The sequence below is a fragment of the Rhopalosiphum maidis genome, chromosome 2 (assembly GCF_003676215.2).
Source record: "Rhopalosiphum maidis isolate BTI-1 chromosome 2, ASM367621v3, whole genome shotgun sequence".
Taxonomy (NCBI): domain Eukaryota; kingdom Metazoa; phylum Arthropoda; class Insecta; order Hemiptera; family Aphididae; genus Rhopalosiphum; species Rhopalosiphum maidis.
In genome coordinates, this window is record NC_040878.1 from 86,772,052 (window position 1) to 86,844,140 (window position 72,089).

The window sequence follows — 72,089 nt, forward strand, 5'->3', positions numbered from 1 at the left end:
TAATTATGCCAATAATTTAGCATATAACTAAGACTGAAATAATATGATAAACTTAAAATTTACACAGAATCATCTGCACACCAATCTGAACTATTTGTGAAAGTTTCAAGTCAATTGGTTCATTAGTTTAGGCTACAGGGTAGCCGACATGATTTTCGTAAGATAACATTGGTTAAATACATGTTGGTTCTCTCGTGCAATAATACACCGTCGTCGCGCGCTCATTTCCCTTTTTTTACTTAGCTCTGCGACCACGGCGTTGTATATAAAAAATATAGATAATTACTATTTTATAACACTTATTTGTATTTTTATCGTATGGGTTATTGAGTTATTTATTGACATTAGAATTTTTATTTTTATTTATTTTAATAAATGTTGATAAAAATGTTTCCATAAGTTAAAATGCTTGAATATGTAATTCAAATTCCCACAAAAATTGTCATTAAAGCAACTCATTAGTTATAAATATATCTTACATTTACTTAAATTAAGAACATACATACCATTTATAATTTTTACTAAAAAATTGATAAATTGTTATTTTAATGTGATATTTTAATCTGTATCTGATCATTCTGATCCAATTGTATAATCAAGTATAGAAAAAAAAAATAACACGCTTTTAAAATTGCCTCTAATAAACCAATTTTAAATCAAAAGAAATAATATATGAATGAAATATTGATAATTGTTGCCGCCGAAGCACAATTAAATAAAACATTATAATATATTATCGGTCACGGAGGAACAGCCTATCACGACATACACACACACACATACATACCCACAAACTAGAAACACTCGCGCGCGCACCAGCCGTTATTTTTAAATTTATTTTTGTTTTAATTATGATTGTGTGTTTTGTGAATTATATAATATTATCTATGCTATGCGAATTACATGTTAGTGCTATTCTATACGCACTTAGTATTATAATTTAAAATACAATATTTTACTCTAATAAAAGTAAACCGTTTGTTTTTTCATACAATAATTATTTTTTAATATACTGTAAGTACCTAAGTGTGCTATAATTATTACTTGATTATTATTGTAATTATCGTAATATACTAATATCTTGATATATTTTGTATTTTCACACTCTTAGCCTTATGTTTGTATAACTATTATTATTGTAGCACAGGAATCAACTGTTAGTTTTGGGGGTGCGTATAAAATTGGAAAATAAGTGCTTGGAATTGTATTTGTCTTGGAAAATATTTTGTCGGAAACATATTTTGACTGATATATATGCTATGCGAAATGTATTATGTCGGGAACGTATTTTTCATGAACTGTATTTCTCAGAACGGTCATAACAATATTTAGAAGGAAAAATGTTTCGTCGGAAACTCATTTTGTCGAATATATAATCGTATTTTTTGAAAACGCTTTTTACCACAAGCCTATTTAATCAGAAACATATATGGTCATAAGCGAATTTAAAAAACAGTTCCATCCGGAGTGAAAAGAACTTATCCGAAAAATGATAAGAGTGGTAGGATATGTTATATACATGATCCTACAGTGATTACCAAGTGATCAACTTGTGGTGATGTTGTATAGCAAGTCGAGGGATATATTTGTTATTTTTTTTTTGTTCGAACGCATTCATCGAGTGGCAACGTGGGCATCACTTCTGATAAAATAATAATAATAATTTCCGATAAAATATTTGTCCAACGAAATAAGATTCCAAATAAATATGATCTTATATATTTATATTGTTGAGCCAGAAGGGTCATAAAATTAAACACCTATTTTAATACTTATAAATATTGTCTGTGAATATTATATAGTTTTTTTTATTATACCTAGGTATATTATTTTAACCTGTTAAGCCGGATAACTTTGTGCCAAAAGGACTGTAACTTTATTAATTTATAATTACACACACACACACACACACACTAGATAATTGGTTGCACGAACTATTGTCATCCGTTCCCGAGCCATACAATAATAGTTTTCAAATTGTGTTCAAATTTTACAAGAGACTATGACATCAGTGGCGATGTTATAAAAATAGATAATAAATAAAATACATATTAAATATTCATAAGGAAGTTTAAAATAAGATAATATAAAAGTTCTCGTAAAATGAACCCGGACCATACTATATTAAGTATGTGTAGAAATTTCTCAATGGTTGGTTAATGGTTTCAAAAACCAAATATCAAATATATTATGCACCGAAAAGTTATACTTGTAAATAAACAGTCCATTAACCTTGATTACTTATTTAGCAGAAACAACTTGTTTGTTAATATATATATATATATATATATCTACAAGGTTGATGATATTTTTAGTCATGCCCATTGTTTTATTGAACGGTTTTATACATTATGGTTCTCAGTAAATAAGTAGAAATTTAAAAGAATGATGATCATTATAAAAGTTATGAGACACAAATTGCATATATAGAATTTCTTACATCAAACTAAAATTATATATAATTATATATTATGCACTTACTGAAATAATCTGTAATAAAATGATAAACATACTAATTAATAAATATGTAGTATTATACTCCACGATAGTATCTCACAATATTATTAGAATATCGGTGGCCTAACATTTTGTTTATATAAAATTAGGCATTTAGCAATATGTAGACTAACCTAAACTAATCTAATCGACCTATGGTAGTGATTTATTGTTCTCTTTACATTTCCTTATTGTACAATCCGGTGATTATTTTTTTGGAGTATGACGTGGCATACTTGTCTTTCCAAATATTATGCCACCTTATATTTGAAGGAATCAGTCACTGGATAGGACAATAAAAAATATAAGGATAACAAATAGTCACTACCGTACCAAATATTACAAAAAGTCCCATCATATAAAGTATAGACAATTAAATTTGAACTCTTCTATTAGCTAATGAGAACAATTTTAAATAAATAAGAACTGGAGAAATAATGTTGCTTCGTTGCTTATGATAAATTTTTAATATATAACCAGCAAAAAAAAAAACAAAAATGCATGCTGTATGAGCTCTAAAACATGGCTTTGATTAATTGTATGAGGATCCCATTAACTGATCCATATCGTAACACTAAGTGTAATATAATACATTATAGAGATTTTATTGACGTAACGAATTTATACTGAGCTCAAACTGGTTTAATAAATCCGACAATTTGTATTACTTTATCACAAGATAATTCTATCTGTGGTCATAATATTAATTGTGATAAAAAAAAAAAAAAAAAAAATTGGGTCTCCAAACCTCTTTTTCTCCTCGGTTAAGCTTAATTATAATATTGATATTGTAATCTGAGATAATCGGAAAACTATAAAACACTATAGAATGAAATAAATCCACATTTTTTGATATTGAGTGATAATTCAGTAGTCAAAGTCCGTTATACTTATTATATACAAAATAAAAAAAATACGTACGGTCTGGAACTGTGGACATTAATTTTTTAATTAATTTTTAAATATTTACATATTGTTATATATTACTATACTATTATATTAAACTAAGTGTATCTTTTATTTGAAAACACTCATTATTTTTAATATAATACAATGTATAACATAATTTGAATAACATATTAATTTAAAAAATCTTATATGATTTATTTTATAATTTTTATAATTTTACTTTTTTAATGACGTCATACGTTTTAAATTTTATATTTTAGAGAACATTTTTTTAGGAGTATTAATACATTAATATATTAATATATATTTGTTTGGGAAAAATATAGGAGAAACGGTATTCAATACATATTTCTTTTTTAAAACCAGAATTTAAAATTTCTTATTGTTTATTGTATATTTTAGGTTTTTTCCTACACATGCATATTGTAAAGTCTTATTCGTTTTAATTGCATATTTTAGAACTTTTAATTTTTATTTATAGGATGAGAAGATAGTAGGTATACAACTTGTAAACTACTCCTCCGAATTACGATTTTTATGTATCAAATCACTTCAAAAAATATTACCAAAAATATCGAACCATAGAAGCATAATATTTACCATTCTAAAAATAATTTAAAATTATAGCCATGTTTCACGCGAAATACCTCAATTATAAACAAAACAAAGTAATAGTACTTACCATTTCCATAACCTGTGAACAATAATTATTTATTTAATTTTGAAAAATGTATAAATTGTATGTTAAACCTAGAAAATGGATAATTACATATGTATTGAAGCCACGAAAAAAAAAAATAATAGTCTATAACTTACATAGAATAATGATCATATATTTACTTCGTAATGAGTTTACCTAATATCAAACTTAGAGGTAAGAATAAATACATCTTTCGTCGATTTTTAAAAACAATTTTTTAAGGGATGAGTTATCGGAATATATTTGTTTTAATATTTTAAATATTATAACTTACTTAAATATGTTTTTATTGGAATAAAAACAAGAGATAAAAGATACAGATACTACCTTTAAGTTTGATCATTGGTCAATTCTTTCTAATATTAAATTAACAACTCAAAATCAGCTTTTCTGATAGCAAAAAAAAAAACAGAAATGATTCATGCGTTTATATCATGTATATCATGAGTTTGATACTAAGTACAAATGAAACAATAATGGATCTATAACATATTAAACTAAATTATAATAATTTCTTAATTTAATAGTATTTTTATAGTTTCAATACTAAATTATTATAAACATTGAAAATGTCGAATCTTTTTGGTGACGATCCATCGACTTGCATCTATTTACGATATTAATTGAAATGGTGATGAAGGTCGATGGTGACGAAGAGCGCAAATAAGCCAAACTTTCAAAAATTACAGTCAGCTTCAACATAGAAGCAAAAAGTATGAATAATATACATGATACACGACGTTTATTAATCTATATAAAAATTGTAAAAACAACAATAATGCCGTAAGGAAAGCATTAAATTGACACTTTCCCAGACGCAATAACGTAACACATGCTAAAAACGATATCACAATCACAATAATTATGATAATTATAACTGTAGGGCTCGGAACTTAATGCACTTAAAAAATACTAAATATGCATGCACGTAAGCGTTTAAAAAAGTACAAATATGCTCTAAAAATTTGCAGAAATATTTTATAAAAAATTATAAATACGGAAAAAGCAAAACAAAAAAAATAATTCTGATTTTTAATTTATAATAATAATTAAAAAAAAAAATACGATAGGAGAATATCTAATTATATCTCTCAATAGTCAATTTTAATGTATTTATTTTTTTATTTACAAATTTTCATAGTAAATCTTCATAAATTATAAAATATACTCTACAAAATTGTAAAATTAAGAAATATACTCTAAAATCTAAAAATTACTAAATATGCAAAAATATGCACTATAAACTTTTGATATGTTTTTCGTAGTGTCTTAGAACGAATTTCTAGCTCACTTAGCAATAAATCTAACGGTTCAAAAAAAATGCAAATGCAACAACTTCCGAGCCCTATAATTTATAACGCTACTAAACAGCTAAATTTAAATACAATTATTATTTAGTTTTGCATTTAACAAATTATACATTACAACCAGATTTTCAAAAAAAAAAAATCAATTTTAACATGTTTTTGTTTTATAACACATACATTTTGTTAATGCGAACTTGAAATTTCGTACATAAAAATTAAAATACTAATAATATCTACATACTTCTTATCACATCTAAAAAAATGGAATTATAATCATAATTTATTAATTATTAACAATAACAATGATAATTAAAATTGATTAAAATTTATGAATTTTCAGAATTTTAAAATATTCAGAAAATCCTTAGGAGAGTTACATAAACTTCAAAATATAATATCTTCTTATACAGTGAAAAATAATAAGAGTTAGAAATCAAATAGTTCTATAGTATAACTATTTGGTAGTTAAATTTTTTTTTCGATCAGTTAGAAGTGTTTAATTGCGTGGAAGTAAAATTTAGTAGTAAAATAATTATTAATTTTGTAATTTATCAAATTAACATTAAATTATTTATACAACGAAAATATAATATTACTTTTTAGTAATCTCTAATTAATTTTACCATGTAGGTAAAGCCTATAGAATTATTCACTGTAGTTTAGAACCACACAGTTATATTTGTGTCACAATTAAAAAATAAGTGTATTAAATATCAATGTAGAAATAATAATAAGTATATACCTATATTATCTAAAAAAAATAAGTATATAATAATTTAATATAAGAAATAATCAATAACATATAATATATTGTGAATTTTAATGATTTCAAGGTAGATTTGATTGAACAATAAGCTTTAATTTCTAAATAATGTATACATTTATAATAAATTGGACGAATCAGTTGTTTTTACAAATTTAGGTATAATCTCTAGTGATTATTAATTAAATCCAATAGCACATTCAAAATTAAAATCAATGTAATTTATCAACTATTTGTCGTGTAAAAAACACAAACATTACTGTAAAATAAATACATCCATCGATTCATTCAGAAACTGAAATTTAATACCTACAAGAGTCCATAATATGTATTTTAATAAACTAATAATAAGAATTGCACATTTGCCCTATTAAATTAATATTATATTATTCACTTAATAAATATAAGTTATAACTTTTACCATACACATAAGCATATTTGTTTTAACATTGTACTTTAAAACCAATAACTTAGATTTAGATCAGATTATTTATTGGACTACAAGTCGTCTACACAAAAAAAATCAACTTGATTGCACACAAATAATATGGCTACCTGTGACGAAAATCCAGAATTTATTAGGAAGTTTGTACATTTTCTTTCGTATTTTCATAGGCTAAGAACTGTCTTCTTCAATCAGGCATGATTGAAAATGTATGAGCGTGTGTGTATTTGAAGTATCGTTACATAAATCGTCGTAATTCGTCATCTGTATCTCGTAAATCACGGCGTATTAATTAGATTATTTACAAATCATTTTCTGCACTACGTTTAACGGTATTTTTGGTAATTTCTCTTGTCATTGTTCAATTATTATACTTCTCTTGACTGAGTGTTGGATACATTTACAATTTTGTTAAAATTATTCACAAGAACACTCGCAAACATTTTTAATAAGTTATTACATCTAAAATTTGAATCCTCAATTTTTAAAATAAGATATTCAATAAATTAATAGCTGTCAATATAGAAGAATTTTTTTTTGTTTTCGAAAAAAAATTTAATATTATACATAATTCTTAAAAGTTCTGCTCTCAAAATCTAAAATTTTAGTCTACGTTTGAACATTTCACACAAAATACCATAATTATATGCAAAATAAATGAAATGAATAATACTTACCATCATTATCTGTAAACCATTATTCATTAGTTAATTTTTATATGTTCACATTTTATACTATATATTATACACAAAATAATCACACTCGCACTGAAATCGGCGAAGCTAATGAGAAAGAATTTCTCATTTATTTTGCATAAAATAAATAAGTTTTAGATGTACTAAGTATAAATAAATAAGTTAGAATTTTGTGTGTTCAATGAACAACTCTTTTATTAATTTGAAAAACTTTTCTGTATATAGGCCAGGAAAAGAATAAAAAATGAAGGAAAAAATCTCCTATAACGGTTAACATACTAAAAGACCACATTGACCGAACTTAAGTTTTTTTTATTATCTCGTAAAAGTTAAAAAATATGATCTTTACTATGGCTTCTTATAACGTCCTAACTATCCAAATATACATCAGAAGAAATATAAATTATAAAAAAAGTATATAAATAATCATGAAAAATATTTACCAATTCTTCCTATAAAAAATATGTGTATAATATTGTAGTATTAATACGATTATAATATTAAACTTATAATGGTGTATAAGTGTGTTAATCGTGAAGACCTAAATTCTAATGTTTCCGAATAAGTAATAATATTGTGTTTTATAGTATGTGCATTTAAAAGTATTATTAAAAAATAAACTTTCCTTTTTATCTAATCATTTGCGGATGTATCTATCATTTTATTATTTTTATTGTAGTATGTTCCAACAAAAAAATGCAAATATCATTTTTGGAGAATTTTTGAATAATACAAGAACTTATCCTTTTGAATAATACGTTCTCTAATATCTCTGAGCTCCAAAGTCTAATTATGTAAAAAGTAACATTATAGACTAAATAGACGACATAAATAATGTTACAAAAAAAACTTAAAACCTCGAACAGAATAGAATAATACACAGTAATAAAATATAACAAAACAAAAATGTACATACTAAGTATCGCTGTAAAAAGGACAATAATAATGCATTAATAGATATACATATAAAACTTATTAAAACACTTTAAAAAAAATAGGATTAAATATATCTTAAACGTAAAAAAATAAAGTACACAATAAACGCAGCATATTTGATTTTTTTCCTTTCCTGTAGTTTTCCATTTTTGTTATAATATAACGATATAATGATTATAACAATAATAATTATAATAATAATGAAAATATATACTGTCAGAAACGTATTACATAAAAATATAAAATAAAATTATGTAACACACAAAAAAAAAACTAACAAATTACGTACTTTTTAACATACCTGAATAAAATTAAAACATAATATAGGTATAATTAATTATTCATTTTCATAGTTAATATAATCAATTACAATAAACCTTATTTATAAGAATATTCTTAAAATTTAACTTACTGAAATTGTCTATTAAAATTAGTTAAAATATTATTTATTAAATAACATTATGTCAATATAATTTACCATATTTCATTTTACTAGACATTAATTAATAAATATAGTAATTAAGATATAAAAAAAAAAAAAAAAAATCTTTTTAAAAACGAATAATAGAAGAAAATTTAAAAATCTAATTATTTAAAACGTCCTGTACGTATTGCGTGAATATAAAGCACTATCTTGTTTCAATTCAAAAAACTACATAGATCGTCATTAACTACTTATTGTGCTATTATTGATCCTGTACACTATCAGAGTAGAAATTGCTATCCCACAAAAACTTGAAATGTTTTAATATGACAATGGAGGCTACCGTATACAATATGACATTACGTGAGATTTATTATACTCGGAATAGTGGGCGCGGCTGATTCTAATCGATTCTAATTAAGTAACAAGTTAAGCCGCTGGAAGAACCGTAAACCTGTAGATTTTTTTTGATACACTTAATTTTTTTTTAACTTTAATAAATCAAAATATAAAACTCTTAAGAAAGTATTTACCTCGATCACCTATAAAAACAAATATATAAAGTTTCTAATTAATACAATAATTCTATTACACCATCCTTTATAATAAGTGATTTTCTATTGTTTTTACTAATTCGATGTTCTAACATTCTGTTTTGCGATCTGGCTTATAATTCTACAATGGTTGTAAGGTATTTAACTATTTTTATCTTCTGCAGTTATAAATTTCGAATTCCTACTCAATTATAGAAATCATTATTTGAGTTTACAAGGGAAAACTGTTTTTATGGAATATCTATATCATATTATGAACACAAAAATCACGATCGACGACTTACAAACATATTCATTCTATAAAACTATAATATTGAGTGAGTTGAATTACAACTTAAAATTCAATAAATATAAACTAATTAAACATGTCGATTATACAATGTATCTGAAAAAATGAATACTTACGGACAAAATTATCTATAAAATAAAATAGTCGAGTATTATTTTATGGTTTAACAATTCTTGACAATAGTGAAAATAAATAAACATTATAGTTCATACAAGTATAATAAAATGATTGAAAGTAGGTCTCGAACAGAACTTAAAACGAACTTTTTTACATATTATGTTGAACCGAATACAAACCAAATATTTTTAATATTTGTATACATATATAAGAACCATTTCTATAGTTATTTGGTATAAAAAAATATCGTGACTAAACGTTATTTAAATTTTTTGAAATGAGAAATTAATTATTTTTTTTAGGAATCTTGTATTTAATTATCAAGCATTTTTAACCATTCATAAATTTTTATTTTTATTTGTAAAAATAAAATCAAAATAAATCGAAAATTTTAAGTTGCTATTAATTACTCAGAGTGAAAATATCTTGAAAATTATACTATAAGTATAAAATGCTCAAGTAAATACTTAGTTAAAATTTAAAGATTTTCTATATAGTTATTAGTTTTTAAATTAAAACAAAATAAAAGACATAAATTTAATCAAAATCTGGTCTAGCTTAATAATTCCTGTTATTTTCTAGCACAAGAAAAATTACTAACCATGTTGTTCTCTAAAGTATACAAACTTAATCTAATTTTCTATACAATAGTCACTCCGTTTTTGATAAAACAAGAATTCTTTTAACTACATACCGTGCATACTGTATACATACATAATTGTAAAATACCAATAATAAAACTAGTAACTATGCATTTAAAAATTATAATCAAGCATAAAATAAAATACCGATGTGTTTTTTGGCAATAAAATAGACAATAGAAAAAATAAAAACTGGAAACATTTCTTGCTCACGATGTTAGTTGTGATAGAAATATTTTAGATTTTGGATTAAATATAAAATTTAAAACTTTTTGATACGATTTATTATTATACCTAACCTTGATATTAACGGCAGTAAACTATACATGTTTAATACCCATATTATTTTTTTTAGTCGATTTTTATAACCTAAAAATGGATCATCTATTTTATTATCAAATAAAGAAAACTTTTTTTTGAAAATAAATCACAGAAGGTACGTACTTATATTAGCTAAAAAATAAAGATAAATAATTATTTAATAAAATAAACATATAAGACATAATTAAATAAATATTTTTAAAATATCTGTTTTTTTTTGTTATTTCTATGATGTTACAATCCAACTATCAAATTTTTTTAATTTAAATCTAAATGAATGATGAGCGATCTTATGATCTAAATCCAAATGTGTTCTATATTTCTAACCGTCTTATCGTTATTACTTACCCATTTTGAAAACCTTCTGACATACTCTTTGTGATAGACTCATTTTATATATTATTGTGATCTCAGTAAAAGTGGAAATCTTGGATATATGCGATGACTATAATACTAGTTAGGTCTCACCATAACATTCGGTACTTTGATCAACATTTTACCTTTTGGCGGACTCCTGGGTGTGTGATTTTAGTTATATCATATTGTTGAAATATTATATACGATAAGCACTATGCTTTTCACATTGGCTGTGAATGTTTGTATTTTTAACTGCCCAAATAATTGTGTTACCATACCTTTCGCGTGTGGGTTTTATTTAGTTAATTTAATATAAATCTACTAGGTATACAATAGTCATATTAAAGTGTTCAATGTTTAGATTAATCGAAATAATTGTAAAACATTTAAATGTTTAATTTAAAAACACTAGTTTAAAAGTTGATCCTTATTATTATATTTAAGAGGTTTTTGAAATGTATAACTGTTCTACTTTTAAAAAGGTTTAAAACTTAAAGAATACGACAACTTATTTGGTTTTATACAATAACTAGAGAAATTTAGGTTGTCACGGTCGTTATCGCGATAGAGCGCGACTCATGACTGGTCAAGTCCGCAGTCTTGTTCAAATAGTTGTCGCCGGACGTTAGCCTTTACGTAATCATTTATTGTAATTGTATATACAATATAATATTGTCTAATTAATAAAGTGCCGTCCTCACAAATATACGTCGTGTGTTGTTTATTGTTTACTTCCGAACCTAACACCTACGACGTATAGATCCACTATAGATAATATTAAAAATTCTATTTAGTTATTTACAAATAATTACTTTCGTAAGGCACATTTTCTGCTCCATGGATAGTAGTATCTGTAAATTTATTGTATTACAGTAAAACATAGTATCAGTCAATTTAATTAATTTAACGTAACTATTCTCTTATATTATTTTAAACCAGCTACCTATAAACTTATTAGGTACACAAAGGTCTAAACTAGAAGAAGAGCAGTCAATAAAAATTTTTTTTAGTGATTTAGTTTGGTAAGCCTTATTTTGATTAATTTTGTTCTGTCTGGAGCTAAAAACTCCAGTCAAGTTTCCGCCAACGAACATAAGCAAATCATAGTTTTAAGTTTAATATATCAAGTGCAAATGAGCTAGTCATTTGTCATAGAGGAATCCCATACACTTGATCATCGGGAGAAAAGGCACACAATTTACTTGTGTTTATGATGTCATGGCCCGTGTCGTACAAAAGTATAGTATATTTAATCTATGGTACTAGGTACATATTATATTATTGTGATATATGTACACATCGTCATAAACATACGAGTGGGACAAGACATCACGGTAACGTTCCGCGTGTCAGCGTGTCAATTACTACCTCATCATAATATACAAACACTTACTCGTAAATCCGCAAATATCCTTTAGAATAACTGTTAAATTTCAATTGAATTCATATTAACTTGTTGTATAAAACTTTGATTTATTAGCCTAAAAAAACTGATTAATTTTACGATTCAAAAATATTATAAAAACTAATCTTGTTTTAACGATAATTACGAAGTGCCTAACTTATTATTAATTCATTGAATATTTAGTGATTGTTTTTACAATCTGTGATGTGTTAACTGTTACATCTAAAAGAGGTATCAAGTATTAAATAAACAAAATGTATACCTAGTATATTTTAATAATTAATTTAACAACTTTAAATAAAATACAATCAATAATTTGTTATAGGTTTGATTATATACGAGGTGTGTAAATAAAGTAATGAGACTGATTTTTTTATAACATTTTTATTAAACTAAAATGACTTTTTTACATTGTCTCCTTCAAAGTAGTTACCCTGAGAATCCACACAGCACTGGAGTCGATGTTTCCATTGTTTATAGCAGTTCTGGAACTCAGTTACTGGAATAGCTTTCAGTTCATCGGTCACAGATGATTGAATATTTTCTAGTGTCCCAAAATGTCGTCCTTTAAGGTGAATTTTTATTCGTGGAAAGAGAAAAAAGTCACAAGGGCTCAAGTTGGGTGAATAAGGGGGTTGAGGGGCCACAGGAATATTTTTGGTTGCCAAAAACTGGCTGATTGAAATGGCTGTGTGACAAGGTGCATTGTCATGATGCAGCACCCAGGTGTTTTTGATGTTTGGTCTCACACGAATGACCCTTTTTCGAAGTTTTTCAAGAACTTCTTTATAAAAGTGTTGGTTGACTGTTTGGCCTTGAGGAACAAATTCCTTGTGGACTATTCCGTGGCTATCAAAGAAACAAATCAGCATGCTTTTGATTTTTGACTTGCTTATCCTATTTTTGCCTTGGTGAAGCTGATGTGTGCCATTCTTGACTCTGACGCTTTGTTTCCGGGTCGTACTCGAAAATCCAAGACTCGTCACCAGTAATGACACGTTCTAAGAAAGAAGGGTCATTTTTAATCTGTTCCAAAAAATCGAGACACCTGTCCCTCCTGTTGTCCTTTTGGTCTTGTGACAGAATTTTCGGAACCATTTTTGCACAAATTTTTCTCATTTCCAAATCATTGGTCAAAATTTGATAAACGGTAGTGTGAGTCAATCCTAACTGTTCTCCGGTCATTCTGACCGTCAACCGACGATCGAATCGGACAAGATCTCGAACTTTGATGACGTTTTCATCAATTTTTGCAGTTGAAGGTCTTCCACTGGGAGGTTCATCTTCAATTGTCTCTCTGCCTTCAGAAAATGCCTTAAACCACCTAAAAATCTGAGCCCTTGAAAGTACACTATCTCCAAATGCTTGTTGGAGCTTTTGAAAAGTTTCTGTCGCACTGTGTCCAAGTTTGAAACAAAATCGGATAGCACACCGTTGCTCAAAACTGTTGTCTCTCATTTTCGGAACGTACTAAAAAAAACCGTTTTACGAAAATAATTGTCACAGACCAACACGTAACACTACAGACCTTAAACTCGTACTGAAGGTACATTAAATGTTTATCTACAAACCTTTTCAAACGGAAAGTCATTAGTGTTATCATATAACAAGCTACGATATCAGTCTCATTACTTTATTTACCAACCTCGTAGATGTACCAAAATCGATTTTGTCATAAACAGGAATCCATTTTTTCTTATTTTTTCCTCCCATTGATTTAATAAATATTTGGAATTTGGAATTTTTGGATTTTATTTAGGATAATGGTTAGTAATCTAAACCATAATCTAAGAATACACAATATAATATATTAACCATTGAATGCTTTATATTAAAATTATGGCATATTCCCATTTATTTACTAATAAATAATAATAAGTTATAAATGTTACACGTAAGATCGGCTGAAAAAAAAACATATTATAATATAGTATAACTTATGACATTATTTTATATTTTCGATTAGTAATAATGTATTTATATACAACAGCTATGTTCACAGAGTATATAAAAATATTATATACAACAGATTTAATATTTCTTCTATCAAAAACAATATATATTTTTTTTTAAATTTAGTTTTAAAATTTTGTTCAAGTACTTATATAATACTATTAATGTTATGTAGAAATTAAAAGTAAGAAACGATGAAAGTTGTGCTTCTCTCTAGTAAATAGTAAAATATTAATAATTGGTTTTAGTTTCTAGATAATTTATAGCAACATTTACAAACCAATGTATAATATGAATATCAATACAATAACAATTTAATAAACAATATGGTCATACATAAATCAATTTTACCATACCTGCATCAATTTGGTTAAATTCATATGGTACTGCATCAGAACTAATATCTAAAATAACAGAAAATGTAAGAAATGGTAAAATTTGTGTATGATAATCAATAACAATTAATATTAGATATAAAATAATAAAAAACAATAAATATGACCATACTTTTAAATATATTCTGATATTTTTCAAATGCAATAGCTGGAATAGTGAAAATTAGAAGAACTGTGATTGTAATAGTTGTAAAATATTGTTTAAAAATATTCATTTTAGTTATTTGATGTGTACGAACTACGAAGAATAAAAATCATGTGAATGTTAAATAATGAAATTTTAAGAATAATACTTATCAATTTCTTACTCACCCACCGTAATATAGTAAAGAATAAAGAATAAATAAATAATATGTAATAGATAACATAGTATGACATCAACCTTTATTCATTATTTGTCATAATCTATTGTTAGCAATATAATATCAATTATAAAATATATATAATTATAATATCACAATTTATGATACACAGCCTATTTATATTACAATTTCGTTTTATGTACACATTGTCGATTTCGAAACACAATGTTTAATCGTATTAAAAAAAGATGTTAAATATGTAATAATTAAAAATAAATAAATATATTTTTATTTATTACGTCTATGGGTAATCAAAGAGCACGGTAAACATCTAACAGATGAACTATTCTAGAATAGTGTCGTATATAACATTTTTTTTTTTTTTTTTATTGAAAGAAAAAAGAAGCTTCAACTTCTATTGTTATTTGTCTTGTATACATGTTACATTGTGTGAGTTACATTAATGATAACATTTCAAAAGTTACAAAAGTCTTAAAATATAGATATTTGACATTTATAAGCTATAATTTATTAACTTTTCAATTTTTAATATAAATACTGTAGTGAGCCGGGGTTGTTAGAGATAAACTAAACAAAATTTACCGACAAAATTCACTTTGTTGTAGGTCTGCTTCGGTGGCGATGAGTTTTTTAGTAAATAAACAACACGTAATAAAGTTTAAAGAATAATATATTTATTTACTGAGACATGAAAAGTTAGCCCGGTAAATTGTTAAATGTAATACTAATCCACCGGTATATGAATAAATATAGTCATAATATATCTGATCTAAAAATAAAATTATGGCCCTTTTTATACAAAATTTATGGGCATAGTCCCATTCGCATATCATGGAAAACAGAAAAATATATTCTATAAGTTTATATTTTGTGTTTACTATATATTAATTGAATAAGTTGTTGGCTATTAAAATATATAAGAATCAGAAATATAATATTACAAATTTGTAACAACGCGTTCTCCTTTTTTTTATAGTAAAATATAATATAATAATTTTTAAATTATTGTTTAACTTTTATTTTTTATGATGAGATATTTGTATTATATTTACCAAACAATTTTGTCAATGTAACGATATAAAATATGGGTTTGTCTAACTGTAAATTATTAATAACAATTTGATAACCAATTTACTTTTGAAAAAAAAAATAGATAGAGAGCCAATTAAATTGCACTGGTTTTTGCCGTTTTTGGTCATTATTGAATTTTTTTGACAAAATATTAATTTATACCTCTTTTTAAAAATGTTCTCATTATATAATAACTTATAATGTATTATAATATGTTTCATATATATAGCGGCAAACAAAAATTCGCTTTAAACTAAAACTATTATGTTTTTTAAAGATTATTAACTAAAATCGAAAATGTGTAAAGGATAATAATATAAAATGTAAAATCAACTATTTAGTTAACTTTTCTTAATTTAACTTTTTAATTACCTTACTATAGTTAACGGTCAACTTTTTTAATTATCAATTAATTTTGTACAACATTTAATTTAAATTTTTCAACAATTTATTTCACAAACCTGAATGAAAAGTCCGATTTTTTCTAAACTGGACAAATTTTATTCCCAATGGCCAGTCTTGAGAACTATTTTCAGCCATCCATGTTACCAAAATATTTTCGACGTCGCGATTCGGTCATTTTACCGACCCTTGGCTTTGGCTGTGCCTTGGTTTGCCATGTACTATTTTAATATCGCCCCACATCACATAAAGCTCAGCTATAATAGTGCTTACAAATTCTCTTCCGTTGTCAGAGTGGAGTATTGCAGGTGCACCAAATGTGGTATAAATATCGATTAAATTAAATGCTATTTCTTCGGTACGTTTTGATTTTAAAGGTCTAAGTAGTACACATTTTGTTAGATCGTTCAGACAATTCATAATTAATTTAAATTCATTAATACTTTGACTTTGCATATCAATAAGGTCAACTTGGGCTTGTGAATTGAATGCATTATGAAATATTGGTTTAGAAACTGGGCTTCGCTTTGGATTCGATGATTTTTTTTCATAGTGCATACAGAGACTTAAATAGATCATAATAGTTTCCTTATTAATATTATTACAATATTTTGTCTTCAATTCGTAAACCATGCTGTCTCGACCGCCATGGCGTATTGCAATGTGACTATCGTGTAGAATATCAAATAATTGGTCGTTTGATTAATGTACACTTTCTGAATCATTACTTATAGACTTAAGTAGTCGTTCTTTTCCATTGAATGTTAATACATCATACTTACGAATGTATCTATAATCTTTTGCACATTTCTTCCCAATTTTTTCCTTAGCTAATTTCACATCTTGTAATCTTAGAAAATATTCCTCTTTGTTTAAAAATGATTAATTATCCTCGCGTTAATTTTTCTATAAATCAGATAATGCTTTTGACGCATTTCATTCGAATTCATCTTAATACAAAATAATTTAACACTTACCGAAACGAAAAATAGCATTTGAACTGGGTATAATATTAGCTCAATCGCACTATACGTATTTACAGCGTAGACTGTAACAATCATTATGTTAGGTTAGTCGCTGTGGGTACTAAAACGATAAAAGATAATATTATTCGTTACAAAACCTTAATTTTGACGTGGGTGTTATAAGTTAAAACTATAAAAGATAACATCGACTCCAAGATGATAAGAAATTTTTTAATCTATCAAACTACAACATCGTCTGATTTATCAAGTCAATGTTATAAATATACGTCCATTGTAGATAATGATCAAGTCACCCAGCTATTATATGAATTGACCAGTCAACGTCATCATTATATGAATTTAAGAACGGTAAGATATACATTTTAACTGGTACGCTTGTCGCTTTGGATAATATGATTGCCACCATAAAACCATTACATGGTGTAACTCAGTAGCTATACAGCTTATTAAGTAACTGGGTGTAAGATATTGAAAAATATCCTATAAAAGGTCAATGATCAACTTATATATTAAGTTGTTTAAATAATTACTAATTTTCTATAAGGATTTTTAATCTCTAACACAGTAATACCTCTAAAGTAAAGATAAAACAAAATAATATAAATCATCAATTATTCGGTATAGTATTTCTGAGTTAATAAATATTAGAAGACTACGTATTATATTATGTTATTAAATTGTTTTTAATACATTTTAAATATAACAATTTATAAATATTTATAAATCAAAATGTAAATATGTTCTTGTTTTACATTTAAAAACCAAAATGTATACTGCTTAATAAATAAAAATATAACATTATTACCCACATACCTCGTACTGAATATAAAAATATAATATTATGATTAAATTTTTTAAAAAAAGGTTAAATAATTATGATACATGCTTATTTTATTATATAATTAAACATTTTAAGCTTTTAAGTTAGTTCAGTAATGTAACAACTATAATATCACGTCATGTCATTTCAATTTACATTTGGTATCTGTGCGTCTTTTTCTGGTTTCACAAACATTACCAATTTTGGTGGACTTGAAGCTATAGTTGTGCGTAAGGGATATGCACGGTATTGTATACTTTAAACTCTGAACCTTGTTTCCTGCACACATACCAAAGAAAAAGAAAAATTCTAAACATATTTGGTCTTATAACTAATTTATAAATATTTATTTTATTTAGATATATGAGATTTACTCTTTTACAATTGAGACAAATTAAATACTAATTAGTATTGCGATATAGGAAGGTGATAAAACTAGTGAACAATAATAAAAATAATAAGGTAAAAATCAGCTTTAACTTCAGAAAAATATAACTATGTAAAATATAAAATTATATGTTTTTGGATCATACTATAATTACAATAATTATATTATATTGTTATTTTCAGTTATAAAGTCATTGTAATCATTTGGAAACACATAACTTATACATTTTTAAACGCTGATAGCGACGACAACGACTTGACAGTCAGCCTACAGTTTATTATTGAATTATTCCCAAAAATAGAAACGGATTTTATTTTACCTATTTTATATTTTGAATTTTAAAGTTAGTTAGATATTTTTTTATTTTTTTTTATTTTTACAAGAAATTTATAATCTATACAATTAAGCATAATAAGTATATGTGAAATCAGGGTAACAAAACATTATAGGGTTACGTGAATAAGAAGCCATCCATCAGTAGCACTTAGCTTATTTATTATGTGATAACTTATAACTTATTAGGATTAAGTTAGATGATCCCTACACCATTTTCTTTTCAGCCTGCGACGGAAATTACCAGGAAGTGACAGGATATGTAGGCCTTTTATTAGAGGATTTTCATGATCTTCTAATTTATTATAAAATCGTTTATAGAAAATAGCAGCTTCTTTTTCTACTGTTTTTATATCTAGGTATTTGTGGAGTGTCATGTTAGAGACGAATGATGGGGCATTTGTGATTTTACGTAGGGTAATATTTTGGAAGACCTGAATTTTATTTAAATTTGATTTTTTTGCCGATCCCCATAGTTAAATTCCATACGTCCATATGGGTTTTAGAAGAGATTTGTATACTTGAAGTTTTGTTTTTAAAGATGAGAATTTATTTTTTGAAAGTAATACTTTTAGAGAGCGGTAGCGGGTATTAAGTATTAGTCATTTTTTTCTTATATGGTTTTGCCATGTTAGTCTTTTGTCGAGGTTTATTCCTAAGTATTTAATAGTGTCAAGAGCAGGAATAGGTAAATTATTTACATTTACGTTAGGGCAAAGTCCGTGTCTTAGGGTGAAAGTTGTGTGAATGGATTTGTTGTTGTTTAATTAATTTAATTTTCCATTTGACATACCATTCTGAGAGTAGATTTAGGTGGGATTGTAAATTTTTTGAAGCAATTAGTGGATCATTATGTACTGACTTTATCGTCAGCATAATCAGCAACAATAGTATTTTGTATAGAAGGTTGATCGGCAGCATAAATATTAAATAAGATAGGAGAAAGTACATTTCCTTGGGGTAGTTATATATTTTTTAATTTTTTACTAGAAATATACTTTCTTAAAATAACTTTCATGGGGCGCCAGTGGATACAGATACTCCTAGATTAATCTCTGTGATGCACCGCTAGTGTAAATGATTGAAGCCATTTCCTATGTAATACATTCAATAATTATCGTATTTATTTATTTTAAATTAACGACAGTTGTTCAAGAATAAATAATTATTTTAAAAATGTGATCCGTTTCGGTAAATTGATAGTAGTTTTAATGTTGTATCTAGAGAAAAATAACTTTATTTTATATGATGTTATAAAATAAAATGTACAAGTTTTCACAAAACTGACACAGCGATGACAGTATAAAGTACACATTGTACAAAAAATACGAAACTCGTTCCTTAATTTGTACATGCGGGAGCACACGGCGTGTCAAGACAGGCTAAGTCAAAGACATTCAACAACTATTTCATCGAAATGTCTTGTATTACATTTAAAAACTAAATTTAATTGACATTAAACATATCATACACGTAACAATACATAAAAAGAATATAACATAATAGTTCAAATATTAATACTTAATATCAAGTAGACACTTTGTTAAAAGACGATAAGAGCAATTAAACAGTATTGTCAATATTTCACAAACCACAATAAATTGTAAAACATATAACAATGGATATATGATGTAAGAAATATATTACCAATAATATGTTTACATACATATCTCATTTTTAATATTATATTATAATAATTTATTTTCCATAATAATCAATGTATAATTTTCATAAAATATAATATGTAATATATGTAAATTATTAGAAACTCATCCAATACACCGATACATAATACGAGGTTTATATCGATGGTGAATTGGGCCAAACTTTTTTTTATTTGAATAATATTTCCGTTGTACTATTGTGAAATATATAATTAAATTAACTATTTTTATTTAGATCTTATTTTTTAGCCAATAAATTATTATCTTATCCTTTCTCAATTTCATGTATTGTGGAGAGAAAATAACACAGGAATTCTAAAATCATAATAATTAACACCAATTATATAATTGATTACCAACAATATTCTATTAAAATTGTTTTTTAAAAATCAACGGTTATTTCGTTACTTATTTATGAATGGACAATTAAAATTATAGTAATTGTATAATTCAAACTAAAATGAGGGGAGGGGATAAAAGTGTCCGCTGGAATCGATACAACCATTTTTCCTAAACAAATATATTCGACGAAATCAATAATTTCCCGTTATTTCGGCTATAAGACGTTTGTAACTGTGGGTATAAAATTTATCTCTGCATCGATAGTCAATAACGAGTTTATTACATAAGACAATAATATGTAGCCCTTATTATTACCTATTAACCATATTACTGATTTTCAAAGATAAGAAGTATTATAAAAATTTAAATCCACCCAACTTTTAAAAGTTACATCTCACTAAAAAAATTAAGGAAAAATAATAATTTGAACATTAAAATGGATAGAAAATAACCCTATTAATTTAGTATATTTTAAATATAGGTTATTATTTAAAAGCAAAAAATTGATAGTGGTTTTACTATAAATGGGTAAAAACATAAACATTTCATACAGGTTAAAAAAAGCATAGAACAAAATATTTTGATATTCATTTTAGAAATACTTTGACAAGATTTTTATTGATATAAGTCATATTTACTTATTAAAATTGTCAATTTAAATATAGAATTACCTAATAAATTTAAAAATATTTTTAGACCTAAGGTATGTTTTCTGAATTATATTAACATATTTTACTATTTTTTTTTCAATTTTATAAAGTTCACAATAGAAAATTGTGTTTCCTGAATAATAGGAAAGTAGCAATAGTATATTTTGCAATTTCACATTTTCACCCCATATCTTGTCTACAACTTTGGACGTTTGTCAACTTTCTAAGATAACTTTAAAAGTGAATCCCAAGAATAGGATTTACTTCCATAGGTCCTATACTTGATAGTTATAAATAATTTCTTCCGAGAGTGTAATAAATATTTGTATACATTATAATTTATTACATCGTAGGAACTTCTAAAAAGACATTCAATATAAAATATATGCTATATAATAATAATTACATACTTATTTATCTATATGAAAATCAATAATTATTTTCTAAAATTATGTCTTTCGCAAGAGTTTATTGATACAATTATTGTTATATCGAAGTAAATATACTAAACTGCCATTGGTAATATTTAAACAAATGACGATGAGGATTAATCATCTTTCTGAAATAAAGATGATTATACTTACCTATTACATTTTTTGAAATAATAAAAAATATCGTTCCTTTTACGATATTATAATATTTATGGTTTTAATTAAATAGTTAAAATAAAATATTACCGAAAACTCAAACATTTCTAAATTATTTTTGGACGAAACATTTATTTTATTTTAAATTTTCGTTTAAGATTGAAAGAATAACATAAGCACTTGAACTTTTCATAGTACATATTATATACCTGTTTATATATTTATATTTTATTTTACCTATTTAATTTTTTGAATTAACAAGTTAATTAGATATTTAAATATTTGTGTATAATTTTTAACTAGAAATTTTCATGCTGAAAAATTACTTTCAGCGAGCACCAGTGACAGCCTCTTCTAGAATCTAGATTCTAGACTATATAATATACATATTACAGGAAAAGATATGATTAATCATAAAAATTATATTATTTTTTGTAAAATTAGTGATATAGTGGGTAATTAGTGATATATATTAGTAATATAATTATATTTAATTTGCTATAAGTCATATCTACTTATTAAAAATATCAATTTAAATAGTGAAATACCTAATAAAAATATTTAAAGACATTTTGGCATTAAATATGTATTGGGTATATTTTTCTGAAGTATTAACATGGTTTAATTTTTTTATTCAATTTAATAGCAGTTCACAATAGAATATCGTGATTCCTGAACAATATTAAAAGTAGGAATAACCTAACCTTAGGAATGTCACCCGTTATCTTGTCTACAACGTTTGACGTTGGTCAACTCTCCCAAGATAACTTCAATAAAACCTAAAAATATATGTAAAATCAATAGGATTTACTTCTATTCTATAATTGATATAATATATAATATATGATACATATAATTGATATATATTTATGTGCTTCTTAGTCTGTAATAATCACTTTTATACATTATAATTTAATACATCGTAGGTACTTCTAAAAAGACATTCAACATAAAATACATGCTATTAATAATAATTACATATTTGTTTATCTATATGAAAATCAATTATTAATTTATAAAATGATGTATTTCGCATGAGTTTGTTGATACAATTGTAATATCGAAATAATTATAATAAACTGCTATTGATAATATTTAAACAGATGATGGTGATAATTAATCATTTTTTCGAAATAGAAATTACTATATCTACCTATTAAATTTTCTGAAATAAAAAAAAATATCGTTTCTTTAACGATATTAAACTAAATCACATGGTATTATAATTAATGGTTTTAATTAAATTGTTAAAATAAAATATTACGGAAAACTCAAACATTTCCACATTATTTTTGGTAGAAATAATTATATTTTTTTAAATTTTCGATTAAGATTGAAAGAATAACATAGGTACTTGAACTTATATTTATTAAATTATTAATTTGAGATGTGTGTAGTGTAAATAAATAATAATCATAATACATGTAAAATAAAAATCGATACCTCTACTCTATAGAATATACATTTGGATTAAAGTTTGATAAAATTGTTCTTATAATTTAGGAAATTAGATAGATGTGGTCACTATGTCTCTTAATTTAACTTAACTTGAGATAATTATTTTCATTAACCTCATTCACCTTTGTGTCCAGATAACTTAATAATTTTAGTACACTGTGCTCTTATAATTATTTTTGAACTCATCTATAATTGAGTATAATTTATACCTATTATATACAATTAATTAAAAATTGAAATATTAATTTAAAAAATCTTATATTATTTACTTTTATAATGATTGATTAAGTATTTAACGTTATTTTCTGTTCTAATTAATATAAAAAATAAACAATAGGTACAGCGCATAGATACATTGTTATGTTAGAATAGTTTTAACATTTTATGTTATATTTCGAACCTGTTCTATTGTTTTCATTGTAGATTAAGAAAATGTCATTGTTGTACATGAAATTGAGACTTTCGATGATTAAAGTTTAAAAGTAAAATGCAATTATTCGAGAACTTTAACATTAATTGTTTTTGAAAACAGTCACTTTGTACAGTCTAGTAAAAATGTTAATTTCAGAACGTAGACTTTGTACTATTATATATTATGAATATATGTTAATCATTTTCCTCTTCTGTGGAAATAATTACTAATACATCATCAAAATCTGTATTTCTATTTTTAATACCACCAAAATATTTATAAATACATTGTTGAAATTTTTCACGAGTGGATGACAATCCAAACGGTAACCTCCAGTACTTGTATATTCCAAATATTGTACTGATGCAACAATAACTTTGATACGACTGATCTAATTCATATTAATATACATCATCACAAAGATAAAACAAAGAAAATTATTTCGTGTTTGATAAGTCTGACAAATCATCTCCGTTCAGAATTGTTTGTTTTTGTACAATGATATATTCTTTCATTACATTCAAATTTAATACATCCATTATAGTGACCTACTTTACACTTCTACATTACAGCAGAGCGATACCCACTTGCCCACCTTATATTGTAATATCGAAATAAATATACTAAACTGCCATTGGTAATATATAAACAAATGACGATGAGGATCGATCATCTTTCTGAAATAAAGATGACTATACCTACCCTAATTTATCTGAAATAAAAAATTATTATTCCTTTATGATATATTGTTCACATTTTTTTTTACTGTGATTAAACATTGTGTTTCAAAAATCGAAAATTTGTATATAGTAATATACTTTTTATAGATCGTATATTATGCATTACTATTTGTACATTAATATCTGTTTTCTTAACCTACAATATTCAAATTGTATTGTTTACACGTGTGTTAAAAGAGCTTATAAAACGTGAGTAATAGTTTAAGAATATTGTTTTTCTTTAAGTAGTATAGCCTAAAAAAAATATAGACAAATAATGAATATTTTTTGTTGTCATATTATATTTATTACGTACTATTTGTTAATTGTTTATTCTTTATAATTGTGGGTAGGGAAGGAAGGAATCGATTATAAAAGGAGCAGGGCAATATTATTATTGCCACTTCGAAATTTAACGTTCACATAATTTTCAATCTTCGTAAACATTAAATAACTAAAATGAATATATTTAAGTATTATTTTATAGCTATTACAATCTCAGTTCTCTCAATTTTGATTACTCCAGCAACTGCATATGCAAAATATGTCAGCTCTTTTAAAAGTATGGTCATAATTATTGTTTTTTAATTGTATTAATTGTTGTATTGATATTCAATACAAAACTTATATAATTTCTTATATTTTTTGTTGTTTCAGATATTCAAGCATTATACAAATATGACAAAACTAATGCTGGTATGGTTGAATGTATTTATGTATAGTAATTTTTTTTTTAAATTGTCAATGTATTGATATAATGGTTTTTAGATTTTGTTATAAATTACATAAAAACTAAAACCAATTATTGACATTTTAATATTAACTAGAGAGAAACATAATTTATACCGATTCTTACTTTTAATCCCTCTTTTAATTTGTACACAACATTAATACATAGATATCATTATAGATATTATGCTTGAAGGATTTTTAAAAATTGTATTGTTTATCATAGAAGAAATATAAAATCTGTTGTTTATAACATTTTTACATAGTATATTTTTCTTATATAACTGTTGTATATTAATAATAGTTTTTACTAATCGATAATATGAAAATAATAATGTCATAAGTCATACTATATTACTATATATTATTTTTTTCAGCTGATCTTAAATGTAATATTTTTAACTTCTTATTATTTAGAGAATTTGGCATAATTTTAATATTAAGTAGTTAATGATTGGTATATTATATTGTGTATGCTTAGATAATGGTTGAGATTACTAACTATTATCCTAAATGATGAAATAAAATTTAAAATTGCCAGAATTTATAAAATTAAATGACGAAAAAATAAGGAAAAATGAAATTACTGTTTTTAATATATCTAAATAACTACGAATAACTAAATAATTATATAGATACTAAGAATATTCAACAAATGTTTACAATAGTGATCTCAAATCATTTTTATAAAATATTTTGAAGCTGTTCATATATATATTTAACATTTTTTTTTATATAAATGTAAAAAAAAATGCTCACAGACAAAAGCCTTGTAAAATGTAATCGATTGCTAATAAGCTGTAATCAGCTAAAAATATCTGACAATTCTATTATGATTTGTATAAGGTTAGGTTAGCATAATATATAATCAAACATACAACAAATTATTGATTGTATTTTATTTAAAGTTACTTTAATTAATCTATTTTATAGATTGCTTTTTTTTTATTGTAAACCTCGTATATATGTAACAAATCGATAGACTCAAAAGAATAAAAAAAAAATCATCAGTTACCGTTAAAACGAGATTGGTTTATTGAATATTGTTGAATCGTAAAATTAATCATTTTTTTAGGCTAATAAAACCAAGTTTTATATAATAATTTAATATGAATTCTTTGAAATTTAACAGTTATTCTAAAAGATATTTGTGGATTTACGGGTAAGTGATTATATATTATAATGAGGTAGTAAATGTATTGTACTTAAATGCTTCTTTGAAGAATATTTGGTGTAGTTATAACTATTATAACAAATAAGCATTGATTATTTTTGTAAACCTACATTAGTTAATGTTTTTTATGACGACAAGTTATACTATCTTTATAGTAATCATTATATGAAAATTTATTTACAAAATACTGAAATAATAGTTTATTATACGTCATATAAAAACTCGCAACGAAACACCCATACGAAATTCAACACATCGATGTAACAATGGTAAAATACCAACAAATAGTATTATATTAAATGCTATTCTTCAAGTAGTTTGAAAATAGTTACAGTATTTTATTCCTAGACACTTTATATAATTATAAATTATGTCCCGTACGATGGTCTTCTAAAATTAATAACTGTAAATAAAAATTTAAGTACCTTTGTCAATAGTTCATATTTAATTTTACTAATTTTATAAGTTACTGGTCTAAAATAATATTTGAGAACGGTTACGTTAAACAATTTAATTAATTGACTAATGCTTTATATTACATTAATATTACATATTTACAGATAATTATCTAGAAGAAGAAAACGTGAATTTTATTGGTAATTACTAAAAATTCTTTGAAAATAACTAAATACAATATTTAATATTATCTATGATGGATTTATAAATAATTTTCTTGTCATGTATGACACCAAATTAGTTGTCATATTCTTTAAGTTTTAAACTTCTATAAAAATAGAACAACTATAGATTTCAGAAAATTAACTTCTATAAAAATAGAACAAATATAGATTTCAGAAAACTCTAAAATGTAATACTCTGAAACAACTTTTAAACTATTGTTTTTAAATTTAAATATTTAAATGTGTTACAATTAATTCGATTAATCTAAATATTGGATATTTTAATATGACTGTTGAATACCTAGTAGATTTATATTACGTTCGCCAAATAAAACCCACACACGAAAGATATGGCGACATAATTATTTGGGCAGTTAGAAACATAAACATGCTAAGGTCAATGTGAAAAGCATTGTATATTCTATTTAAATAAAACTATATAACTATAAAACCACATGACTCTAAGTGGAAAAGTTGAACTCAGGAGTTAGCCTACAAGAAATAAGTTCACCAGATCACCAAATAGAAAATGTTATGATAAGATCACTATAATCCACTTAATATAATCACTCTATAATATTAATATATCCACGACTTCCACTCTTAATCAGATCACAATAATACTATACAAAAGAGTCTATCACAAAGAGTATGTCAGATGGTTACAAAAATGGATTGGCAACGACTAGACAGTTAGAAATATAAAAACACTTAGACTTAGATCATAATATCACTCATCATTCATTTTGACTTAAATTGACATTTTGAGAGTTGGACCGTAACATCACAGTGATCACAAAAAAAAAGATAAATTTTAATAATATATATTTATTTGTGTTTTTTATGTTTATTTTTTTTTAATAATTATTTATCTATATTTTTTAGCTAATATAAGTACGTATTTTCTGTGATTTTTTCTCTAATTAAGTTTTATTAATTAAATAATAATGTAGATACCTATTTTTAGATTATATAAATCGTTTATAAAATGTTTAGTGCTGTTAATATCAATTTTACTATCAAAATTACTAACGACTTAATACTTATTAAGTCATCAACTATGACAAATAATAATTCACTTTTTGTTAAACCGTTTTAGATGTCAACATATTTTTTTAAATTTAATTTTAATATATTGTGTGATTCTTTTTATCATTACTAAGGTGATGTTTACCTTAAACTATCTTTAATTGCTATCAGATTATATAAAATACTAAAGAATTTAAAATTTTAAAATTGTTGACATTCATTAAAATGTTATGATTTGAATTTTGATTATGAACTAATGTACTAGATTGTTTTTGGTCGTAGGTCGAATTCTTCTATATCCAAAAAATCGAACAGAAATTCAGACGTTCAGTTCGAGTGCGAAATTCGTACAAATATATTAATAAATATATATTATATATTATTATTATTATTATATAATTTGTTTGAAATATATCGTACTAAATTGAAATCGAATAAAAAATTTTGAATTTTAAAATTAAAACAGTTATATTATTGTTAGAATTTTTTTTATAATCGGGAATAGCGGGAATTCTTAAGCTAAAGCATATTTTGATTAATTTTATTTATTTGTTTTGTTTTAATTCAAAAACAGATAACTATAGCAATATAAAGCTTACATTTTAACTAAGTATTTACGCTATAATTTTATATTTATGGTATAATTTTCAAAAATTTTCACGATGAGCAATTTATAGACAATTAAAGTTTTCGATTTTTTTTTTTTTATAAATGGCAATAAAAATTTATGAGTGGGTAAAAATGCTTGAAAATTTAATAAAAGTTTACTATTAAATGATTAATTTTTCAATTCAAAAAATTTAAATAATGTTTAGTCACACAATATTTTTTATAAGCAATTCAATTTAGAATTTTTACTAAATTCGTGAAAATCTGGAAAAATAAAAGATATTTTGTTGTTAGAAATACATACAAATTTTCTGTTAATATCTAAGCATTTAAAATCCAATTTAACGTAATGTATACGTTTTTTACGTTATAGAAAATAAAAAATTAATTTTTAAGAGTATTTAAATTTAAAATGTTCAAAACATTATTGGATATTTAAGTTTGTTTTTGTACTGCAACTAAAAAAATAATAGTTTTAGATACTTGAAATTTTCTCCAAATGTTTATATTATAAGATGAAATTAACCAAAATTGTAAACACTTATTAAGCTATTAATTGGCATACTAAATATTTAATCGTTTTTAGGTTTTTTTTTATAAATATCGAAATTAGTTATTCAATGGATAAACAGTTTGAAAATATATTACAAGATTTCACATAAGCGGTTCTTATATCTGTATAAAAATATTCTATTCTAACTACTTGGTTCATGTTCGATTTGACATAATTTTTCTAAAGAGTTTTGTTTGAGTTCGGTTTTTGACCGTATTTTTGACTGCGATCCACTTATAATAATTTTATACTTTTATAACCTAATTAATTTTCAATATTTTCAAGAATTGATAACTGTATATTAATACACGACTATTTTATTTTATAGATGAATATGTCAGTAAGTATTTGTTTTTCAGATACATTTAATAATTGATGTGTCTAGTTAGTTTTTATTCACTAGTTTTTTAGTCGTATTTAATTAAACGCACTCAAATATTATAGTTTTATAGAATGAATATGTTTGCAAGTCGTGGTTCATGATTTTTGTGATTATATATATTGACATTCCATTAAAACTGTAATTCCGCAAAGACAAAAATAATTATTTCTACATTTGACTATTTGAGTAGATATAAAACCTTTAAAACTGCGGAGAGAAACGATAGTTAAATAACTGACAACTATTGTAAAATTATAAGCTAGATAGCAAAACAGAATATCGGAACCTCGACTTAGTTCAAGAACAAAAGAAAATCAGTTATTAAAAATGACAAATGTTTTAGAATTATTCAATTAATTGAAAACTTAATATATTTGTTTTTATAGGTAACAATAGTAAATATCTATTTAAGAGATAAATATTTTGATTTATTGAAGTAAAAACTAACTATTAGTATTGAATGTTACTGGTTTGATGTCACACTGGTACTCAATAACACCATAAAACATAATGAAATTTTCAGCTGTCAAAATCTCATTGTTCACAGATAAATATTTCAGTTGACCTTAAAATTTTACCAGTTGCTCGGAATATTGGCAGCGGAGGCTTGGCATGATATTTTAACCGTAACATCTTTTAAAATCTGTTATAGTACATGTTATAATATGATCATGGCAAGTCGTCGCTGTCTACATTATGCTGAGCATCCAGAAAAATGTAATTAAATGGGTCAGCTGTTTGATTGTTGCTTCTATTGTGTTCTATAAAGTATCACGAGTTGAAATTAAAGTTACAAATAAAATTATCGTAATTTTATTTTATTATGTGATGGTGGAAAATCTTGAGAATATCTCGTACAGAAATTTGGAACTTAAGGGCTCCTTTACGTAGCCAAAATATAGTTTTATTACCCATCTCAAATCTAAAAAATGTATTATTGTTAAGTATGTAAATCACTATCTCTCTGATTTTGTTTGGTGAATTATAATTTATAGTTATTATTAGCCTTTATATACAAACAATCTAATGTACAAGCCACTGAATATCGATAAACTCCCGTAAGAGTTTTAATATGTGATATTCCGTCGATATAGTTATTCCACTAACCCGTTAATTTGTGTAAAAAACGGGTGGTTGATTGCTTCAGGTGAATAAATGTCACCCTCTGTCTCATATTGTACTATCATCACTTTCCACCATTTTTAAACATTGTTTGTTATTATCATTTCCACCAACATTGTAAGTGTATTAAATGTCTCGACAGGATAAAGTTTTTTTTTTTCTTATGAATCCATATTGCAATATTTATCAATGATGGGATCATTGAGGTAAATCTTATAACTCTTAATTCTTTCAGTAGTTAGGACAAAAGTAAGCTATTATAGACTTTGTTTCATATATTAGATATTATAAGTTATCAATACTTATATGACACCGAAGTTACCGTCTCCAATCCTCGTGTTTAGCTGTCCGTGATCATATTGTAATCTTGGAGAATTTGGACAGAGATAGTTGTTTTTCATGTTGACATGTTGTGCCTCAACGAATTTCTACCATAGTGCCATGTTAAAGACATTCGTCATCTTAATCAGTGGCGCAACCCGGGGGGAAGCTAAGGGGTTGTAACGCCGACCAAATTTTCTCCAAGGCCTAGTACAATAACCTATGTACTTATCTTATGTATATATATATATTGTAATAATGTAACCCTTCCCGAATTTATTTTCTAGTTGCACCACTTATCTTGATTAAAACATCGGCAAGCATTTTTATAGGTAGTGAAAGTTCCACTGCGAAATCGTATGTTGCACTTTATCCAATCGCCATTCTCCATCAATAACATCTACCGTAGATTTATCTTTCGTAAAATCAAACTATTTTTTTGATTGTTACTCTCTATAATATATCTTATATTATAAAGCTATATTTTATACGGTACACTCCATTGGTTAAAACGAAAAATTTCGAATTTCAGTGGGATAGCAATTTCATTTTACTTTCAGCGTACAGGATAAATACTTACACGATAAGCTGTTTATGTCAATATATAGTTTTTTGAATTGAAACAAGAAACTACTTTAATTCACAATATAAAGGACCTTCTAAATAATAAGATTTTTAAATCGCTCATCTATTAATCGTTTTCAAAAGATTTGATTTTTTTTTTATACTCCAATTTTTCTATATTTTACAATTAATATATAGTAAAATAAAATATGGTAAATTATATTGACCTAACCTAATAATATTATTATTTTTAATAGATCAATACTGTAAGTTAAATTTCAATAAGATTCTTATACAAGATTTATCCTAATTAATTACATTAACAATAAAAATGAATAATTACTTATACCTATATTATATTTTTATTTTATTTAGTTGAATTGATACGTACGTAATCTGTTAGTTATTAATTTTATTTTGTGTTACACAATTTTATTCTATATTTTTATGTAATACGTTTTTGATAGTATATTATTTATGGTTGTCATAATTGTTATCACCATTAGATCATAATAAAACAAAATTGAATACTACATGGAGGAAAATAATCAAATATTCTGCACTAGTGATATTATAATTTTACTTTTATTTTTTTAAGATCAAAGTATTAATTACACTATATCAAATCTTTTAAATTATTTTTTATATATCTATTAATTTTCCATTTTTCAGATGTATTAAGTATGTATATTTTTGTTATATCTATTTTAATTTTATTAAAATGTATTATTTTATTCTATTCGAGTTTTTAAGTTAGTTTTGTGACATTAATTATTTTGTCCATTAGCTATAATGTTAATTGTTACATAATTAGACATTGACGTTGAGAAATATTATAGAACATATAGGTATTGATCAAGAAGTACATTTAAGTTCTTGTCATATTTAAAAAGTCCCCAAAAGGGGAATGAATTTTTCTTCACATGTTATAAATTCAGACCTGAAACAATGTTTACTGATGACTTACTAATTACTAAATTTATTTTATTTGGTAAATAAAAAGGTGATAATGGATGCACCTAAAATAAAGTTTTTCTAGAATTTAATCCTTAATTCCGATTCTATATAGATTGTACTATGTTTTTTCTAACACCACTCCGATGAGATTGGGATAATCTGTTTTGCGTTTTGTTATATCAACATCTGGAATGCGGATTACTTTGTTGACACCAACATCAACCACAGGAAATTTGTTTTCGGTTCGAGTCATCATTCGGGCTGACTTTTTTTCCAAATTTGCATGGTGTTATTTTTTAATTGTTCCTATAAAAGAGGTATCTGAAACATATCAAAGATATATACTATGTTTATGTATTTATTAGATTCGTTGGTTACAGTATGAACTATTTATAAGAATCTTTGTTTGAAGTTTTCAATCTTTAACTATAAAAGTTGGAATTTTTATAATTTTTTAACGAAAAAATAATTTGAAAGTTTTCGAAAAATATAGGTAATTTTTAAATTATAAAATACGTAAATAAAAAATGTATTTTAACTACTATAAAAAAATTTACTGCAAAATAAATTTGAATATCACCTAAACTTTATATAGTTTTAAAAAAAAAATAATAAAAATTTGTACTTACAGCTTCTCGCTTGATCATATTTTTACTTGAAGTTTTAGTTCTTATGAGATTTTCAAATTCATCCTCGACGTTTATAGTAGCAATCAAAACATAGGGCAGGTTAGAGCCCATAAGCCTCACTCTTGGATCAACCTCAAACATTGCTTTATCAGGCGTCATATTTATCCCGGCGTGATGTGCTCTATTTTTTTTATAAATTGGACGAACTTTAATGTATACCAATAATAATAAAAACGATATTATCAATATGCAAACATCAGAATTTAGGTCTACATGATAGACATTGTTATAAATTTAATATTAATAGTACACATATTGTTTATAGGATCAATTGGTAAATATTTCTCATGTTTTTTATTTACTGCTTTTAATATTTGTTTCTCATGGTATACATTTTAGCATTGTTTGGATAATAAGGACATATTTATAAGAAGTCAAACATAGAAAATCTTTTAAAATGAATAAAAGATTGTTTATTTATTACGCAAAACGATATATTAATGAAATAAACTTAGTATCTACGACTAAAACTATCATAGATTTTACGCAAAATAAATGAGAATTCTAGAATATAGAGACATCTATATTCTAGAATCTTGACTAACCTAACCACCATGACAAAAAAAAAAGTGAATCATTGATTCAGCTAATTCTACCACGAACGGGACTATTTTATGTACATCTTAAAAAATTAACTAAAAAATAATTGTCCACAGATTCGATGAGTACGTATTATTTCTTTATTTATTTTGTATATAATAATGGTGTTTTGTGTGAAGTGTAGCCTAAAATATATATAAATAGTTATGAATATAATAATTGAAAAATGATAAAAGAAATCACTAGAAGAACCGTTAAACGTAATGTATTTTTTAGCATATAAAATGAAAAAAAATTAATACGTTATGAGTTACGAAATACAAATGACGATACTTCATATTATTGAATATAGTATATTTTCATATGGTGATATTACAACATTACTATGCCGATTTATGTCATGATATTTCATTAAAGCAGACATGCATACACAATTTTAATCATTACTGTATGAAGAAGACAGTCCTTAGCTCGTGAAAAAGAGAAGGAAATTGTGTGCCCAAACGACTTCCATTACTATGGATTTTCGTCACAGGTTGCCAAAATATCAGTGGCGGATTAATCTTCACGTTGCCCCGAGGTACGCTCAGTGTTTACAGCCCTCACTTTTAAAAAAATACTATCCAAGGATCATAATTTAAATGGACTAACATCGAAGAGTGATGGGTATTATTATTATTATTACCATTGGGTAATCTGGCATAGCCACCCCGGGAGTGAAAAATAGTAATGGCTCAATTTTTTTTTGGTTCATTTTTTGAGAATAAAAATAAAATAACATAACAAATTTGCTGTCCCTTAGAAGTAGCCACCCCAGGATCGAGCCTCATGTGCCGAGTGGTTAATCCACCACTGTGAAGTATATGTCCGAAATTGAGATGATCTTTTTTGGTGCAGACGAGTTGTAACTCAATCGATCTTTTACTATAATTAAAAGTGATTGGTTCTTAAGTACAATGCTCTATTTATATGGCAAAATAAATAGGGAGTTATCAAAAAGTAATATCTTATATTTATCGAGTAATTAATTTAATATTAATTTGATAGTGCAAATGTGCAATTACTATTATTAGCTTACTAAAATACATATAATGAACTCTCTTAGGTATTAAATTTTAGTTTCTGAGCGAATCGATGAATTTAATGATTTTACAATAACATGTGGCTGTTTTTTTTACTCAATAAATAGTAGATGAAATTCTTTGATTTTTAATTTTTAAGTGGTTTTGGATAAAAGTTCATTATAATTTGTGATAATATATTTGTATAAACAACTCGTTGATCCCAATTTATTATAAATGTATTCATTATTTAGAAATTAAAACTGACTGTTCAATCAAAACTACTTTGAAATTATTATAATTTATATCATATATATAAAAATTTCGTGTCACGGTGTTTGACATTATAAGTTAATGTTTATTTTTTATATGACTTCATCATCAACAAATAAAATATATATTTATTTTTTTTTTTGTATAGTTCAACTAAGTATGTAATTATTATACTTTTTAAATTTATATTTAATACAGCTATTATTTGATTAAGATAAAAATAGAACGGTTTGGTTCTAAACTACAGTGAACAATTCTATTTGGTAAAATAAATCAGTGATTACTAAAAAGTAATATCTTATTATCTTTGTGTAAATAAATTAATGATAATTTTACTTCCGCGTAATCAAGTTCTAACTAAACGAAAAAAAAATGTATTAACCAAATTGTTATACTGTAGAACTTTTTGATTTCTAACTAACATAATTTTTACTGTATTAGAAGATATTATAATTTGAAGTAAATGTAATTCTCTTAAGGAATTATTGAATATTTTGAAATTTTGATAATTCATAAATATTAATACATTTCAATAGCTATTAATTATTATTAATAGTAATACATTTTTAACGACTATAATATAAATTTTTCTAGATGTGATTTGGGGTACGTACATATCATTAGTGTTTTAATTTTATTTGTATGAAATTTCAAATAAATAAACCAATAAACGTATTATTTGTGTATATTATTCATACGTTATTGCTTCTATGCTATAGATGATTGTAATTTTGGAAAGTTCGGCTTTTGTGCATCCTTCGTCACTATTGACCTTCATCGCCTTCTCAATTACTATTGTTTCTTTTTGTGTGACACGGTGGATCGTTGCCAAAAACATACGACCTATTCAATGTTTTTGATTTAGTATTGAAATTACTAAAATAATATTAAATTAAGAAATTATTTTAATACAGTTTAATAAGTCTGACATCTATTATTATTTAATTAGTAGTACCAAACCTGCATGAGTGATTTCTGTCTTACAAACGTACAACGTAGCTAATTTTATTTCAGAAGAACTGGTTTTAAATGATTAGATTAATTATTATGAGAGAGAATTGATCAATTATTAAACTTAAAGGTAGTATCTCCATCGTTTATCTCTCGTAGGTTTATTGCAAAATTAAAATTGTTTAGTAAGTACTTTAATATTTTGAATATGAAAATAAATTCCAATAACTCATTTAATAAATTGTTTTTAAAAAACCGATGAAATATGTTCTTATCTCTAAGTTTTATAATTGGTAAATTCGCCATAATATTAAAGCCAAAATTACAAAGTAACTATATTAAAATCATTTCTACGCAGGCTATAGACTATTTATTGATTTCTTTTGTATTTTAAATATATATTTTCCATGTATAACATATAATTTTTACATATTTCAAAATTAATCAAATAATTATTGTCCACAGCCTATGAAAAAAGTATGTATTTTTTTTAATTTGCATATAATTAAGGTACATCACGTAAAACATGGTTACAATTTTAGTTTTAAATTTATTTCATAACGGTAAATATGCTTGTTTGGTTACATAGAATCTTACCAGTGAAAATTGTGGTAAAAATTAACTAACAAGAGCCGAAAGTAGGGAAGCATCTCGAGTACGTCCCAAAATTACTTTTTTTTTAATTTTCTAAGTGCTCCCAAAATAAGGTAACACCTGAGTGTGTCCCCCCAAAAAATGTTATAATTTTGACATAGTTATCCTAGATGCGTTCCAGTTAATTTATAGTTACCCAGGGTGCACCGCGAGGAGGTGAATGCAATTTTCCCACAGTTTCAGTGCTTCACAATCATAGCTGTAAAAATAAAGTACCTATAAATTATTATAGTTGTAGATTTCATCCACAATATTCCATCACCAAACCTGTATCTTGAAAGGTTTATTTGATTATTTCATCCTAAATAAGTACCTATAGCAGTGGACTGCCGACGCACTCAGGCTATAAAAAAGGTAAAAATTAAAAAGGGACGCAATCGGGATATCCCCAAAAATAATAATGTTTAAGCAACTCGTAAACAACTACGATTATTCGTTATTTATTTACAATAATGTTAGAAAATCTTCGTATTTTCAATTTTTTTTTCATTTTCTAAGAGAACTATTGGAAATTTGGAAATTAATTGCTCTTCATATATGTAAAATTTACCAACTTGATTCAATTTTCTACTAGAAACTACTCATAAACATAAACTTGTAAATTAAAGAATATTTCACATTATTTAAAATCGATTTTAAACACACAAAATAATATAAATAAATACATAAAAAAAAACATACATTATTGTAATTACAATACATTCAACGATGCGATTAAAATCTATACATTATCAAAATGAAAATAACATATTTAATTAAAGTATCTCTTCTATTAGAGTATATAACTTATTGTTATCATATAATTGTAATTAATTTTTGGCTGAAATAAATAAATAAAAATAAATATGAAATTGAGATAGTACATAAACCTCCATAAACGATAAACATTAATAGTCACTATTAATAACACATTAGCAGTTTTGTCGAAAATACTTTTGAAAAAACAAAAAGGTACTAATACTTATTCGAATAAAAAGTATTAAAACTATTTTTAAAATACTATTATGAAATTGTATGTTAGTAATAAGCATTTTCAAAGATTTTAAATACAAATATAATATTGTAATGTTAATATATATGTTTCTATAGTATAGCATATATCATATTTCTATTTACTATATAAATTTTAACAATGTTACATATAATATAACATGTATGTCTATTTAGAGGTAAATAATTGTTCAATTTTTTTTTTTTTACATATAGATATTAGAAGTAATGTTGAAAAAATTATTAGATTTACATAATTTTTAAAAATATTCCAATTCAGAATTAAAAGAAAATAGGATGTGGAATTTTATTAATTTTAAACAGTTTTATCAATTTTTTGTGAAAGATAATTAATATTACAGAATTTATGGTATTTAAATTTTGTTTAAGATACTTTTAAAGATTATTAAGAATACTTAAAAAACACTTAAGAAAATTGTATTAAAAATACCAAAAAGTACTTCAAAAAGTTTTTAAATACAAATATTCAAATACTTTACTTGACTACTCTCTTTATAGTAACACTTATAATAATTTATTTTTAGATGACCAAACTATTGGTATGCGCAATATTATTAGTATTTTTTAATTTTATTTGTATGTAATTTTGTTTTTTTATAACATTTTTTTACATAATTTCCGGTGAAATAAAAACAAATTTTTTAACAAAATGATAGTTTTCACCATAGCATTATTTTTTTTTGTTTTTTACTTTTTGAATGACAAGATAGATTTTAGTTTTATATTCTGAAAATATTTTGTTTTTTGAAGTATTACGAAACATAAAAATTGTAATTCGGAAAAGTAGTTTATAATTCATATCATATCTCTCATTTTTCCTAGAAATTATATTTAAAAATGATATATTATGCAATTAAAACGAATAAATCTTTAAAATATACACAATAAAAATTATTAAATTTGAAATCCCTTTTCTAAAAAGCAATATGTTTAAATAATCCTTTTTCTCATATCTATTTCTCAAACAAATATATATTTTATTTATTAATTGATTAAAATTTCAACGCCGCAAGAACATAAGTTACAGAAAATACTAATAATATTTATATTAAATATCAATATTTTAATACATACTTCTAAAAAAATGTTGCCATAAAATATAAAATTCAAAATATATAACGTCATTCCAAAAAGTTAAACTTAAAAATTAAAATTTCTAGATATGTTGTTTTAATTAAACCAGATATTATGTAAAAACAATTTTTCTAGAAAATCGGTAATAGATTTCAAAACAATAAGTGTTGTCTGATAAAAGAATCACTCAGTATATATAGTATATTGCAATTTGTACTTATTTAAGAAATAATTAAAAAAATATTGTCCACAGGTAGAGAAGGTACGCGTTGTTTTTTATTTATTTTTATATATTATAATTATTATGGTAATTTTTATGAAATATGGTCTACAATTCTTGATTTTGAGACGAGACATTTATTTAAGAATATATGTTTTTTAATTTAATTTATAGGGTTAGTAAAAATAGTTCTATTCCAACATACTCAACTCTACAATACATAAGACCGAATCATTAGGTCTATACCAGTCGTCCAATACTGCACATCTCCCGAAACGATTAGTATTTATAGGGCAGTCCCCAAATTATATATGATATGGTAGGAATATAAGTCGTAAATATTCATACGTATAGTTTTCGTAAAACAAGTAGGAGCTAGCAAGTAGGAGCCTCACTACCGTGGAGTGGTCAGTCGGTATGCGCGAAAAATGATAATTTTCTTTTAAGACAGAGTATAATCATTCGGGTTAATTCTATTAATAGTAAAAACAACTGGTTGATCCCAGGGAGCTAGGTAAATTGAGTCCAAAATACCGTTTTTGCGGAGTCTCGGATTTGAAAAGGTATAAGGTAAACTGAGTCTTTGGTTAAAACAGGTATAGTATCCAAAACAGCATATTTTAAAGTTTTAATATTTTACATAACTATACCTCACTTAAAAAATAAAATATCAATGAAAATCTATGAGATTCCCTAGATAATATTATTACCTTTAAGTTTGATAATAGGTAAATTTACTATAATATTAAATCTAACAGCATAAAATTGAATTTGCTGAACGCAAATTTGCTATGTCTTATGTTCGTAAGACGAAGACAACACATGCGGGTATGACGAATAATTCAAATCTTGAAATACTTTTTTCATATTTCAACATTTCTTGTCTCAAAAAAAAAAATTTTCATTGTTATTTTTTTATTTTAATTACCTCTTTGCTACGTATTTGTGTTTGTGTATCTATTTGAATATATTTAAGTAAGCAAATCAGTAATCGATAATTACTAATTGGTTGACTAGTCACTATACAGTACTCATTGAATGTAGATACTTTTTTATTTTTAAGTAGATACATCGTCGTTATTTATAAATTATTCATTCGAAAAATATTATTACTCGGGACTCAGTTTACCGCTCCCGAATCCCAGTTTATTTTAAATATGTTTCCATCATTTGAAAATTAAAACTTGCAGTTTAATCAAAACCTTTAAGTTACTAAATTTTTAAAATAAACTTCTACTGACTATTTTGATAACACGATAGATAATAAATAAAATATCTTAATTTATTGTATTTTTTTTATATTACTTTATCATTGGCAATTATAACAATTCTTTTTTTGCAGAACAAGAAAGCAGTAACTATCATATTTTTTAAATTAATATTTAATAAGTTAACCAAATGATGCTTAATATCTGAAATACAGGTATTATTTTATCGTGATCTAATTGAAATTCTAAGATACAGTGTTAAAAACAATAAGTTCAATCTACATAGTATAATAAATTAGAGATTACCAAAAAGTAATTTCATATTAAATTAATTGTGTAAAAATGTAATATTCATTTGATTGTTCAATATTATAAATGTTGTAATACCAAATTGTTAGATCAAATAATTTCTAAGTAATTGTCTAAATAGTAAATACAAATAATTTAACAACTAAGTGATTCAGATAATTCGTAAACTATGTAAATAACGATAGACCTAGATTATAATACATCTAGTAATATTAACCAAATCATTTATCCTGTAATTATGAATATTTTATGAAAGTAAATACTATTTATATTATTATTATTATTATTACAGAGATCAAAGGTAAGCAAAGCGTTTTATTTTGTAATAGAAAATTAAAATTAATTTTGTAGCTTCGATTTCAAGCTTATGGATGCGGCATTTTATAAAAATGTCTTAGTCAATATCACTGGTAACATTTATAATCGTAATATCGATACATCTCTAGAAAGATTACTCTTCGTGTATTTTTCGTTTCTTCGATGTTCAGAAGACTCTATGTGAACCGGAACTATTATTTATCGCTCTAATATTTTGGTCGAAAAGATTAGGGAAGATAGAAATATCGTATGTATTATGTTTAATAGGAATGATAAGCAGTTATAAGTTATTAGTTATTATGTACTCTGCAATTTATCGGTAGCAGAGTTTAACGTTTGCTCATCGTTAAAGTAACGATAATAAATACTTCGGAGGTCAAATAAGCATTGCTAATTTAATAATTATTAAATTTAAAATTTTGAAGTCCTGTTGTGCATCAAATTTTTATACATTTATTTATTTTATGAACATGAGTCTTATTACATTAATATCAATATTATGCGCAGAAAACACAAACATTTGTTTAATGGAATAGTATAAACGTTATAACATATATTTATAAAATTAAGCTATTTGATGACTAAACATGTTTGATAAGTACAATTGTGTTATAAAAACAACTTTCTGTGTCCAAAACAATCTTATATTATTTTAAGTGCATTGTGTGCAACTGTGTTGTTTGTTTAATTTATTTATTTGCCCTAAATCCATTCGAGTAAATTTTGAAATATGTACTCCTATGGCAAAATGTGGATTGGTTGGCTTTCTTGGTAACTTTAACGTGTACGAGTAACCAGGTCTTTATTCATAAGCTAGGTTTTCAATTTATAGGTTATTGACGTGATATAAAATCATGCCCAGGTCGATCGGTTGGTGTAATTTCTAATGACTTCTGAATACTTTTGATAGGGTAAATCAAAAAGGCTTACTTAACGTCTTATAATTGAGGAGGTTTTGCTTATATTATCGTGTTTAGCTAAATACTTTGCTGACATCTCTTATTGTGTTCCGCAAAGAAGATACCTCTCTTGTTCTTTTTTCATTATTTATTAATGCATAAAATACATTATAAGGAAAATTATAATTCCTTAAATTTCGGATGACTTAAAACTTTACATGAAATTAATTTTTATTAACAACTTCTTATTAATGGTTGAATGATGATCTTAACGCAATTGTGAAGTGGACTTTGAATACAGTGGGAAATTTTGGCTTTACTTAGAGCTTACTCTACTCCCGTGGATCTGTGGACACAACAGATCCGTGACCTAAAGGCCGAACCACGTATGCCGGTAAGAGCAGGTTGGCGGAGCCTAAAGATTTCTGTACTCTTAATATAATAAGATAATAAAATAATAATAATTCAAATTGTGGACTTTGTGTTTTTTATTGAAAGATAATAATAATACAATATTTATAGTTCTTAAGTAAATGGCTGGCACCACAGATGAATAATATAATAAAATAATAGGGAACAATGAAATCTTGTATATAGTACATATAATATGGGTTGATATAGAGTAATAGAATATAAAACTGTAACAGATTGACAGGAGGCTGTTTTGCTAACAAAATAATATATATGGGAATAAACAAATTTAGGAAAATAGGGGGGGTTTGTTCGTGGTACACGTGATTGATATACATTACGACGACATAGAGGTTAGGTGGCTTGAGATGAGTTTGTGTGTAGCGCCGGCTTCTCGCCCGCCGAGGGCCCCTGGTTGATCCCTAGCCCAGCATGTGGAAGGCACACATAAATGGAATATTATAATAAGAACAATAGAAAATTCCGTGACGTTACAACGGAATTATCACTCAACATCGAAAAATGTGGCTTTATTTCATCTATATTAACTTCTCGTTTTCCGATAATATTTTATTACAATATCACTATATTTAAGCTTAAACGGCAGGAAACGCGTTTAGATATCTAGGTGTTGTTTTTTTAAATACAATTAATATTATGACCGCAAATAGAATTATCTTGTTATAAAGTAATAAAAATTCGTAGATTTGTTAAACGAGTTATTGCTCTTTAAAATTTCGTTGCATCAGTTATATCACGTTATTGTCTTCTATATAGTATACATTGTGTTAGGATATGTATCAGTAATAGAGAAATGTAAAGAGATCAAGAACACACTACTGTAGGTAGGTTAGCAGTCTACATATTGCTAAATGTATATAAAGACAATATTAGGTCATCGATAATATTCTAATAATATTGTGAACTAGTCAGTGCCGTGCTAACGTGCTGATAGTTAAATCAGTGGTGCCAAGGCAATTATATTTGGCGCCCCTAAACATAGGTGGATATCGGAGGGAGAGGCTTTAAAGGCTTTTTTGCCACGCTTTAAAATATTGCTACTTTTTCCGCACTGAGGCACTTTCCCTGAGTTCCTCACCCCTTTGCGAGGATCTGAATATACTATCGTAGAGTATAATATTATTTATTAAATTAAATATTTATAATTTTACATATATTCCAGAATATTTCAGTAAGTACATTATATATACAATATAATATACATATATATATTTTTAATTTTATGTATGGAACTTTTTTAACACAATTTATGAAACTCGTGTCTTATGACTTATATAATGAGCAGCAACATTCTTTTAAATTTGTATTTATTTTCTGAGAACCATATGCATAAAACCGTTCATTAAGTCATTGGGTACGACTTTTATTATATTTTACCCGGTTGATATATTCCCTTAAAAAAAAAAAAAAACAGGTTAATTCTGCACAAGTAATAATTACGGTTCATAGACCTTTATGTATAAGTATAAATTTGTTGTGCCGAAAATAGTTTATATTTGGTTCTTAAAAACAATCGTTGAGATATTTCTACACGGTATTTAACATGGTATAGACTGGGTTCGTTGAAATGTACATATTTGATTTACGATTCTCTTGTTATATTTTTGACCATTATTATTGGTTCATTTTACGAGTACGATGTATAACTATGAAAAATCAAATTGCACAGAAGAATTTTGAAGCTTATACACTAGTTTAAGAAAATACATTATATCGACACTGATTTCATGGAATCTTATAAATATGAAGCACAATTTAAAATATTTTCAATATTTCATTATTTCTAGCATATATTATTTCTTTTGATAAATTGATTTATAACAGACAATATTAAAGGGGTGTGTGTATATTTTTTTTCTATACTTGATTATACGGAAGGATCAGATACAGATTATATCATATAAAAATAATAACTTTTATTACAATTTTATTTTTTAGTAAATATAGTATACTGTAAGTATGTTATTAATTAAATTACATGTGGAATATATTTATAATCATTCAACATGCGTTTTCTTCTAAATATTTTTATATATTTTTAATACAATTTTTGTGGGATATTTCATTACATTTTCAATTATTTTGAGTTATGAATACATTACATTAATAATTATTCAAATAAAATGAAAAATGTTGATGTAAATAATTAACTCAAAAAAAGTTAAAATGTTTAGAAAATTATACCATGTGTAGGAATTGTAAGTAAAATTATTTAGTGAAAATTTCAAGTAGTTAGTAGCTACACTTCACCCAAAATAAATTTCTTACAATATTGGTATGGCGTAAAAATTTTTTTTTTCATAAATATTTTTTGTTTTTTCTGTTATTATGTTATTTTGTTAACTATTAGTAATTTTTAATATTTACTTTTGGAAAAAAATTACTTAGGTCCTAGATCTAATTTTCTACCAGAAACCACCCTCAAAATTGAAAGTCAAAGTATTTGACGTACACTAAAAGGTTAAAAATTTAAAATTTAATTAATTGCGACCAGCAGGTATTAGATATTCAATAAAAAGTACATCTGCAATGCATTCATGAAACATCTAGACGTTAGTAGTATATCGTTTTTGGTAGGTTAGGCTTTTTTAAGATATAATATAATTAGTTGTATGCACGTCTAAAATTAAGTAGAAGCGTAATAATAAACATTAAAAATTCAATTAAATATACACTTTTGAATAGTGGTAAAATGGCCTAAGTGTTTAAATGTGTTATTTTCACATATTCCATGAAAAAAATCAGATTTAATGCACGATTATACCAAATAACGAATAGAAAAATCCATTGTTATCATAAGTATTATAACGTTATAAACCTATATAATAAAAATATAAAAATACGAGTAAAAAAAAATAGTAATGAACCATATTTTTTTTATATTAATATATTATTATCTCATGTTCATCTAAACAATATTTTGATACTATTATCCACAGCCCAGTTAACTAGTTTAATAAATTAATAGGTCTATGTATCTCATCTATCAATTTTCTTGATATTTTTTAGTTGTAATATATTCCCACACTACTGTTAAAAAATAATTTTAACAATAAATTCTAGATAAATATCACAATGTAGTTTATTTATACAGGGATAGCAAGGAATTACCAAAATAATTTTAGAGGTATGTATAAATGTGTATCAATATTAACTTTAAATACAAAAATATTATCTATTTAATATGTATTACCTATTACCTGTAAAATCGTGTCATTTGTTGCAAAATAATAACTGAGTGCTGTTATAATTTCTGTTTATATTGACCAAGTAATAATTAAGTACACACTGATGCATAAAGAACGTAGTTTTTGAAATTCTGGGTAATTTTTAGTTTTAAGGTTAGAGATTCTGTTCATTTAATGTCTGTTATATATTGTTTTTAAAGTCATTATATCAGTTATAATTTTTGTGTTCGCGACTATTATAGTACGTAATTAATCAATACATTGGCTATTTTGAACTTGAGCCGGTGAATCATACTATACGAAGATAATTCGTTAATTTGAATTTAAATAGGTAACGTCCTGATGTTGTTGTTGTGAATAAAATCATCTTTAGTGACAATGGGCACATATCCACTTGAGTGGATATATTAATAAAAAAAAATGTTGGATTTTTTGGAAATGAGAACCCAAGGGCAAAAAACAAATGCATCTACGTATAATATCCGTTTAGTGTGATTTTTGGATAAGTGGGGTGATCGACCTGACCTTTTTTGAAAATGAACACACATATGCAGAAAAAATGAAAGGAGATCGTTATTGTGTTTTACACTTAAACTTTAACTCGTAGTGATGCAATATATATAATTTGTTAGTGTATTTCTTAAAAAAATAAAAGCTACGTTCCTTATGAAACGGCATTTATTTACAAATAATTTTGATCAGTGATAACGAGTTTCATGATAATATGTTGGTGTACAATCAACTAATCTAATACCGATTAATTTTGCAGCATATGTTCCTGGAAGAATTTTGGACGGATACTGTATTGCTAATACTATATATGCAGTTGATACACAAAACCAGTATTTTAAAAAAATGTTCAGTTACCCTAACAGGACAGACAACTTATTTTGATGACAAAACTTTCTTAAGAAAAATGTTATATTAAATAAAATAGCCAAGACTACAGATATATTTTTATAAATTAATCATTTTAATTTATGTTATAGTACTCGTACTCACCTACATTTATCTATATTATTCTGTATAATTATCATAAATATAGCATGTTTAAAATTATTAAGCGAAAGTTAAATGTAACAATCAAGAACTTTAATTTATTAAGAAAGGTTTTTGTAAAAACAAAAACAAAATATAATAATATATATATATGTGTATATTTAGATTTATGTTATAATTCTATCAATAAATGAAATAGAAAAGAAAAAACAAATGGAGAAAACAATTTTTTTCAAAATAAATGTTGGTTTCTTTTTGTAATTTATAAATATAAATTATTAGTAATAAAAATAAATATTGTGGTAATATGTGCCAGATGCCAGATGCGGACAGTAATTGACCGTAAAACGGATCGCTGAAATGCCTCATGCACACCATTTCCTTTACCGGCTACCGAACAAACGATATGCTGCAATATGTAAATTTGCGGTGTTTAATAATATAATATTATGTACTTAGCTCAATCGGTGGTGGACGGGATCGCCTAGTAAATAATTATGAGCTACGTAATACGTGTTGTGAAATATTGTGTTAATGCGTAGTAGTATGTACGCATGTTATGTACGTAAAAACTAAAGGACAAGGGTATGCACTTAAAACTCTAACAAAAATAACACGAGCTTTTAGTTTTTAGAAGAAAAAGTATTATGTGCAAAATTCAACGCCTCTTGTTATAAATGTGGCACAGAAATGCAGGTAAAACTAAGGAAATTCCGTAACGAGGAGTGGATTTACATTTGATTTACTTGATACAACGTTACAACAGCGGGTTAACACTTAGTCAAATTGTTGAACTTGTATTTATGTTTCTATTAAAACCGCCCACACAAAGGTTAATGGATCAGATTGGAAAAAACAATGGGTGTGTCACCGACTGGTTTGTGTTGTGCCAAAAAGTATGTACAGCTGTTTTGAAGACTAAAATAAAAACGAATGGTTATACTCAAAATTAAATTCAGATTTAATTAACTGGTTTAAAAGCTTGTTTAGCTGGCCAATGTCCAATATTGATGTGATAATTTATTATGTAAACAGACACCAATCATTTGTCAAAAATGCTTCTAGAAACTGATTCTAGAAGCCAAATGAAACAAATTAATGGACTCTTTGACTTCAATTTGTGCCTCTTAGATTTATACCAAATTTCTATTTAATTGATTTAATTCGAAATCAATAATTCTACGTTACAACGGTTATAAAATGTTGGTAACTATAGGTACTACGAGTTTATTACTCGTTAAAATAATCTGTAGCTATTGTCTATTACTCAAATTATTGGTCTTCAGAGACAAGAAGTATTGTAAAAATTGAAATCCACACAACTTTGAAAAGTTACATCTCGCTTAAAGATTAAAGAAAAATAAAAAAATTGAACATTAAAATTCATCAAAAAAGCCCTATTAATTTAATTAATTTTAAATATAGGTCACCCTTTCCATTTAAAAATCGAAAGTTGAAAGTAGTGGTTTCACTATTAAATAAATGGGTAAAAAAGTTAATGTTGCATACAGTTTAAGAAAAGCATGAAACAAAATATTTTGATATTCTTTTTAGAAATACATTGACAAGATATTAAATTGGTATAAGTCATATCTATTTATTAAAATAATCAATTCAAATAGTGAAATAATTAATATAACATTTAAAGACATTTTAGTATTAAATATATATTAGGTGTATTTTTATGAATTATTAACACAATTTATAATTATTGATAGTTATAAATAAGTTCTTTAGAGTCTATAATATTTATTTTTATATATTATAGTTTAATACATCATACTAAGTACTTCTAAAGAGACATTCAACATAAAATATATGCTATAAATAATAATTGCATACTTATTTATCTGTATGAAAATCAATTATTAATTTATAAAATTACGTCTTTCGCATTAGTTTGTTGATACAATTGTAATATCGAAATAAATAAACTAAACAAAACAAATACTTCGCTATAAACCACCAAATCTCTCGATTAAAAAATCAGATGGTAGTCTAGCTATCTCTGACCTTGAAAAAGCTGAACTTTTTAAGACCCATCTTTCTCAAACTTTCCAATCACACTCTGATATAATAGACAACAAAAATATGAACTCAGTAAAAAATTTTCTAAACTCTCCTCTAACTCTATATCTCCCTGTCTAGTCATTTACACCTAAGGATGTAAAATACGCCGTACTAAAATACTCATTAAATAAATCATCAGGCTATGATCACATTATCGCCAAAGTAGCCAGATCATTTCCAAATAGAGCTATAGTCCACATTACTCACTAGAAATTCTCCACAATGATTTTGTTTCCTAAACCAAACAAACCACCAGACATTCCATCATTGCATCAACCAATCAGCCTTCTTCCTTTTTTCGCTAAAATACTTAAACGATTAATTCTATAACGTATTATACCCATCATTGCTGAAAAAACATTCTCCCAAATACCAAATTCATCTTTCGGGCGTCTCACTTAACCATACACCAAGTACACAGAGTTGTAAGATGCCATATCGTATTCTTTTGAAAAAAAACTTCATTTTAATTTCGTATTCCTAGACATCTCATATGTTTTCGATAGGATATAGCACGATGGCCTCTTATATAAAATTAAGAAACTCTTTCCTCCCACTTACTACCTACTCATCAAATCCTACCTAACGGATCGACATTTTCAAGTTCGCCACCGATCCGCTCTTTCTGATATAGCTTCTTTAAACACTGGCGTGCCTCAAGGTTACATCTAATCTCCAATTCTTTATAACATCTTTGCTTCTGACCAACCTACTACTCCAATCACCTCAGTAGCTGACTACGCTGACAACAAAGCGTTAATATCTATTAATAATGATTCAATCATAGCGTCAATAAATCTACAAACTCACCTTAAAGCTATGGAAAAATGGCTTACAAAATGGCGGTTAAAAGTTAACCAGAATAAATTCATTCACACAATCTTAACCCTCAGACATACCCCTTGTCCTGATATTCTTCCATACGGTACTCCAATTCCCTACTCTCAAAATCAAATACCTTGGCCTCACCCTAGATCAAAGATTAACGTGGGCCCATCATATAACAACTAAAAGATTAGTATTGAATCATCGTCTTCGTATGCTTAAACCCTTATTAACCAATAATAAATACACCTCTATTAGAACAAAATATCTTATATCCAAAACACTTTTGAAACCATTATGGACATGCGGCTTGCAGCTTTGGGGCTATGCGAAAAATATTGCTCTTAGAAAAGTAATCCTACGTGTCAAATCATACATTACATTTCGACTTAAAATTAAAAACAATAAATGATGAAGGAAAAATATTTTATAAAATATTCCATAGTCACCTAAATAATCATCCAAATCCATTAAAAAAAAATTTGGTCATTCAAACTACACTTGATAATCCTCAGAGATGTTTGAAGCGTAATTGCTGTCGAGATCTCTTAAATTAAATTAATATTAAACTAACAGAAAGTGTTACCAATGGGTGGCTTCTTTCAACAAAACTTCATGATATTGTAACATTTATTAAATATTTATATTGTGTATAATATAATAGATACAGATTGTTTATTACTTGAAAAAAAAGAAATAAAACATATTTTTACATTTAACTTTTGCATGATTGTAAACATAAAATATTTATAGTCATTACAGAATAATAATATAGATGTAGGTACTAACACATAAATTGCAATTAATAATTTAAAAATAAAACAACTGTAATCTTGACAATTGTATTAAATAAACATTTTTTTTTAAAGAAGGTTTTGTTGATACCCATTACAGCCATCGTCAATCGGTTGAAGCATTAACGAAAACAACAGTAAAATAGTTTTTACTAACATTATTTTCTTCATTACATATAGAAATAGCGAATCCGACCAATGGTCCTTTATAGAAATTGTCATGCACTGCAAAATAAATAGGTATTAGATTGGTTTTTTTGTTGACCGACAGCGCAAATTATCTTAAAAATCGTTTATTAACAATTAATATGAAAACAAGGTGTTACTACAAACCTTGAGGAAAACACTGATCCAAATTATTTTTGTATATTGCTACGTGCTCTGATGTCCCATAGGTAATACATAATACATAAGGGGGTATTGCTACGTAGGCATAAGTTTTAGGACAATAGTTAATAATTTTGTATAAAAATTAGTATAACGCGCACTAAATATACTACGACGTAGCAATGAACACACTACCGAGTAATGAGAGGAGGTTACCAAAGTACCAAAACGGTATTGCCCTAGTCCTAAAAGAACAATAATAATAATAATAATAATAACAACAGTAAAATCGGCATTGACACTAACCAGCATTGGGGGGATGCACCCTACGATGTACTGACCTAACCCAACCACAACAATATAATATAAAAACCATATAATTGTATCGACAGTAATATTTTACAACTAATCTCGAGTTCTGCGAATCTCGAGCAAGGCCAACCACAGCGCGTGCGCAAGCGTCACCGGATGTCATATACATCATCGCACGTGCCTCCTGAAACGCGAAATAGCGTGAGAACAATGACGCATTTAGGAACAGGCCAGAAAGAACATGGGTAGTAGGTCAGGGGACACTGACTAGTGACTATATACGGAGGCCCTAGAGAGGACTCCTGCAGACGTGATTTACCAGAGTTAGCGCAAGCACGTCAGTCTACACCAGAAATCTGTCATTTAGACTTAGAATATTTTCAATTAGTTTAATAAACGGCACTTAGAAATACTTAGAAATATTTCGACGACCAGTTGCTGCCCCACTACAATATAAAAGCTGTTTCATAAAGAACGCAGTTTTTAATTTTATAAGAAATACGTTATAAATTATACATACTGCATCACTACGAGTTAAGGTCTAAAAGCGTAAAACACAATAACGATTTCGTCGATCTCCATTCACTTTTTCTGTATATCCATGTTCATTTTGAAAAACAAAGATTGGGCCAATCACCCGCCTACCTAAAAACCACTCCAAATGGTTACTCGCTATTTTACTCGTATTTTATTTTTTTACAGCATCTTGAGGACGTTACCTCGAAAAAATATAACTAACAAATGCTCTTCGTTTAGTATTAACCACTGGTTTAACAGTTTAAGTTCAAAATCCACAATGTATTGTCGTATTGACCATAATGACCAATAAATTACTTTAGTAGGGGACACGAGAATTTTAACTAGTGTCTAGTATAATAACTCTAAAAACAATAGATGACTAAAATTTAAGAAGAGTTTCACCAATCCAACAACAAACAAGTTCCCAGAATTTTAAAAACTGGGTATTTTTGAAACACCCTGTACCTAATTATTACAAAGTTAATATTAACACATATTATAACAAAACTCAGTTATTATTTTGCAACAATGACATGATTGTAATATATATTACATAGGTTAATATTTTAGTATTTATAATTAATAATGGTACACAATAATACATACGGATACAAGCTTCTTTGTAATTGAGTGCAATATCTGTAAAAATAAACTACATTGTGATATTTATCAAGAATTTAATGTTATAATCATTTTATTTAAGTAGTGTGGATATATATTATAACTAAAAATAATATCATGAACATTGATAGATTGGATAATTGTATTAACTTGTTAAAATAGGTTATAGCAGGTCTATATGGAGAATAGTTACAAAATATCATCTAGATAAAAATGAAATAACAAGATATTATTACATGAAAAATTTAGATAATTACTATTCCATAACACTTATTTGTATTTTTATCGTATGGATTATTGAGTTATTTATTGACATTAGAATTTTTATTTTAATAAATGTCGATAAAAATGTTTTCATAAGTTAAAATGCTTGAATATTTAATTCAAATTCCCACAAAAACTGTTATGAAAGGTGTATAAAAGTATTTAGTAAAAAACGCATCGCATTAGTTATAAATATATTTTACATACACTTAAATTAAGAACATACATACCATTTATCATTTTTACTAAAAAATTGATAAATTGTTATTTTAATGTGATATTTTAATCTGTATCTGATCATTCTGATCTTATATATTTTTATTGTTGAGCCAGAAGGGTCATAAAATTAAACACCTATTTTAATACTTATAAATATTGTCTGTGAATATTATATAGTTTTTTTATTATACCTAGGTATATTATTTTAACCTGTTAAGCCGGATAACTTTGTGCCAAAAGGACTGTAACTTTATTAATTTATAATTACACACACACACACACACACTAGATAATTGGTTGCACGAACTATTGTCATCCGTTCCCGAGCCATACAATAATAGTTTTCAAATTGTGTTCAAATTTTACAAGAGACTATGACATCAGTGGCGATGTTAAAAAAATAGATAATAAATAAAATACATATTAAATATGCATAAGGAAGTTTAAAATAAGATAATATAAAAGTTCTCGTAAAATGAACCCGGACCATACTATATTAAGTATGTGTAGAAATTTCTCAATGGTTGGTTAATGGTTTCAAAAACCAAATATCAAATATATTATGCACCGAAAATTTATACTTGTAAATAAACAGTCCATTAACCTTGATTACTTATTTAGCAGAAACAACTTGTTTGTTAATATATATATATATATATATATATATATATATATATATATATCTACAAGGTTGATGATATTTTTAGTCATGCCCATTGTTTTATTGAACGGTTTTATACATTATGGTTCTCAGTAAATAAGTAGAAATTTAAAAGAATGATGATCATTATAAAAGTTATGAGACACAAATTGCATATATAGAATTTCTTACATCAAACTAAAATTATATATAATTATATATTATGCACTTACTGAAATAATCTGTAATAAAATGATAAACATACTAATTAATAAATATGTAGTATTATACTCCACGATAGTATCTCACAATATTATTAGAATATCGGTGGCCTAACATTTTGTTTATATAAAATTAGGCATTTAGCAATATGTAGACTAACCTAAACTAATCTAATCGACCTATGGTAGTGATTTATTGTTCTCTTTACATTTCCTTATTGTACAATCCGGTGATTATTTTTTTGGAGTATGACGTGGCATACTTGTCTTTCCAAATATTATGCCACCTTATATTTGAAGGAATCAGTCACTGGATAGGACAATAAAAAATATAAGGATAACAAATAGTCACTACCGTACCAAATATTACAAAAAGTCCCATCATATAAAGTATAGACAATTAAATTTGAACTCTTCTATTAGCTAATAAGAACAATTTTAAATAAATAAGAACTGGAGAAATAATGTTGCTTCGTTGCTTATGATAAATTTTTAATATATAACCAGCAAAAAAAAAAACAAAAATGCATGCTGTATGAGCTCTAAAACATGGCTTTGATTAATTGTATGAGGATCCCATTAACTGATCCATATCGTAACACTAAGTGTAATATAATACATTATAGAGATTTTATTGACGTAACGAATTTATACTGAGCTCAAACTGGTTTAATAAATCCGACAATTTGTATTACTTTATCACAAGATAATTCTATCTGTGGTCATAATATTAATTGTGATAAAAAAAAAAAAAAAAAAATTGGGTCTCCAAACCTCTTTTTCTCCTCGGTTAAGCTTAATTATAATATTGATATTGTAATCTGAGATAATCGGAAAACTATAAAACACTATAGAATGAAATAAATCCACATTTTTTGATATTGAGTGATAATTCAGTAGTCAAAGTCCGTTATACTTATTATATACAAAATAAAAAAAATACGTACGGTCTGGAACTGTGGACATTAATTTTTTAATTAATTTTTAAATATTTACATATTGTTATATATTACTATACTATTATATTAAACTAAGTGTATCTTTTATTTGAAAACACTCATTATTTTTAATATAATACAATGTATAACATAATTTGAATAACATATTAATTTAAAAAATCTTATATGATTAATTTTATAATTTTTATAATTTTACTTTTTTAATGACGTCATACGTTTTAAATTTTATATTTTAGAGAACATTTTTTTAGGAGTATTAATACATTAATATATTAATATATATTTGTTTGGGAAAAATATAGGAGAAACGGTATTCAATACATATTTCTTTTTTAAAACCAGAATTTAAAATTTCGTATTGTTTATTGTATATTTTAGGTTTTCTCCTACACACGCATATTGTAAAGTCTTATTCGTTTTAATTGCATATTTTAGAACTTTTAATTTTTATTTATAGGATGAGAAGATAGTAGGTATACAACTTGTAAACTACTACTCCGAATTACGATGTTTATGTATCAAATCACTTCAAAAAATATTACCAAAAATATCGAACCATAGAAGCATAATATTTACCATTCCAAAAATAATTTAAAATTATAGCCATGTTTCACGCGAAATACCTCAATTATATACAAAACAAAGTAATAGTACTTACTATTTCTATAACCTGTGAACAATAATTATTTATTTAAATTTGAAAAATGTATAAATTGTATGTTAAACCTAGAAAATGGATAATTACATATGTATTGAAGCCACGAAAAAAAAAATAATAGTTTATAACTTACATAGAATAATGATCATATATCTACTTTATGTAGTTGGCTATAGTATTATGGTGAATTTACCTAATATCAAACTTAGAGCTAAGAACAAATACATCTTTCGTCGATTTTTCAAAAACAATTTTTTAAACGATGAGTTACCGGAATTTACTTTTTTAATATTTTAAATACTATAACTTACTTAAAAATGTTATTATTGGAATAACATTGAGAGATAAAAGATAAAGATACCTACTACCTTTGTTGGAACGTGGTAAGCAAGGATAATAAATAAATAAGAAAAACGTAATTATTCGTATATATGTGGACTGTATTCTAAAGTTAACTATTTTTGAATAATAATTAAGAATAAAGAATAATATTTATAAACGGAACGGCACGGAGGACGCGTTGCGCACTTCGTAGTGTGCTTTCCGTGTTCTTCAAGCGACTGACAGTGTCTACGTAGATCGTCGTGGCAATTTAACTGATAATAAAATATATTTATAGGCAGTCACACATTACTAGGTAAGCAACAACCTTTAAGTTTAATCATTGGTCAATTCTCTCTAATATTAAAGTAACAACTCAAAATCAGCTTTTCTGATAGCAAAAAAAAAAAAAAAACAGCAATGATTCATGCGAGTTTGATACTAAGTACAAATGAAATAATAGTGGATCTAAGATATATTAAACTAAATTATAATAATTTTTTAATTTAATATTATTTTTTTAGTGTCAGTACTTAATTATTAAAAAATTTAAAATGCCAAAAGTTTTTGGCGACGATCCATCGACTCACACAAATAGAAACAATATTAACATAGAAGGTGGTGAAGGTCGATGGTGACGAAGGGCGCAAATAAGCCGAACTTTCAAAAGTTAATGTCAGTTTCAATGTACAAGCAATAACGTGTGAATAATATACAATATATACGAAGTTTATTGATTTTTATAAATATTGTGAGATAACAAAAATGCCGTAAGGTGCCATACGTGCATAATTAATAACGGTCCAACGCAAAAAATGCATTATATTGCCACTGGTAAGAAGCAATAACGTAACACAAGATAAAAATGATATCGCAATCACAATAATTATGATAATTATAAGGCTACTAAACAGCTAAATTTAAATAAAATTATTATTTAGTTCTGCGTTAAACAAATTATACGTTACAACTAGATTTTCAAAAAAAAAAAATCAATTTAAACAAATTTTTGATTTAGAGCACATACATTTTGTTAATGCGAATTTGAAATTTTGTATAAATAAAATTAAAATGCTAATAATATATACGTACTCCTTAACACATCTAAAAAAAATAGAATTATTATCATTACTAATTAATTATTAACAATAATAATTAATAACAATTAAAATTGATTAAGATTTATGAATTATCAGAATTTTAAAATATTCAGAAAATCCTTAGGAGAGTTACATAAACTTCAAAATATAATATCTTCTTATTTAGTGAAAAATAAGAAAAGTTAGGAATCAAATAGTTCTACGGTATAACCATTTGGTAGTTACATTATTTTTTTTTTCAATTAATTAGAAGTTTTTTAAATGCATGGAAGTAAAATTTAGTAGTAAAATAATTATTAATTTTGTAATTAATCAAATTAACATTAAATTGTTTATACAATGAACGTGTAATAATATTACTTTATGGTAATATCTAGTTAATTTTACCATGTAGATAAAGCCTATAGAATTTTTCATTGTAGTTTAGAACCTAACCGTTCTATTTGTATCTTAATCAAATAATAGCCTATATTAAATATAAATTTAAAAAGTATAATAATTAGTAATTACATACTTATTTTATCTACAAAAAAAAATATATGTATATCATGATTGTTAGTATAATGTAATAAAAAACTAAATAATAACTTAAAATAATTTGTGACATATAATGATTTCTAGGTAGATTTTACTGAACAGTAAGTTTTAATTTCTAAATAATGAATAAATTTATAACAAATTGGATAAACCAGTTGTTTTTATTCCACTTAATGTGGGCACGTTGGAACCAACCCTATTTGCCCACATTAAGCGGTTGCCCATAAAAACCGAAATTGGTTAAAAAGAAAAAAAATTATGATATCAAAAAAGTCAACAAAATCCCTTTCTGCATGAATTTTTATTTTTTCCGATAAAAATGTACCTATTGTAAAAAAGCATCACGGGGATGGGAAAAATATTTAAAAAATATTCAAGTGAAACTACCCTTCAAAGTTGATGAAGGATTAATTTTTGGCACAAAATTAGGTTATGATATATTTGCGAATATTTCAAAAAGTATTTTACTTAGTTTTTATATTTATTTTTAAAATATTCTGGACAAAAAGTACTTAAAGATAGATTTATTTTACCAAAGATCGGTAGTATCATTAGTATCAAATTGTTATTGTTGTAACATAAAGTGGGTAGTTATTTACTTTACAACTATAATATTTTCAGTCGTTTATTTTTCATCTAAAGTTCACAATTTTAGTGCTAGATAGATGTAATTGGCTGTATATGTAGTAACATTGTAACTTTATTTTCAACAATAAAAACTACGAAAAACTAATTTGTGCCATTTTTGGTACAATATGCAGAAAAGGGTTTTAAAATTGAAATGGTACCTAATGCTTCTTATTTATTTTCGATGAACACAATCTCATAGATATGACGATACCCTATTAAATTAGTCGTTTTTAAATACATATGTGTACATTCTAACACAATGATAAAATAAAAATTGCCCACATAAACCGAATCGAGTGCCCATATTACGCGCCTTTTTTTTTAACTTTGTTAATATACATTTATATTGGGACCAGACCATTTTGCCCATATTAAGCAGATATCAATATTAACCGGTGCCCACATTAAGAGGAATCCGCACTCCATAATTTCCAGTGATAAATAATTAAATCCAATAGCACATTCAAAATTAAAATCAATTTAATTTATCAACTATTTATCGTATAAAAGACACAAACATTATTGTAAAAAAAATACATTCATCGATTCGCTCAGAAACTAAAATTTAATACCTACAAGAGTCCATAATATGTATTTTAATAAACTAATAATAGGAATTACACATTTACCTTACCAAATTAATATTGTATTATTTACTTAATAAATATTAGTTATAACTTTTTACCATATACATAAGCATATTTGTTTTAACATTGTACTTTAAAAGAAATAACTTCATTAGATCAGATTATTTATTGGGCTACATGTCGTGTATACAAAAAAAAAAGATCAACTCCATTGCGCACATATATTTTGGCTACCTGTGATGAAAATCAATTTAATATATTAAGAAGGTTGTACACACATTTTCTATCGTACTTTCACAGACTAAGAATTTACTGTCTTCTTCAATCAGGCATGACTGAAAATGTATGAGCGACATTTTATAATGTTTGATGTGGCGGCTAATTTTTGAATTGTAATTTACTTAAGGGCGGCAACATAGTTTAACGCGGCACTGATGAGCGTGTATGTTTTTTGATATATCCTTACATAATTCGTCGTATTCTTGTTACACTATCGCCTTATAAAAATATATTATATTTAATAAGACATATCGTCGTAATTCGTCATCTGTATCTCGTAAATCAGGGCGTATTAATTAGATTGATTTTATTTACAAATCATTTTCTGCACTACGTTTAACGGTATTTTTGGTAATTTCTCTTGTCATTGTTCAATTATTATACTTCTCTTGACTGAATGTTGGATACTTTTACAATTTTGTTAAAATTATTCACAAGAACACTCGCAAACATTTTTAATAAGTTATTACATCTAAAATTTGAATCCTCAATTTTTAAAATAAGATATTCAATAAATTAATAGCTGTCAATATAGAAGAATTTTTTTTGTTTTCGAAAAAAAATGTAATATTATACATAATTCTTAAAAGTTCTGCTCTCAAAATCCAAAATGTTAGTCTACGTTTGAACATTTCACACAAAATACCATAATTATATGCAAAATAAATGAAATGAATAATACGTACTATCTCTATCTGTAAACCATTATTCATTAGTTAATTTTTATATGTTCACATTTTATACTATATATTATACACAAAATAATCACACTCGCACTGAGATCGGCGAAGCTAATGAGAAAGAATTTCTCATTTATTTTGCATAAAATAAATAAGTTTTAGATGTACTAAGTATAAATAAATAAGTTAGAATTTTGTGTGTTCAATGAACAACTCTTTTATTAATTTGAAAAACTTTTCTGTATATTGGCCAGGAAAAGAAGAAAAAATGAAGGAAAAATTCTCCTATAACGGTTAACATACTAAAAGACTACATTGATCGAACTTAAGTTTTTTTTATTATCTCGTAAAAGTTAAAAAATATGATCTTTACTATGGCTTCTTATAACGTCCTAACTATCCAAATATACATCAGAAGAAATATAAATTATAAAAAAAGTATATAAATAATCATGAAAAATATTTACCAATTCTTCCTATAAAAAATATGTGTATAATATTGTAGTATTAATACGATTATAATATTAAACTTATAATGGTGTATAAGTGTGTTAATCGTGAAGACCTAAATTCTAATGTTTCCGAATAAGTAATAATATTGTGTTTTATAGTATGTGCATTTAAAAGTATTATTAAAAAATAAACTTTCCTTTTTATCTAATCATTTGCGAGTGTATCTATCATTTTATTATTTTTATTGTAGTATGTTCCAACAAAAAAATGCAAATAACATTTTTGGAGAATTTTTGAATAATACAAGAACTTATCCTTTTGAATAATACGTTCTCTAATATCTCTGAGCTTCAAAGTCTAATTATGTAAAAAGTAACATTATAGACTAAATAGACGACATAATTAATGTTACAAAAAAAACTTAAAACGTCGAACAGAATAGAATAATACACAGTAATACAATATAACAAAACAAAAATATACATACTAAGTGCCACTGTAAAAAGGACAATAATTATACATTAATAGATATACATATAAAACTGATTAAAACACTTTAAAAAAAAAAATAGGATTAAATATATCTTAAACGTAAAAAAATAAAGTACACAATAAGCGCAGCATATTTGATTTTTTTCCTTTCCTGTAGTTTTCCATTTTTGTTATAATATAACGATATAATGATTATAACAATAATAATTATAATAATAATGAAAATATATACTGTCAGAAACGTATTACATAAAAATATAAAATAAAATTATGTAACACACAAAAAAAAAAAACTAACAAATTACATACTTTTTAACATACCTGAATAAAATTAAAACATAATATAGGTATAATTAATTATTCATTTTCATAGTAAATATAATCAATTACAATAAACCTTATTTATAAGAATATTCTTAAAATTTAACTTACTGAAATTATCTATTAAAATTAGTTAAAATATTATTTATTAAATAACATTATGTCAATATAATTTACCATATTTCATTTTACTAGACATTAATTAATAAATATAGTAATTAAGATATACAAAAAAAAAAAAAATCTTTTTAAAAACGAATAATAGAAGAAAATTTAAAAATCTAATTATTTAAAACGTCCTGTACGTATTGCGTGAATATAAAGCACTATCTTGTTTCAATTCAAAAAACTACATAGATCGTCATTAACTACTTATTGTGCTATTATTGATCCTGTACACTATCAGAGTAGAAATTGCTATCCCACAAAAACTTGAAATATTTTAATATGACAATGGAGGCTACCGTATACAATATGACATTACGTGAGATTTATTATACTCGGAATAGTGGGCGCGGCTGATTCTAATCGATTCTAATTAAGTAACAAGTTAAGCCGCTGGAAGAACCGTAAACCTGTAGATTTTTTTTGATACACTTAATTTTTTTTTAACTTTAATAAATCAAAATATAAAACTCTTAAGAAAGTATTTACCTCGATCACCTATAAAAACAAATATATAAAGTTTCTAATTAATACAATAATTCTATTACACCATCCTTTATAATAAGTGATTTTCTATTGTTTTTACTAATTCGATGTTCTAACATTCTGTTTTACGATCTAGCTTATAATTCCACAATGGTTGTCAGGTATTTAACTATTTTAATCTTCTGCAGTTATAAATTTCGAATTCCTACTCAATTATAGAAATCATTATTTGAGTTTACAAGGGAAAACTGTTTTTATGGAATATCTATATCATATTATGAACACAAAAATCACGATCGACGACTTACAAACATATTCATTCTATAAAACTATAATATTGAGTGAGTTGAATTACAACTTAAAATTCAATAAATATAAACTAATTAAACATGTCGATTATACAATGTATCTGAAAAAATGAATACTTACGGACAAAATTATCTATAAAATAAAATAGTCGAGTATTATTTTATGGTTTAACAATTCTTGACAATAGTGAAAATAAATAAACATTATAGTTCATACAAGTATAATAAAATGATTGAAAGTAGGTCTCGAACAGAACTTAAAACGAACTTTTTTACATATTATGTTGAACCGAATACAAACCAAGTATTTTTAATATTTGTATACATATATAAGAACCATTTCTATAGTTATTTGGTATAAAAAAATATCGTGACTAAACGTTATTTAAATTTTTTGAAATGAGAAATTAATTATTTATTAGGAATCTTGTATTTAATTATCAAGCATTTTTAACCATTCATAAATTTTTATTTTTATTTGTAAAAATAAAATCAAAATAAATCGAAAATTTTAAGTTGCTATTAATTACTCAGAGTGAAAATATCTTGAAAATTATACTATAAGTATAAAATGCTCAAGTAAATACTTAGTTAAAATTTAAAGATTTTCTATATAGTTATTAGTTTTTAAATTAAAACAAAATAAAAGACATAAATTTAATCAAAATCTGGTTTAGCTTAATAATTCCTGTTATTTTCTAGCACAAGAAAAATTACTAACCATGTTGTTCTCTAAAGTATACAAACTTAATCTAATTTTCTATACAATAGTCACTCCGTTTTTGATAAAACAAGAATTCTTTTAACTACATACCGTGCATACTGTATACATACATAATTGTAAAATACCAATAATAAAACTAGTAACTATGCATTTAAAAATTATAATCAAGCATAAAATAAAATACCGATGTGTTTTTTGGCAATAAAATAGACAATAGAAAAAATAAAAACTGGAAACATTTCTTGCTCACGATGTTAGTTGTGATAGAAATATTTTAGATTTTGGATTAAATATAAAATTTAAAACTTTTTGATACGATTTATTATTATACCTAACCTTGATATTAACGGCAGTAAACTATACATGTTTAATACCCATATTATTTTTTTTAGTCGATTTTTATAACCTAAAAATGGATCATCTATTTTATTATCAAATAAAGAAAACTTTTTTTTGAAAATAAATCACAGAAGGTACGTACTTATATTAGCTAAAAAATAAAGATAAATAATTATTTAATAAAATAAACATATAAGACATAATTAAATAAATATTTTTAAAATATCTGTTTTTTTTTGTTATTTCTATGATGTTACAATCCAACTATCAAATTTTTTTAATTTAAATCTAAATGAATGATGAGCGATCTTATGATCTAAATCCAAATGTGTTCTATATTTCTAACCGTCTTATCGTTATTACTTACCCATTTTGAAAACCTTCTGACATACTCTTTGTGATAGACTCATTTTATATATTATTGTGATCTCAGTAAAAGTGGAAATCTTGGATATATGCGATGACTATAATACTAGTTAGGTCTCACCATAACATTCGGTACTTTGATCAACATTTTACCTTTTGGCGGACTCCTGGGTGTGTGATTTTAGTTATATCATATTGTTGAAATATTATATACGATAAGCACTATGCTTTTCACATTGGCTGTGAATGTTTGTATTTTTAACTGCCCAAATAATTGTGTTACCATACCTTTCGCGTGTGGGTTTTATTTAGTTAATTTAATATAAATCTACTAGGTATACAATAGTCATATTAAAGTGTTCAATGTTTAGATTAATCGAAATAATTGTAAAACATTTAAATGTTTAATTTAAAAACACTAGTTTAAAAGTTGATCCTTATTATTATATTTAAGAGGTTTTTGAAATGTATAACTGTTCTACTTTTAAAAAGGTTTAAAACTTAAAGAATACGACAACTTATTTGGTTTTATACAATAACTAGAGAAATTTAGGTTGTCACGGTCGTTATCGCGATAGAGCGCGACTCATGACTGGTCAAGTCCGCAGTCTTGTTCAAATAGTTGTCGCCGGACGTTAGCCTTTACGTAATCATTTATTGTAATTGTATATACAATATAATATTGTCTAATTAATAAAGTGCCGTCCTCACAAATATACGTCGTGTGTTGTTTATTGTTTACTTCCGAACCTAACACCTACGACGTATAGATCCACTATAGATAATATTAAAAATTCTATTTAGTTATTTACAAATAATTACTTTCGTAAGGCACATTTTCTGCTCCATGGATAGTAGTATCTGTAAATTTATTGTATTACAGTAAAACATAGTATCAGTCAATTTAATTAATTTAACGTAACTATTCTCTTATATTATTTTAAACCAGCTAGGAGAATAGCAATCAATAAACATTTTTTTTACTGATTTAGTTTGGTAAGCATAATTTCGATTAATTCCGTTCTGTTTGGAACTCAAAAATCCAGTCAAGTCTTCGCCAACGATCATATAAGCAAGTCATAGTTTTAAGTTTAACATGTCGAGTGCAAATGAGCTAGTCATTTGTCATAGAGGGATCTTAGATCTAAAGAAAGGCATACAATTTACCTAAGAACGATAACTATTAACAATACGGTCTAGTTATAATGATAATATAATATTTCTGTAGGTGTTAAGTACAAAGAATTATTGTGATACATATATAAACTATATATAGTATACACATAATTATATACCTACAGGTGGTTTATGATATCATGGTCCGTGTCGAACAAGTGTATAGTATATTTAATCTATGGTACTATGTACATATAATATTATTGTGATACATATACACATCGTCATAAACATATAAATGGAATATGATGTCACGGTAACGCTCCGATTTTCATTGTATCACAAAAAGTTATATAATTACCGATATCATCCCGTTTCGCTGAATCCCACTTTACTGACCGAAAAAACCAGTTGTATACGGATTGTTAACAAATCCCATTTGGCCGAATGCTATTTTTTTGAATCCCATTTTGCCGAAAAATTTTCATTCATCAGAGCTTTTTTTTTTTTTTTAAATTAAAAATAAAATTGTATTCGTTATGTCAAAATAGACTTAGTTTATATTTATCTCAATAACTTCGTGCTATTTGTCTTCTAAGAGGTTATTCCCTACATCCGAACTAACCAAACATTTAAAATTAAAATATGTTATATATTTAGATCATTAAAGTCAATGCTTATAACTATACTAAATATTCTTTAAAGAAAAATCTAAGTAAAATACAGTATTACTATCTCATAGTATATAAATGCTTACTCGTAAATCCACAAACCTCTATTAGAATATCTGTTAAATGTTAAAATAATTAATATTCAATTATTATATTAAATTATATATTTGGTTAGCCTAAAAAATTGATTGATTTAACGGTTCAAAAATATTAAATAAATTAGTCTCGTTTTAACGGTAATTACAAAATGCCTAGGCTTTAATTCATTGAATAATTAGTGGTTGTTTTTATAATCTGTTATGGGTTAACTGTTACATCTAAAAGAGGCTTCAAGTATAAAATAAAAAAACTGTATACCTAGTATATTTTACTAATTAATTTAACAACTTTAAATAAAGTACAATAAATAATTTGTTATATGTTTGATTATACATACTAACCAAACATCATACAAACCATAAAACAATTTATTATCAGATATAGAAAAAAAAGAATCAAAGATAATAAATGTCTATAAACAGCTTCAAAGTAATTTATTAAAATGTATAGAAAATATGTTTATATACTTTTGTTGAATGTTCTAAGTATTTCTATGGTTATTTAGGTATTCGTAGTTATTCAGATGTACCAAAATTTTGCCATAAATAGGAATTCTAATTTTCCTTATTTCCCTCCCTCCACCATCAATTTAATAAATATTTGGAATTTTCTATTTTTGGATTTTTTTTTATCATTTAGGATAATGGTTAGTAATCTTAACCATAATCTAAAAATACACAATATAATATATTAACTATTTAATACTTTATATTAAAATGATAGTATATTCCCATTTATTTACTAATAAATAATAATAAGTTATAAATGTTACATGCAACATCGGCTGAAAAAAAAAATATTATAATATAGTATAACTTATGACATTATTATTTTATATTTTCAATTAGTAATAATTTATTTCTATATAACAGCTATGTTTACAGAGTATTTAAACATTTTATATACAACAAATTTAATATTTTTTCTATCTAAAACAATATAATTTTTTTTTTAAATTTAGTTTTAAAATTTTGTTCAAGTACTTATATAATACTATTAATGTTATGTAGAAATTAAAAGTAAGAAACGATGTAAGTTGTGCTTCTCTCTAGTAAATAGTAAAATATTAATAATTGGTTTTAGTTTCTAGATAATTTATAGCAACAGTTACAAACCAATGTATAATATGAATATCAATACAATAACAATTTAATAAACAATATGGTCATACATAAATCAATTTTACCATACCTGCATCAATTTGGTTAAATACATATGGTACTGCATCAGAACTAATATCTAAAATAACAGAAAATGTAAGAAATGGTAAAATTTGTGTATGATAATCAATAACAATTAATATTAGATATAAAATAATAAAAAACAATAAATATGACCATACCTGTAAATAAATATCGATATTCTTCAAATGCAATAGCTGGAATAGTGAAAATTAGAATAACCGTGATTGTAATAGTTGTAAAATATTGTTTAAAAATATTCATTTTAGTTATTTGATGTGTACGAACTACGAAGAATAAAAATCATGTGAATGTTAAATAATGAAATTTTAAGAATAATACTTATCAATTTCTTACTCAAACACCGTAATATAGTAAAGAATAAACAATAAATAAATAATACGTAATAGTTAATATAGTATGACATCAACCTTTATTCATTATTTGTCATAATCTATTATTAGAAATATAATATGTATCATAAAATATATATAATTATAGCCAATATCATAACTTATCATACACTTAACCTATTAGTGACGATTTATCTAAGAATATATTAAGTCATTCTAACATACGTGTAAATAAAACAATATTCAAAATTAGGTTAAGAAAAAAGATATAAATATTAGAGATTTAAAAAGATTATTATAGTTTCCTTATTAATATTATTACAATATTTTGTCTTCAATTCGTAAACCATGCTGTCTCGACCGCCATGGCGTATTGCAATGTGACTATCGTGTAGAATATCAAATAATTGGTCGTTTGATTAGTGTACACTTTCTGAATCATTACTTATAGACTTAATTAGTCGTTCTTTTCCATTGAATGTTAATACATCATACTTACGAATGTATCTATAATCTTTTGCACATTTCTTCCCAATTTTTTCCTTAGCTAATTTCACATCTTGTAATCTTAGAAAATATTCCTCTTTGTTTAAAAATGATTAATTATCCTCGCGTTAATTTTTCTATAAATCAGATAATGCTTTTGACGCATTTCATTCGAATTCATCTTAATAAAAAATAATTTAACACTTACCGAAACGAAAAATAGCATTTGAACTGGGTATAATATTAGCTCAATCGCACTATACGTATTTACAGCGTAGACTGTAACAATCATTATGTTAGGTTAGTCGCTGTTGGGTACTAAAACGATAAAAGATAATATTATTCGTTACAAAACCTTAATTTTGAAGTGGGTGTTATAAGTTAAAACTATAAAAGATAACATCGACTCCAAGATGATAAGAAATTTTTTAATCTATCAAACTACAACATCGTCTGATTTATCAAGTCAATGTTATAAATATACGTCCATTGTAGATAATGATCAAGTCACCCAGCTATTATATGAATTGACCAGTCAACGTCATCATTATATGAATTTAAGAACGGTAAGATATACATTTTAACTGGTACGCTTGTCGCTTTGGATAATATGATTGCCACCATAAAACCATTACATGGTATAACTCAGTAGTTATACAGCTTATTAAGTAATTGGGTGTAAGATATTGAAAAATATCCTATAATAGGTCAATGATCAACTTATATATTAAGTTGTTTAAATAATCAACAACTTTCTATTGTATAGTCATTGTATTCATTTGGAAACATATAACTTATAAATTTTTAAACACTGATAGCGACGACAACGACGTGACAGTCAGCCTACAGTTTATCATTGAATTATTCCCAAAAATAGAAACGGATTTTATTTTACCTATTTTATATTTTGAATTTTAAAGTTAGTTAGATATTTAAATATTTTTTTATATTTTTATTAGAAATATACATGCTTAAAATATCTTTCAGGGAGCGCCAGTGGATACAGATACTCCTAGATTAATCTCTGTGATGCACCGCTAGTGTAAATGATTGAAGCCATTGCCTATGTAATACATTCAATAATTATCGTATTTATTTATTTTAAATTAACGAAAGTTGTTCAAGAATAAATAATTATTTTAAAAATGTGATCTGTTTCGGTAAATTGATAGTAGTTTTAATGTTGTATCTAGAGAAAAATAACTTTATTTTATATGATGTTATAAAATAAAATGTACAAGTTTTCACAAAACTGACACAGCGATGACAGTATAAAGTACACATTGTACAAAAAATACGAAACTCGTTTCTTATTTGTACATGCGGGAGCACACAGCGTGTCAAGACAGGTTAGGTCAAAGACATTCAACAACTATATTTTTATCGAAATATCTTGTACTACATTTAACAACTAAATTTAATTGAAATTAAACATATTAAAAACATATTAAACACGTAACAATACATAAAAAGAAAATAATCTAAAAGTTCAAATATTTAAGACATTAATATCAAGCAGACACTTTTTTAAAATACGATAAGAGCTAAAATATTTCACAAACCACAATAAATTGTAAAACATATAACAATGGATATATGATGTTAGAAATATATTACCAATAATATGTTTACATACATATCTCATTTTTAATATTATATTATAATAATTTATTTTCCATAATAAACAATGTATAATTTTCATAAAATATAATATGTAATATATGTAAATTATTAGAAACTCACCCAATACACCGATACATAATACGAGGCTTTTATCGATGGTGAATTGGGCCGAACTTTTTTTTATTTGAATAATATTTCCGTTGTACTATTGTAAAATATATAATTAAATTAACTATTTTTATTTAGATCTTATTTTTTAGCCAATAAATTATTATCTTATCCTTTCTCAATTTCATGTATTGTGGAGAGAAAATAACACAGGAAGTCTAAAATCATAATCATTAAACATTAATATAATTGATTACCAACAATATTTTATAAAGATTGTTTTATAAAAACCAACGGTTATTTCGTTACTTACTTATGAACGGACAATTAAAATTATAGTAATTGTATAATTCAAATTAAAATGGAGGGGGGATAAAAGTGTCCATTGGAATCGATACAAAAATCTTTTTCGTTAACAGATATATTCTGCGAAATCCTGTTATTTTGGCTATACGACGTTAGTGCCTATGGGTGCAAAATTCATCTCTGCATCGATAGTCAATAACGAGTTTATTACATAAGACAATAATATGTAGCCCTTATTATTACCTATTAACAGTATTACTGGTTTTTAAAGACAAGAAGTATTATAAAAATTTAAATCCACCCAAGTTTTAAAAGCTACATCTCACTAAAAAATTAAGGAAAAATGATAATTTGAACATTAAAATGGATGAAAAATAACCCTATTAATTTAGTATATTTTAAATATAGGTTATTATTTAAAAATCATAAGTTGATAGTGGTTTCACTTTAAATGGGTAAAAACATAAAAATTTCATTCAGGTTAAGAAAATCATAAAACAAAATATTTTGATATTATTTTTAGAAATACTTTTACAAGATTTTGAATTGATATTAGTCATATATATATTAAAATTGTCAATTTAAATAGAGAAATACCAAAAACCTGATATATCTAAAGATATTTTTATACCTAATGAATATTTATCTGAATTATGTTAACATATTTTAGTTTTTTTCATCAATTCTATAACAGTTCCCAATAGAAAATCATGTTTCCTGAACAATAGGAAAAGGAGCAATAGTACATTTTGCAATTTCAATTTCTTCAATATACATATACATTCATATTAGTAGATCAACAATACTTAACAAAATTAAGTATGTACATTATTTTAAAAAAGCTATGGTAACACTGTATACTACTGTGCTGTACAATATGTAGGTGTAAAGTGGGTCACTGAACACTGTAATGGATTTGTTCAATTTTAATTCAATAAATCGATAATACTACTTTTTGTATTTCAAAAAATATATTGCATTTTAATTCAATTATAATTTTTGTATCTAACTATATACATATTTATATATATATATATATGTAATATTATGGATATAGCACGTTTTGAAAATAATCATGGAAATATTTAATTCTAAAATATTTCTATAGCCTTATTTTTAATATACCATGGCATTAGTAAACTTTGGACAAACTGTTAAATAGAACGTCTCGACAAATTTCCGTCAACTGCAATAGTGCATATTGACGCAATTGCAATGGTTTTAATTGATGTATCAGTGAGAATTAGTACATTTGGGCATAGTCCGATAGCTTTCAGCGATTCTCCTCCATGTTTTCTATATGCTTTGATTTACAGCTCATTTTTTCATTTCTTGGCAACAATGTATTTTGGAATGTCACCTCTTGGGTATGAATAATAGTGAATATACATCGACTTGTTCTCTACGTTGTTCGTCATTCGTCAATCATTAATCGTGGGTAATATTTAGTCCATATCGATATCGCTATTCGCTAAATGACATATTTATTATATTTCTAATCATTTAGGTTATTGATATTTAGAATTAATTTTTTTATCAACAATTTTGTATTTTCGAATTCGAAATCAAACAGTTTATAATAATTGTTACTTATTTTAAATTATAGTAGATACATACAAAGTATTAAATTATTACTAAGGCTAGGATTTATATGTAATAAAAAGCCAAAAATATGTACATTTATTTGTAATTAGAATGGCCAAAATATGTAGTTTAAAAAAACAAATATATAATAAGAAAAATTTAAAATTATGTTAACGTGTAAAATAAAATTCTAAATAATTTTTGAATAATATATAAAATTAAATAGTTTTAATTTCTAATCAATTTTATTTAAAAAAATATAAAATATAATAGCTTTATATACGAATGCAAGTACTAATACTGTTGAGAATTCTTAAATATATTTTGTCTAATAATTGTCGAATATAAAGTATAATCTAAGATCATTAATGTATTGATATCAAACACAAACAAATAAGATAAACTATAATCAATTTATTAATATTAAGCTAATAATTTCATATACTTATTTCCCATATACATTATACACTTACAATTTTCACGAGTACTAGTATCGAAGTATAAAATATATATAATACTACTAAACCTCCGAAATTGTCAAAATTTACGAAATATGTAAACAAATAGCAGAAATTTCACAAATAATGTCAAAATAATTATTTATGACGAAATATGTAAAAACATGTCAAATAAAATGTGTTTTATTTTATTGTAAAATCACGTGAAATGAATTTATCATTTCCAATACTTAATTTATAATGTTTTAGTAAAATATGTATTAATATACAAATCCCAGCTCTAATAATTATTACACACCAGGAAGAACTTATACATAACTACCAAGTATAGTATTTGAGTAAATCCTGTTCTCGGGATTTACTTCTAAGTGATCTCGGGAAAGTTGAAAAGCGTCCAACGTTGTAGACATTATAGACAATATAAGGGCAATGGCTCAACTAGGGAGAGGACTTAGTCTAGTTTAGATTTTTTACATATTATTTTTTAATTATTATTAATTTATAAGTATTAACTAGGTTATACGTTTTCAGTAGGTTCTTAATGGTTCTTAGACTACTTACAAAGTCAAAACACTAAAACAGTCAACAATATTTATCATTCGAACTCATATCCATAGAGTAATAATCACTATACGCACTTATCACGGATAATAAGCAAGTTTTGGAACAAATTTTATCATATTATATTAAAGTTAGAAACGTTTTATTTTTTTTCTGTTTAATTCGGTTTAATTTCATATAAATATAAGTCCATATAGCTACAGTAATAACAAGAATTAAGAATAAAAATAAACTTAAAATTAATAATAAACTTAATTTCTAGTTTCATAACATATTATGGATATAGAACGTTTTGAAAATGATCGTGGAAATATTTTATTTTATAAATTTATAATTTTTCTATACCCTGATTTTTAAAACACCACAGGCAATAATAGTAACTTATTTTAAATTAAGTTAAAAAAAAAGTTTAAAATATCATCAAGTACGTTAACAATGTGGTGACAATATAAAAAATCTTCAATCTTAAAATTGTAAAATTGTTTAAAATGATCATATATTAATTTTTTTTTTTCAAAAAATATTTGTTACTACAACCATAATTCACCTTTCTTTAAAATTTAAATGTTTGTTAGGTG

The 72,089-nt window shown here is 25.2% G+C and overlaps 2 protein-coding genes across 2 annotated transcripts; both read right to left on the bottom strand.

The window, feature by feature from the left end:
- Window positions 1-12,751: 12,751 nt before the first annotated feature.
- On the bottom strand, window positions 12,752-13,817 carry LOC113552635 (histone-lysine N-methyltransferase SETMAR-like). Its single transcript, XM_026955482.1, has 2 exons — window positions 13,455-13,817; window positions 12,752-13,360 (listed from the first exon to the last, which is right to left on the bottom strand). The coding sequence occupies exons 1-2, from the start codon at window positions 13,815-13,817 to the stop codon at window positions 12,752-12,754; spliced, it is 972 nt and encodes a 323-aa protein (XP_026811283.1).
- A 2,860-nt stretch (window positions 13,818-16,677) lies between these two features.
- Window positions 16,678-17,082, bottom strand: LOC113552636 (KRAB-A domain-containing protein 2-like). Its single transcript, XM_026955484.1, has one exon. The coding sequence runs from the start codon at window positions 17,080-17,082 to the stop codon at window positions 16,678-16,680; it is 405 nt and encodes a 134-aa protein (XP_026811285.1).
- Between the last annotated feature and the right edge of the window lie 55,007 nt (window positions 17,083-72,089).

What these genes read in the sequence shown, in the direction of transcription:
- LOC113552636 (XM_026955484.1), bottom strand. Translation starts at nt 17,082, where the DNA reads ATGATCTATTTAAGTCTCTGTATGCACTATGAAAAAAAATCATCGAAT.
- LOC113552635 (XM_026955482.1), bottom strand. Translation starts at nt 13,817, where the DNA reads ATGAGAGACAACAGTTTTGAGCAACGGTGTGCTATCCGATTTTGTTTC. An exon ending in GAAAAATTTGTGCAAAAATG is followed by an intron (nt 13,361 to 13,454) that starts GTTCCGAAAATT and finishes CTTCTTTCTTAG; the next exon opens with AACGTGTCATTACTGGTGAC.